The following is a 62,945-nucleotide window of genomic DNA, read 5'->3' as shown; positions in this document are numbered from 1 at the left end:
TGACCGGACGCAGCCAGAGTCCGATCAAACCTTAGATTTTCTTCTTCGCTTGACCGAACGTAGGAACGCCATCTGATCGGACGCAGGGAAAGAACTATTTCAGCGTTCGGTCACTCCTTCGTACCATGGTTCACCTCCTATGAACTGACCAGCCGCTGGACTCCAGAGTCCGGTGCAGCGTCCGATCACTCTTTTTCAGCAAATCTTCAAAGTTCCTTCGCGCTGCCTGTTCCCAATCAAGTCCCAACTTCAATAAGACCCAAATAAACACCAATTGGGACAGATGTGAGTGACCTCTCTCAAACCCTTAAAATTTTTAAAGTATTTCGCCTTAGGCTATAATTCTTTTTAAGAAAATAGGCAATAAAAGGGTTGAAGAGAAACGACAAAACACCATTCATGCATATGCAATGCAATATTTGAAAGTAATTCTAGTTGCTTGTCAAGTTTGATCCAAGGTTAAGCTTCTTCACACGCTTTTTGGTGGTTATATTAACCATGTTAGACAAGCCCCAAATGCATTACCAAACATTAAGCATGTTGTATATTACAATACAATGCAAGGGACAACACAAGCTCATTTTCTAGTGAAGTTACTAAAATCAAGCACATTGAGCTCATTCCTCAACTGACAAAAAGTTGCCTCATCTATCGGTTTAGTGAAGATATCCGCCAATTGATCCTCGATCCTTACACCTTCTAGTGAAATATTATTCTTAGCAACATGATCTCTAAAAAAGTGATGGCAGATATCTATGTGCTTAGTGCGAGAGTGTTGAACCAGATTATTTGCAAGCTTTACTATACTCTCATTGTCACACAAAAGAGGTACTTTTTTCTAGAACAACACCATAGTCTAGCAAAGTTTGCTTTATATAAAGTATTTGTGCACAACAAGCATCCGCGACAATGTATTTTGCTTTGATGGTGGACAAAGCCACACTATTTTGCTTCTTGAAGAACTAAGACATAAGTGTCTACCAAGCAAATGGCACCCTTTGGATGTGTTTTTTTTATCAACTTTGCAATCGGCATAATCCGAATCGGAATAGCCAACTAATTCAAATCTAGCTCATTTGGGATACCAAAGACCAATGCTTGGTGTGTGCTTAAGATATCTAAGGATTCTTTTCACGACAATCAAATAAGCTTCCTTAGGATTAGCTTGAAATCTAGCACACATACACACACTAAACATGATGTCAGGCCTACATACGGTTAAATATAACAAGCTACCGATCATAGAGCGGTAGAGAGTTTGATCAACCATTTTACCTCCCTCATCTAGGTCGAGATGTCCATTAGATGGCGTTTGTGTCTTGATTGGCTTACATTCATCCATATTGAATCTCTTGAGAAGATCCTTGGTATGCTTTTCTTGAGAGATGAAAATTTCTTCTCTCATTTGCTTTACTTGAAAACCAAGAAAGAATGTAAGCTCTCCAATCATAGACACCTCGAACTCCTTCGACATTAATTCACCAAACTCTTTGCAAGAATCTTCATTTGATATCCAAAGATGATATCATCAACATATACTTAACAAATGAAGATCTCTCCATCAAACTTTTTGGTGAATAGTGTGATGTCGACCTTCCCAATGGTGAAACCCTTCTCAATAATGAATCTCAAAGGCATTCATACCAAGCTCTTGGGGCTTGCTTAAGCCCATATAGCGCCTTGGACAACCTATAAACATGATTAGGATATCTAGGGTCTTCAAACCCGGGAGGTTGATCAACATAGACTAGTTTATTAATAAAGCCATTTAAAAATACACTTTTAACATCCATTTGATATAATTTCATTTCATAATGCGATGCATATACAAGGAGGATACGAATGGCTTCAAGTCTTGCAACCGGTGCAAAGGTCTCTCCAAAATCCAACCCTTCAACTTGAGAGAATCCCTTTGCAACTAGTCTTGACTTGTTCCTTAAAATAATGCCTTGATCATCTTGTTTGTTGTGGAACACCCACTTTGTTCCAATGACTCTTGCACCTTATGGTCGCTCTTTAAGAGTCCAAACTTTATTGCGGACGAAGTTGTTCAACTCTTTATGCATGGCATTTATCCAATCAGAATCTTTAAGAGCTTCTTCTACATTCTTAGGTTCAATACAAGAGACAAAAGAGTGATGTTCAATAAAAGAAGCAAGCTTTTGAGATCAAGTCATTACAGCCTTTGATGGACTCCCTATGATGAGATCTTATGAATGAGTTTGTAGTAGAGGTGAGTTTCTTCTATCAACCACTTGAGGGGGAGGTTGTGGAGCATCAACATCTTGTGCTTGTGCCACCATTTGATCATGGGAGATATGAGTGTCTTCATTTTCTACTCTTCTATCTTTATCACCATCTTGTGGCACATTTGATGAAGAAGGTGGATTAATCACTTGTACATCATCTTCATCATCTTGTGGCTTGATGTCTCCAACCAGAATATTCTTCATAGCCTCCCTCAATGGTTTATCACGTACATCATCAAGATTCTCATGTGCTCCTTGGAAGCCATTAGATTCATCAAATTTCACATCATATGATTCTTCAACCAAGCCTGTGGCATGATTAAATACTCTATATGCTTTGGACTTTGATGTGTAACTAACAAGAAAACCAATATCACAACATTTTTGAAACTTCTCTAGGTGTTGCTGCTTCTTGTAGATGTAGCATTTGCAACCAAACACCCTAAAGAAGGAGACGTCTTGCTTCTTCCCATTGAACAACTTATAAGGTATCTTGCCAAGAAACTTTTGAAGAATAGGTGGTTGGATGCATAACATGCGGTGTTGATAGCTTCTGCCCATAGAGCTTTGGGTGTGTTGTACTCATCAAGCATTGTTCTTGCAAGTGTAATGAGTGTCTGGTTCTTTCTCTCAACTACACCATTTTGTTGAGGAGTGTATGTTGCGGAGACCTCATGCTTGATTCCAACTTCATCACAATAAGCTTCAATGTTTATGTTGTCAAATTCCTTTCCGTTGTCACTTCTAATCTTCTTGAGCTTCACCTCAAACTCATTTTGTGCTCTCTTGGCAAATTTCTTGAAGCATGATGCAACTTCGGATTTGTCATGAAAGAAGAACACCCATGTATATCTTGAGTAGTCATCAACAATCACAAGACAAAAAAGATTTCCTCCTAAACTCTTGTATGTTGTTGGTCCAAATAAGTCCATGTGAAGGAGCTCTAGCACTCTTATAGTTGACATAAAAGCTTTTGTAGGATGAGTGTTTGCAACTTATTTGCTGGCTTGACATGCATTACAAAGCTTGTCCTTCTCAAATTTCACATCCTTCAATCCTCTGACCAATTTATTCTTCATAAGCTTCTTGAGTGAGCTCATCCCAATATGGGCAAGTCTTCTATGCCATAGCCGCCCAAGAGATGTTTTGGTGAATAGGCATGTCTTCAAGTTAGCATCTTCAGAGGTGAAATCCACTAGATATAGGTTGTTATATCTAAATCCCTTGAATATCACTTGATCATCATCCTTCTTAGATACAACAACTTCCTTCTTAGTAAACAAGAATTAGAAGCCAAGATCACATAATTGTCTAACGGATAGCAAGTTAAAGCTCAAAGAAGCAACATATAGCACATTTGAGATAGAATGATTCTTTGATATTGCCACTTTGCCCAATCCCTTGACTTTGCCCTTTGAATTATCGCCAAATATAATTCTTTCTTGGCCATCTACTTCTTCATCTAGTGAGGTGAACATACGAGGATCACCGGTCATATGTTGTGTGCAACCACTATCAATTACCCAATAACTTTCATTGGTCTTGTAGTTCACCTACACACAAGAGATCAACCTTTAGGGACCCAAACTTGTTGAGGGCCCTTGACTTTCTCAACAAGTGACTTTGCAACCTAAATTTTCTTAGACCTATTCTTGTTGGGAGGTCCTAAGAACATAACTTTTATTTTTCTATTAGAGTCCTTTCTAAGCATATAATGAGCATTGAAAGCAAAGGGTCTAGCATGCTTGGGTAAGGGTTGTGGTGGTGGAGTTTGACACTTATGGACAAAGTGGTCTTCTTGTCCACACTCAAAACACCTCTTTGGCTTTGGCTTTGACTTGTGTTGTTGTTGTTGAGCTTGAGCCTTCTTCTCTTGATTTGCCAAATATCCAATTCCACTTCTATCCATCTTCATGACGGTGTTCATGAGTAACTCACTTTGAAGATGCTTGCCTCTTGTGAACTTGCTCAAGCAGTCTTGAGATGTTCTTTCTCCAACTTAAGCTTCTTGTTCTCTTCTTTTAGCTCATCATGATTTTTCTCCATCTTTAGCTTCTTGTTCTCTTATTTGAGTTTCTCGTTCTCTTCCGTGAGCTCTACATCATAGTCATGATCAATGTTCTCTATCATAATAGTGTTGGTGGTTGATAGCTCTTCAAGATCTTTCTTAAGTTTCTCATTCTCATTCTTGATCTTGACAAATTCTTCATAATTATTGGACTCAACCACTTGCTTGCCTTTGCTACTAGAACCTTGCTCAATGCTCTCAATAATCAAATCATCACATGATATAGCTATATCAATCTTAATAACATCGTTAGTAGCATCATGTGGCTCATTGGATAAAAACTCATGAGAGATAACAAGATTATCATGATTGATCTTGAGATTTGTATATTCTTATTTTAGCATATTGTAGCTAGTGATGAGCTCTTTATGCATCCCCTCAAGTTTATCATGTTTATCTTTAAGCTCTTTCTTAGAAGATTGGAGCTCCTTGAGTTTGGATGGCATAGCATCATTTGCTTCTCTAAGCTCAACACTAGCCTTTTCCGCTGTCACATTTAGCTAAAAGAGAGTTATTCTTAATTTCTAGCTTTTCATTCTTAGCTTTTGACTTTCTAATGATCTTAGTGTATTCATTTAGCAATTTTTAACAAGATCATCATATGAAGGCGATTCAAATTCATCATCATCACTATCACTATCACTATCATCATTGTTAGCATGATCATCACGACTACTATCATCATCGTTTGATACCTTTCGTTCACCCTTGGCCATAAGGCATAGGTGTGTAGAGGATGATGGTGGTGGTGTCAGTGAAGATGATGAAGAGTCAATCACAATAGCGGCCACCTTCTCATTCTCACTATCATCATCGGATAAGCAACTTGATAAGTCAATATCCATGAGCCAATCACCGACGATGTATGCCTTTCTATTTTTCTTCTTCTTGTGGAAGTCCTTCTTCTTGCCATCTTTCTTCTTGTATGGCTTAATTTTCTTCTTCTCATCTTCATCTTTATTACTTGAGTCATTTTTCTTGCCCTTGTACTTCTTCTTGTACCTGTCTTTCTTGGGCTTGGTGCATTGATGTGCTAGATGACCAAGTTCTCTACAATTATAGCAATCCATCTCCGAGATTGGCTTCCTTCTAGTGCTAGTGAAGAACTTCCTTTTCTTTCCATCAAACTTCACGCCATTCTTGTTGAGTTTCTTTAGCATCTTGGCGGTTCTTCTCACCATGAGAGCAAGACTTGCATCATCAATTTCATCATCACTTGAGCTCTCATACTCAATTCTTGCTTTGCCCTTCTCTTAGCTAGCCTTGAATGCTAAGTCTTTGTCTTTCTTCTTGGTAGAGGATGAGCCAGCTTGTGGTGTGATGTGCATGTACATCTCATGAGCATTGATCTTTCCCAAGATTTGAGTTGGTGTAGCGGTGGAAAGATCACCTTGATGAAGCTCGGTCACAATATACCCATATTTGTCAATGGGGAGGACACTCAAGATTTTTCTTACAACATCGGATGGTTGCATTTGAGTAAGTCCAAGCCCATTGACTTCCTCTATAAGAACATTCAAACGTGAGTACATTTCATTAGTGCTTTCTTTTGGATGCATCTCAAAAGAATTAAGCTTTTTCATCATAAGATGATAGCGTTTCTCACGCTCGCTCTTAGTTCCCTTATGGAGCGCATAAATGTCCAACCATAGTGCATGGGTGTCTTTGTGGTTCCTCACCCGGTTAAACACATCTTTGCAATGGCCTCGAAAGATGGTGTTTCTAGCCTTTGCATTCCACTTTTCGTAGTTCACTTCATCTCCTTGAAGGTGTGTGGGATCCTAAGGTTTTGGGAATCCTTGTGAGGCGGCTCTAAGTATTCCAACATCTAGAGCTTCTAAATACGCCTCCATGTGGATTTTCCAATAAGGAAAATCATCTCCCTCAAAGATAGGAGGAGGACCATCCCCGTGAGACATCTTTGTCTAGGCGGTTAAGCCTAAATACGCGAGCACGAGACTTTGATACCAATTAAAAGGATCAAGATGCCCAAGAGGAGGAGTGAATTGGGCTAATTCTAAAATTCTTTGCAATAATTAAATCCTACACTTAACCCACTTCACCCCTTGTGCCTAGAAAGTGTTTCTAATGTTCTACCGTACAAAAGTTTTGCACCCTAAGTTCCAATCCTACTCTAGCATGGCAATTCTATGAATGTAAAGATAAGAATTAAATTGCTCAAAGTAAAGAGAGAAGGAGGAATACCACGATGTTTTATCGAGGTATCGGAGAGTCGCCACTCTCCACTAGTCCTCGTTGGAGCACACGTGTAAGGCTGTAGCTCCCCCTTGATCCACGCAAGGATCAAGTGCTCTCTACGGGTTGATTCTTCGACACTCCGTCGCGGTGAATCACCCACAACCTCTCACAACTTGAGTTGGGTCATCCACAAGCTCCACCGGATGATCACCAAACTCCCAATCACCACCAAGCCATCTAGGTGATGGCGATCATCAAGAGTAATAAGCAAGAACTCTCACTTGACCACAACAAGCATAATGAGAAGGGTGAATGCACACTTGCTACTCTCTTTTCACTAATGAGGTATCTCTCTTGGATTTTCAAATCTCAATCACCTCATTAGGACCTTACTCTCCTTGGCACTCTCAAGGGTGTTTCTTAGCTATTGAAATGAGCAAAAGTGATCCCTTGAGTGAATATAGGAAGTATTTATAATCCCTCATTTAAAACAAACCGTTATGTGCCACTACGGGGTGACCGGACACTTCGGTCAGTTCTCCCCGCCACCGAGCAGTTAAGTTATGATCGGACACTGACCAGCGTCCGGTCAGCACTGACCGGATGCGTCCGGTCACGAAAACTACCCTCTAGAACCTTACTGATGTTGACCGGACTCTAGAACCCAGCGTCTGGTCACTTTGCTGCTCAGCGTCCGGTCAGTAGCCGGAACCTGACCAGCGTTCGGTCAGCACTGATCGGACACGTCCGATTAGGATTCTCCCTCTCTAGAACCTTACTGGAGTTGACCGGACTCTGGCACCCAGCGTCCGGTCACATTTCACTCAGCGTCCAGTCGCATCTAGATGACTTCACCTTGATCAAATGAACTGACCGTACTCTGCGCCAGCGTTCGATCACACCGGAACCAGCGTACGATCAATATTTGACCCTCCATTCACTTCAAACTCATAATCATATGTGAATGAAGTTTGCTCCAATTAATCTAAGGGCTACTTAGGAGCTACCTAGTGCTAGATTTGACAAGTGTGTACCACACCTAACCCACTAGACTCACCTAGGTCAAGCTACCTGTCCATACCCCCTTTAATAGTATGGCCAAAGGAAAAACAAAGTTCTAAACTACTCTAAGTGTCTCTTCAACACCAAATGACACTTAGAACTAGTCTATCCTTAACCTTGTCGTCCATCCTTTGAAAACCAAAACGATTTCCATCGTAGGGGCATGACAACCATGATTGCCCAATCAATTGTCATTACCATGACCTAACTTAATTGCATCTGCAAAACACATGTTAGTCATAGTAATCTCGTATTGTCATTAATCACCGAAACCTAACTAGGAGCCTAGATGCTTTCACTCTCCCACATAGCTCTCACCTCTACCACCAAACGCGCTTTCGCCTCATAGTCAAACTTCCTACAACTACTTTCCAAAGCCGATTGCACTACCTCCCATGTATAGATGAGCATGCAACTCACAGCCCATAGACACGGCATGAAACCTGCTATTTTAGCCCAGCACGAGCATGACATGACCTGATGTTTTACAGACCTGAGGTGGTCCGGACCAATGCATAAGACCGTACCTAGGTTGCTGCTCAGGTGTGCCACGCTCAGGTACGGCGGGTGGCACAACATTTAACACCAGGCCTGGTACTAGCCAGCCTGCTAGTGCGGGCTGCTAAAAGCTCCCTGCGCCCCCTCCCAATCTCTAATCGGCTAACCCTAAAATCTTCACCCCTCAACACCGCACCCGCACTCGCTAGCTCGATGTGGCCTCCAACCCTCATTCCCCGCCTCCCCTGTCCCACTCGCGCACTTCAAGTGGGCCACCCCATGCGTGCCCCTCGGGCCTCCGTGTGGACCGTGCCTCCGCACGCGTGCCTCCCCTGTCCCTAGCCGGCCAACCCCTTTCGCGCGGACCTCGCCTCCACGCCCAACCCCTCCGCAGCTGCCTGAGCCGTTGGCCCCAATAGGAGGCCGCCTGAAAGGTCGAGCAGCCCGCGGCACCAGTGGAGAAGCTGGCCCAGCGGGAGAGGCGCTCCCGGCCTTCCACTCGTCGCGTGCGTGAAAGGTCCTAATGGCTAGAGGGGGGTAAATAGCCTATTAAAAACTTCTACAACAACACTTAACAAACCGGTTAGATAGTTATGAGACGAAGCAAGTGTTGCGCTAGTCTACTAAAATAGCAAGCCACCTACCACAATTCTAGTTTGTATAGTTTCTATCCACACAAAAACTATGACACTACACTAAGTTAATGTGCTCTCAAAGGCTAACTAAAAAGCCACACTAACCAAACTAACAAGCTCTCACAACTAGCTACACTAAAGAGCTTGACAACTAGTTTGCGGTAAAGTAAAGAGAGTGAGCAATTTATTTATACCGCCGTGTCGAGGAAGGAGCCAATCAATTACAAAAATGAATACCAATGAAGACCAATCACCTCGGAATCAAATGATGAACACAATGATTTTTTACTAAGGTTCACTTGCTTGCTGGCAAGCTACTCCTCGTTGTGGCGATTCACTCACTTGGAGGTTCACGCGCTAATTGGCATCACACGCCAAACCCTCGATAGGGTGCCGCACAACCAACACAAGATGAGGATCACACAAGCCATGAGCAATCCACTAGAGTACCTTTTGGCTCTCCGCCGGGGACAGGTCAAGAACCCCTCACAATCACCACGATCGGAGCCAGAGACAATCACCACCCTCCGCTCGATGATCCTCGCTGCTCCAAGTCATCTAGGTGGCGGCAACCACCAAGAGTAACAAGCGAATCCCGCAGCGAAACACGAACACCAAGTGCCTCTAGATGCAAATACTCAAGCAATGCACTTGGATCCTCTCTCAATCTCATAAAGATGTTGAATCTATGATGGAGATGAGTGGGAGGGCTTTGGCTAAGCTCACAAGGTTGCTATGTCAATGTAAATGGGCAAGAAAGTGAGTTTGAGCCGACCATGGGGCTTAAATAGAAGCCCCCATGAAATAGAGCCGTTGTACCCCTTCACTAGGCACAACACGGGGTGACCGGACGCTCCGGTCATATTGACCGAACGCTGGACCTCAGCGTCCGGTCACGCGATGCGTGCCACATGTCCCCTCTCTTCAAATGTTGATCGTCGATCTCAACGGTCAAGTGACGACCGGACGCAACAGCTCAAAGTGACCGGACGCTGAACCCAGCGTCCGGTCGTTTCCAGTAAGCATCCAGAGACGATTTTTCACGACCGGACTCACCCAGCGTCCGGTCACTTGGCGTTTCCCCAGTGCATGACCATGTTGGTGTGACCGGACGTAGCCAGCCAGCGTCCGGTCGTTTCAGCGCCAACGTCCGGTCGACGATCGACGCTGCGCTTCTTCTGCTGCTACTGACCGGACGCGTCGGTCCTTCAGAGACCAGCGTCCGGTCACTTACAGTGACCACGTTCACCTGAGTTAGGGTGCCGGTGAAGTTTCTAACCCTTGCTCAAATATGTCAACCACCAAATGTATCACCTTGTGCACATGTGTTAGCATATTTTCACAAATATTTTTAAGGGTGTTAGCACTCCACTAGATTCTAAATGCATATGCAATGAGTTAGAGCATCTAGTGGCACTTTGATAACCACATTTCGATACGAGTTTCACCCCTCTTAATAGTACGGCTATCGAACCTAAATGTGATCACACTCTCTAAGTGTCTTGATCACCAAAACAAAATGACTCATATTATTTATACCTTTGCCTTGAGCCTTTTGTTTATCTCTTTCTTCTTTTCAAGTCCAAGCACTTGACCATCATCATGGCATTACCATCATCATGCCATGATCTTCATTTGCTTCGCCACTTGAAATGTGCTACCTATGTCATGATCACTTGATAAACTAGGTTAGCACTTAGGGATCATCAATTCACCAAAACCAAACTAGAGCTCTCAGCACGCCCGATCGCAGCTCGATGCTTCACTCTGCCATGGCGGGCGGCGGCGCTCCCCCACGAGGCCTCAACGACTACTACTCCCTCCGACCCTCCCGCTCGCGGCGGCGCCATGGAATTGGAGGCGCTCCCTCACATGGCCTCGACAGCTCCTCTGCGACGTGGCGGCGGCGCTCCCCCATGGGGCCTGCCCCGGCCTGGCCTGCTAGATTGGTCGTGCTTTTTGGGCCATTGGCCAGGCACAAAGCCCAGCTTGGCACAGCACGGTGTGTCCTGCCTGGCTGGCCTGAATGCTCATCTATACTCCCACGCCCTCTGCTGAGCCTCCATCGCCGCCGTCGTTCCCTCTCACGGTCTCGGGTTGCAAAACCTAGATTTGGATTCCGTTATTGATGTCGTCGTCAGTGCCGTTATCCTTATTCCGACAGCACAACCATTAGAAACACGCCAGCTGTCAGCGGTGCTCCCGTGGCTGGAGGCCTCTCCCACGAGTGGTCGTCAACCTTCCACAGCCACAAACCGGCGCAGCGGCCACGTCCTCCCCAGCTCTCCTCCTCCCGTCCTCCGCACCGCACCCCTGCCCCTGGACGTCGCCGCCAGAAACACCACCAGTCCACCAGCACCAGCGTAGCCAGACCGACCTTGCTTTGCTAGTTTGCTTGGAGGAGAGAAGAGAAACACCGCAACCACATTGCCATGAGAGGGAAGGGGCCTTGCTGCTCGTGTGTCGTCTGAATTAGCTCGCTCACGGCCGGCCCCCCGGCCCAGGTATGCATGCCAGATTCCGGCCATCATCTGAATTGAAGATGGCGGCAGCAGCATCCATGGCGGCCCGTGGCGGCGCGCTCGTTGCGGGCAGCAGGCCGAGCAGGAGGATGGGTGGCTGCAGGGCGGAACCACCGCGTTTCTTGGTCGTCAGCTGCGATGTCAGGACAGCGGACGTCTACTCCTCCCTGGTATGTTTTTCTTTACTCTTCCCTAGTGAGTGCATTCTGATTGATTAAAATGGAGTAACTAGCAACTAAAATCATGTCGATTTGATATCTGCAGGCTGCAAAGATTTTGGGACCTCCCATGACCTTCAATGCGGCAAAGCTCAAGGTGAAGTTCGCCGGAGAGGACAAGCAGCCTCCTCCTTTCCCCAGAGCCTACACTCTGACCCACTGCGACTTCACGGCGAACCTGACGCTGGCCGTGAGCGGTCCCATGACCAGCGAGCAGCTACGCAGCTGGCAGTCGACGCTGCAGAGGGACGACGTGGTGGCAGAATGGAAGGAGGTGACCACCGCCGCCAACGCCGGGGAGAGGGAGATGACGCTGCAGGTGCATTGCTTCGTCAGCGGCGCCAACCTCCTGCAGGAGCTGGCCGCAGGTTTCAGATACTACGTCTTCTCCAAAGAGCTACCGCTGGTACGTACTAGTAGTACACGTTGCTTGCATTCCGATCAACTAGACCCTTAATAACCTTATTATCTGTTAATAAGCTGATGATGGATGGATCTTAAGGTCCTCAAGGCGGTGGTTCACGGCGACGCGGCTCTGTTCGCGGCGCGGCCGGAGCTGATGGAGGCCAAGGTGTGGGTGCATTTCCACTCCACCTCTCGCAAGTACAACCGGATAGAGTGCTGGGGCCCGCTCAGGGAGGCCACCAGGAGGAACCACAACCACCTGCTGGATCTGGATGGCCGCCGGCTGGACCAACAACTGCAGAGCGCCATCACCAAGAGCAAGCGGCGAAGGAAGTGGGCGACCCCCGAGATAGTCTTCAACGCCCTGCTCGCCCTTCTCCTCTGATTTGATTAAGCTGCCTGCTGTGCCCGTATACACGGACTATAGAGTGATCGAGCAAAGCATTTGTGACCTGATTCATATATCCTCCTACAGACAACCAAACCAATGTCAAAAAATTTGGAAAGATTGTTCATACTTTGCTCTGCTGATGTGCACTCACTCATTTTATTTATATATATGTGTAAATTTATCAGCATCAGCGGATAGATTAACTGGCATGCATTCTTTCTAGCTACTCCTATAATGTATGTACCATTTCAAAGGGAATATATGAATTGGCAGTTGCTACATATCAATAACATCGATCCAGCAACCAACTCTCTCTGCTTGTGGTGTATCTCTTTGTCTTTCCGATGAGTATCGACAGTTAGGGGCAATAGCACAGAATGTCTCTTCTGATGAGATATATATATAATCCCAAACAAGTCAATCATCACCGATTATAGACAGGCAGTCAAACTCTGATCACAACTAAGTGAAAGAGGTGTCACTAGAAGAAAAGCAAAAGCACTGAATCCAATGGTGGGTGGGTGTGGGGGTGGGGGGTGGGGGGAAGCGGCGGACCCAGAAAATATTTCAGGGGGCTGAACAACACTGCTGTTCGATTTTAAGTCTTAGCCCCCCTACAACTTTGCCTAAAAATTTATGGGAGCTCCACAGGGGTTCCACTGCTGTGATATAGGTAGGGGAGCTTAAGCCCCCCGCCCCACCGCTCTGTCCGCCCCTGGCGGGGGGGTGAGAGCACATGCCCTTAAAGGCACATTTAACTTTACTTGCATCCATGCTCATGGACCATGAATGGAAATGAGAAGCAGTCATCAGAGGAAGACGAAGCAATCCATGGAGATGATGGGATTGGCGAGGTCGTCTTCCGCCGTCACCCGCACGAGCGCAGTAGCAGCAGTAGAATTTGCATAGAGCGACTGACGAGGGCTGATACAGTGATGCATAATTGCATAGACATAATGGGAACTCCATACCGTTTGCGATCGCGAGCGAACACAAGTGGCAGAATTAGGGTCTTGTACGCCGGATCGGAGGGGCCTGAAAGAAGGTTCTTCTTCACTTCTGGGATTCAAAGTTCCAACATCCATCCACGTCCAATCAAAATCAACCGGGCTTAGTCGCCTAGTCGGTCGCGGTAAGCGTCGGAGCCTCGGAGGTAGGAGTAGTAGGAACTAGGAAACATCAACGTCCAGTAAAGTCGTTACGAGAAAAATCACCTGAATTTAGCGAATTGTTTCCTAGTGTGATTGCAAATCAGTTGTCTGAGCCTACGCACAATGCCGGGACGAGACCGTGGACCGGTGAGTCCAAGTCTAGCGCATGTGCGGCTCGTTTAGTCCATCACTGTTCAGCCTTTACTGTTTCATCGGGAGCATCCAAAGAATTGCTGGTCTAGCTCCAGCCCGGAAAGGAAGGGCAAGGCAAGCCATTTGGATACTGATGTGTTTGTTCATCACGCCCTGATCTCAGCAAGCGCATCCCTGAGCTGAGCTAATTAGTGGCTACAGTACTCCACGAAGAATGCTAGACCTGAACAGCTGAGTCGGGCCCCTTGACCGTGTCCTGATCGGGGACACACAACCGACCACCGGCTGGCGGGCCTCTGTCACACAGCGCTATAAGAAGGAGGTGGAAGCCGGGGCGCTAGACACGAGGTTCGACGCCGCCAGTAACCCACCAAAGAAACCCTAGAAGGCCCCATCCAATCGCGGGCGTGCTACAGTGACGGGAAGCATCGCTGGACGCGTCACCGTCCTCTAGACTCCGCCGCGCCTACGCTACTACGACACCGGCGGCCACGTCGCTGCGACGCCATGGCCGCAACTGCCCTAGGGCAAGGTACATCAACAGTTCCCAATCTAAGAGTAGTTTATCCCCAGATCTACGATTTCAGAGGTACTACAACCTTTCAATTGTATCGGAGCCAAGGTCTTCTAGGGTGTAGATCTAGGTTGGGGTAGAAAACTGAAAAGAAATAGGAGAGAAAGAGGAACAGAGGGTTCAATCCGTTTCAGATTAAAACCCTAACCCTAATCGGGAAACAAACCAAGATGTAGAGAGTTCAACCGAACCCTAACCCGTCGGGAAAGAAGAACAGTGACTCAACCCGTACCCTAACCCGTCGGGGAAGATGAACAGTAACCCTAACCCTAACCCCAAGTTGGTTCAACTCCGAGAAGAAAAGAAACAAGATCCAAAAGAGAAAGGAAAAGGGGAAGAGCTAGCAAGGCGGCTTACCTAACGAAACCCTAACCCTAACTCACGACGAGAAAGGGGGAGAGAGTGAACGGACAAGGGTCAAGAGCTCCTACCTGGGGTCCGCCCACTCCGTCTCCACCGCCGGCCGTCGCGTGGACACCGCGCGGGAAGTCAACCACAGCCGCCGGGACGGGAGAAGCACCGCCGCACGATCTCTGCCTCGGGCTTGGGCCAAAGGGCACCACCGTGGTGTCGCTCGACGGTGTCGCACGCGTGCGTCGGCGAGGGGTGCCACGGCGGAGCCACCATCCCCGCGTCGTGTCCGCTTTGAGCTCTCGGCTGCGCTATGTCGCTCATGGGACTGAGAGAGAGAAAGGGCGAAGAGAAGTGAGCTAGGGTTTTGGGAGTCGGCGCCGCGTTGCCGTTTTGATCCGCCAAGACACGCGCGTGGCCGTCCGATCTGCATCAACGGCGCAGATCAACCGGGCCAGATTGAGCCTAGGCGGAAGCGCACAGCGGGCCACTTTGCCGGCCTAGGCCCAGGTTGCGGCCTGGGAGGCGCCGCGGGCGCGCACGGAGGTAGTTGGGCCAGGCCGTTTTGCCAGCTGGGCTGAAGAACGGTGTTCAGTTTGAATCAATTTTTGTTTTTCTTTTTCCAGTAAATATTTATCTCCTGGAAAATAATTAATGGCTCAAGAAAACTAGCAAAAGAATTTTTTCTGTGGGTAAAATTCACAAATTATGTTTAAGTTTCTGCTGCAAAGTTTAATGCTGATTATCTTCTAATTAAATTTGAACCAACGGAAGAATTTAATTTGAAGAGCAGATACTTTTAGAAAATTATGATTATGTTGATCATCTAATTAAATTAGAACCAACGGAAAAAATTAATTAGAGGAGTAGTCCATTTTTGTTTGTGTTAAATTATGGTATTGTCATTTTCTGACCAATGTTGATGATGATAATATTGTAACGAATTTAGGTTTGAAGTTTAAATCTCTAAAAAAATTTACACCAACGTGGTGAATTTTTCAGAGAGTTGATAAGGACCAAGAAATGTTCCTGAACAAATAGAATGAATTTTATTAACATGTTTCCGCTGCAATAAAGTTAATTATTTTCTAATTAAATTCAAACCAACGGGAGAATTTAATTTTGAAGAGTAGTTGTATGTCTTTCAAGTTAATTTATGAGTTTTTATGCATTAATTCTATTTTGTGATGTAGAATTGATGTAGAAGCATATTATATGTTTTATATTAACCGAGATCACTTGGCTGCATGCCAACGGGCTGCAATGCTGGGGTATGTGAAAGGAAAGGCTTGAGTCAAGCCAGTTGAGAACAATTTTTGTTGGTTTATTAATTTTCTGATTAAATTGGAACCAACGGGAAGATTTAATTGAAAAATAAAGTATAAGTGAAGTTTTAGTCGTTATGACTAAGTTTTCGTATAGATGTATCCCGCATGAGGAGAAGTTTTGGCATAGTAATTATGCTAGTCCATCCAGCATGGCGGGAGAAGTTTTGTGAAGATTCACATGTTTTGTATCACGCATAGAGAGAGAAGTTTTGGGTAGCTCTTATGTTGTCCTAGTATTGACCTTGGTACAATAGAAATGCATAGTCATAGTCAATACTAACCAAAAGATAAGAAAAGATGCAAGTGTGACTTGCAAAAGTATCGTTAATGAAATACCTCGTTGAGTTCTTAAAGTGAGTTAAGAAAAATGTACTCTTAAATAGATCAAGAAATAACTTTGTTTACATGACACAATCATGTGAAAGAAGTATGTTATAAGTGTCTCCTCGTTTACAGGCTTTCTGAATAGTTATCGAAATTATGACAGTAAAGTTCATGCCATATTTTGAGGGGGAGAAAAATATAAAGAGCAATTAAGAAAGATACTCTTTATTAAGAGTGAGATAAAGATTAATTAAGATAAATGTGACCGTCGGAGGAGTGCAGCGGTTATAACAATGATACTCCTAAGCAGAGAAATAGCTAAATTCCTAGATTTTTTAAAGTTCCGACAGAAAAATAGTGTAGTCAGTCTCAAAGATGTTAATGTGGTGCTTAAAGCGCCATATGAGATTTTAACAGATCAAACCCAGAATAAGATATTTGAAGATACACTATCTTTAGAAAAGATGGGAAGATCTAGGGGAGCATGGTATATAGAGGTATGTAGAGACCTAAGACTTGATGAGAAGAGGGATTGTGTGCCCACTCCAGTGACTCAGGAGCAACAAGTTTCTCAATACCTATTGATGTTGCACACCAATACAACGCCTTTTGTTAGCTCTTCGAAGAAGATGAATAATGTAAATAAGGATCTTGTTATACAGGAGCCTGTAGAATCAATTGTCTCTTAACAATGAAGAACAACAATAGTCCCATATGAAAGTGTTAGTAGCAGAGGCTCCAGAAGGTCTCAAAGAATTAGTAAACCAGTTTTCTGATGACTGTGAAGTTTATGTTAGTAAAGAAATTCAAATGGAGGGTGATCCCACCTTATTTGAAGAAGCCATGAGAAGCGTTTACTTGTTTAAGTGGCAAAAAGCTATGGGAGCTGAAATGAATTCGATGAATACCGACGATGTTTGGGACTTAGAAGTAATTCCTAATGGAGCCAAAATAGTAGGCTGCTAATGGGTCTACAAGACAAATTATGACTCCAAAGGGAATGTAGAAAGATATAAAGCACGACTTGTAGCAATATGCTTTATGCAAAGAGAATAAAAAGATTATAATGAGAGTTTTCTCTACAGTCTTATATAAGGAATCTTTTAGAATCATAATAGTGTTAATGTCACATTATGATTTAGAGTTACATCAGATGGATGTAAAGACGGTATTTCTCAACGGGGATTTATATGAAAACGATTATATGGCACAACCCAAAAGGTTTTATCGTGGAAGAAAAGAACATATGAGATGCCGCCTGTAGAAATCCATTTATGGGTCAAAAGTAAGTCTCCAGACAGTAGTATTTGAAGTTGGTGAAACAATGATAAGAAAGTTTGGGTTTAAACAAAATGAGAAGGACAATAGCGTTTATACGAAGTTCAAGAATGAAAAATTCATTTTTCACATCCTGTGAATAAATGACATTCTACTCACTAGTAGTGATGTTAATCTATCATTGGAGAAGAAGAAGTTTTGTCCTCAAGTTTCAATGTGAATGATCTTGGTGAAGCCTCATTGGTTCTAGGAATCAAAATTCACCGAGATAGAAGAAAATGGGGTATTAGGACTATCGCAAAGGCATACTTAGAAAAGATTATAAAAAATAAAGTATGCATGCGAGTAAACCTACGCCTGCTCCTATAGTCAAGGGTAATAGTTATGGGAACTTCAATTGTTCCAGGAACCAATATGAGATCGATCAAAATGAACATGGTTCCATATGCTTCAGCTGTTGGAAGCTTGATGAGTGTACAAGTACAAGTAACAATTTACCCTGACGTAGTTTATGTATCTGGGATATTTTGGCAAAAGTCCAGTCTAGATATAGATAACTGGAATGGAGTTGAAAATATCTTGCAATTTTATAAAATATCATAGGCCTCATGCTGAATAAGAAAGGGCAAGTACTCTCAAATAGTTGTGAGTACAAAAGTTAAGTCTTGACGAGATGTGTAGTGAAATCCACAGCAGTTGCTTACACTCGCAGTTGGAGTATTATTGTGGAAAAGCTCTAAAGAAACAGTTGTGGCAAAAGGAGGTTAAGAAAATTTATACCCGGATTTAACAATGGTAGACAATAGTAATAACCATTTAAAGTAAGTTAACTCCTAAGACAACAAGTCAAGTGTGCTGTCAAACACATTGACACTAAGGTATATGTTGTAAAGGAGAAAATCCACAATTATTTTGAAAGCATTGAGCACATAAGTACCGAATAAGTACTTACGGATCCGCTTACCAAAGGCTAACCACCCAGTGCATTCAGAGAACACACAGTCGACCTAGGTTTATAGAAAAGCCTATGATTTCTAGATACTAAGGGCCTAGTTGAGTATCTGTTTCAAAACAAAGAGGTGCGTTGTAGTTATTTAATCTAATGGCAACATACTATGACGATGAGACACGCTCTATGTACTGATCTGTGATGGAATGAAAATAAGATAAAATAAGTTAAGTTTAAGTCATAAGGTGAGATCAACGGAGAGAATGTTAGGATTGATCTCATCCGACTCAGTCCAACGATTGAGCCGGACCCTTTGACCGTGTCCTGATCGAGGACACACAACCGACCACTGGTCAGCGGGCCCTTGTCACACAACGCTATAAGAAGGAGGTGGGGGCCGGGGCACTAGACACGAGGTTCGACGCCGCCAGTAACCCACCAAAGAAACCCTAGAAGGCCCCATCCGATCACAGGCGCGCTGCAATGACGAGAAGCATTGCCGAACACGTCACCGTCCTTTGGACTTCGCCACGCCTACGCTACTACGACACCGGCGGCAACGTCGCTGCGACGTCATGGCCGCAATTGTCCTAGGACAAGGTACATCAACAGTTCCCAATCTAAGAGCAATTTATCCCCTGATCTAAGATTTCGAGGTACTACAACCTATCAACAAGTTGAAGAACGTAAGGATCGTAATCCTTCTGGCACATCTGATCGCATGACAAGCCAATCATCCAGATACTTTATTATTTTAACACGGGCGTAAAGTACCAGGAATCAGTGGAAATACTCCCATCAGGCCATCACTCACAGAAAGCATGTGATACGAAAGTAAAGAGGGCCCAAGTCAACCATAACAATGGCTCAAGTTGAAGTTGAGATTAATTTTAGAAGATATCCAATCGATTCGCTACCCACTACAGACGAGTGTACGCGCTAAATAAAAGAAGGTATATGCTACAACTTACACGATTGCGACAGCCCCTGGACAGTCGATCGATTCTCTGTAGTCTGTACAAGATGGTGCAAAAATTGGTGATCCTAGGGTGTAACTAATAAAGGAATAAACATACAACACCCCGGTGGCAATGGCATGACGTGACAGTCACAAAGCCACCCATTTCACCTACAATAACCAAGAAACAACTCGCCCAGCATTGGGGGATTGAAACAGAAGTACCCAAAAAAAACACAATGAATGGCTCATATCAGTTCTTTTTTAAGGAAATCACAGATGCAATTTAGTTCTCCACATGCACCCAACAACCTTTTTAGGAGACGGGTCTTTTGGTCCTTTGTCTCGTTGCCCAGAAGTGAAATACAGCCATCCATCCCAGTATCCTACCAATGTGGTCTTGATTCGGAAAGGTAACCGCCCAATCAAACTCCATTCCTGCAGATGGAGGTTCAATAGCATCATGATGGCATACCAAGGACCGCAGTGATTTACAAATGCGACTTCGATACACTCTTATCATGCTTCTTGTTACCCACCAAATTATGTACTATTTCGGCATCATGGCAATTTAAATTTTCAGCAATTGAAAGTTTAACGAGATTTTAGTTGCTTTTGTGTTAAATACATAGCAGAATACTATTACAGTACCATCTGATACTATTAACAAAAGCACCATGACAAGAAACAAGAATTAGCACCAGCATGCTCTGTTTCCTCCAATGTCCTGTCCTTTTCAAAACTATCTTTACAATAACAGAAAACACAGAAACAGGGGAACGAACGTACCAGCGTATCCAGATTGAACCGAAATATTTCACCAACTAACACCATTTTTTTAGTTATTGGGTGCTTATCTGTGGTTCCTCCGGCAATAACGAGAGAATTGTTGACATTCACCCAAGCAAATTCTATATGTGAATCTGGTTTTGGCATAGGAGGAAGTTCTTTCCAAGTATGTCCATCATCAAGCATATAAACATTGCTATACACAACCTGCACAAGCACAATGTTGTTTTTAAAAGGAGGGGCAATAACAGAGATAAACAAATAGTGAAAATAGGAAGGTTACTAAGAAAATAGTGAAACTAGAATGTCAGATTTAACTAGTACTTTTGGATTGATTCTGGTCTCAACCCAAAACCATCAATTATGGTAATGCTTGAATATATGCGATATATGATAGCTTCATATTTAAATCAAACTAAGTGTCTTTATAGTTTGCTTTTTTTCTTAAAAAAATGCACTGCACATGATGCCAATACACTTTCTGGTGAAATTAGGTCCGCCATTATTTATTGAACAAAGCACCTGCAGCATGTTTGGTGCTTAGATGCTTATTTACTAGACTTTAATCATGCACGGCATATGGTTTATGTTGTCTTTAACGCAGGGAATTAATCTCAGTTGATCTTAAAACATAGGGACCACATAATGTGCATCAATTAGTTATACGAATGAGTTGCATATCAACATACCTCACTTCTTCTAACACATTTAAATATAGGAGACCCAGGCTTTGCCATGAAATCACCTTCTTGACCACCAATAATGAAGAGTTTATCATTTGCAACAACACAAGCCCTGGTGGTAAAACAAAATATCTTTATACTTCAGCAACTTCTTATAAAGTTTTTTGTACCATCCAACCAAATTTGTAGAAAAACATTTCCTATATATAAGCATAAACTTTGCCAGGAGCTTAAGAAAAGTGGAAGTGTAAAGCGCCAAAGTGCCAAGACAACCTAGGGCATAGGCATCTAGCAGCATGATTTCCAATGAAAATGACAACTGCTGATAACATAGGAAGGGAAACTTCAAGACCTATGAGGACCTCCACGCGGTATTGGTATCTCACTCCTCCACTCTTTCTCCAATGCCTTCCCATCTTTTATGGCAAGACTCCAGTGCTCAAGCCCAGGTTCATGCCTATCCTCCTTGCTGCCACCCATCACATGAAGTCTGCCTCTCCAAAGTTGTGTTGCTGGAGCATATCTACACAGAAGAATTTTAATTGGAAAGGGATTTGGTTGAAGTTCTTTACAGCGTACAACTTGACTGAATATTCAGACATTAGTATTTGCAATAGCAGGACCAGGGGCAGAGCTATGGTGAAAATTCTGGTGGTGCAAACTTCTATGCATCTAATACAAATACAATTATATGGTGGAAAATGAAAAAATCTAGTAAATTTGTTCCATGGTGGTACCTGTGCACCACTCTGCCCTACATGGGAACAAAAACTATCAAGTGCAAGTAATGCGTGGATGCACAGTGCATGGATGCTCAATTTGATTTAAAAAAAAAATAAAAGAAGATAGTACCTAGGAACTGGCAATGGTGGCAAATCACGCCATTCTTTTGTTTCTGTGTCCAATACAAAATTTCGAGCTGTTGGTCCCCTACATTGTGGACCATACTGACCAGTTACTACATAGATGAATCTTCCATCAGTAACCATCCCCAAATGTGAATGTGCCATGTCCTTGGGCATGTCAAATCTTCCACCCCATGTATTATCCGAGAAATTGTATATATCAACATGAGAATGCACCTAAAATAAAAAGAAAAAGGGAATTCCTTAAGGAAGGCAACTTGCTTAACATATTGAGATAACTCAAATCTAACTGTAGTTTTTTTCAATCAAGAAAAAAACACATGGAATAGAACACCAGGGTGACATTTGCATTCTGCTACTACTAAATATAATTGAAATTCCAGCAATGTTAGTATTATTTATGGCATGAAACTGACATTTCTATTAATAAAGAAGAAATTTATACGTAAGTCACCTACATGGAAAAGGAAAAGAAAAGACTTTACAAAGGGGTGCCAAGCTAGGCTCCTACCACCAAAGAAGCTAAGAAAGACGCACCAGCAAGGCACCAAGTTCAACCCTCTTCCCTAATTTTACTCTGATCCCATCTACATAACAAATAATAGAATTGCATAGAAAGGGAGCCTTCGCAATGTTATTACTTGTTATGTAGATGGGATCAGAGCAAAAACTAATATATAGCACAAGTAATTCAAGTGTATTTCATTATGTAAGTGCATACATGAGTGCATAACTGAATGGTCAGGCTAACTAGAGCTTGGCAATCTCAACAACACAGGTAACTTACTTAAACTGAATGAATAGGGTACAATACTAGTACAATCAGTCTATTTCACAACTTGGCAACATGGTAATATGTCCTTTAATGAATGCAAGAGTATATAAGTAGCTATTTGAGCTATCATTCAAATCTACAGTGACAAATACTTTTTCTATTATACCTTCCAAAATATAAAGTGAAATCATCATGTGGAAGAGGGTATAACTGCTCCATATCATAAAGTGTAGAAAAGTAGATATCTTGAAACACAAAGCATGATCGTATAGGATAATGGAAGATATCAGGCAGGTTTCTCACATGATTAATGGTGCCATATCCAGCAAATACATATAAGAGATTCTTAATCTGTATAGCAGCGCCATCCAAACGGGCCACAGGTGCTTCAGCCATCTCCTCCCATTTTAGTTCTGGAGCTGGCAAGTCCGCAAAAGTTGCATTTATGTCAGTCGAACCTAAAGATTTCTTGTCCTCCTTAATCTGTACAAGATTATAAAAAATGACTAATCTTGAGCGAGGCCATTGTAGCAACTAGCAACATGACAAGAATAAAAAACAAAGTAAAGTCGCAAATAGAATCCAATGTAACAGACTTTTAGACCAAGTGATAATTGACAATTCCTCACTGTATATGTCATTACATACAAAAATAATGCAAAACATCCAAGCACGTAACAGAACTTTACACATTGTTTACTACTGTATGATACCAAATGATTCGAGCAAAAACTGTGTGATGCCAAATTCATGTCAACTAGACATATGCAAGGTATTATCTACAGTTGTTATAACGCCAAATTAATGGCAAAAGTATGATAACAAATGTGAATGGACAATATATTTCTGACCATGGAAAACTGAAAAGATAACACTCTTAGTTTTCTGGTCAATGTACTCTACTTTCACACATAGGACCTAAATTTCAAATTAGATTGCAGGGAAGTGTTGAATATGCTTATAAAAGCAAAACGACTTGTTGTTATGACAACCTATAGAAATTATAGATACTACATCACTCAAGAAGATCTGCAGCAGAGTGTAGGAGTTATGCTAATTGAAAACTAATGCACATAATCCACAAGCAGAAGCTGTAGCATTGTAGGAAAAAGGCCTACTATAGCCAAGGATCACAACCAGAGTACCTCCATTCCTATGAGGCGTGAAATTCAAATGAACCCACAAATCTATCGCTCAATTCCACGCCTAACACGTAATGGCTGCAAATATATGGACTGCATTAGGTCGAGCAAATTCCTCAATCAAGCAAGTATGTTCAGCTCAGCTGATCAACACGCATACGTTTCCCAATTCCTCCCTGATTCCCACCAGATCTCTCCAATCCCGTACGCGCGCCTGTAATACGCTCCCCCAGCCCAATCACGGAGGACTAACGCTTGAGCCACTGCGGCAAGCCGGCAGCAATCTCGCATCCCTAAGCATTGGGCGTGAGAAAAGGATGCTTCACCTTCTTCGCGACGGGCGGCGTCGAACCGGCGGGGCTGGTGTGGAGGTTAAGCCTGGAGGACCAGACGGCCGAGGACGACGCGGAGGACGAAGCCCAGAGGTAGTCGGCGACGAGGACGAGGCCGAGGATGGCGACGACGGCGAGCGCCACCAAGTGCTTCGGCGCCCGCGCCTTCGCCGCCGGCCGCGCCATCGGCGGGCGGCTACGCCGGATGGACTAGAGAAGGTGGACGCAGCGGGGATATTTAACTTTCTACCGTGACGGCGCTTGAACAGCAGCTTTAGTTTTGCGCTACACTTTTAACAGCGACGAAAAAACCGACACACATTTATCATTGTTTTTGTGTGGCACACTGGCACGTCAGTTCCGCTGTCTAGTTCCGCTGTCTAGCTCAGATCCAATTAAACAAACTCAGATAAAAAGACCTCACTTACCTCTAACGTTTTTATCCTCCCGCTTGGCCCACTCCACTCTCCCTTCCTCCCTCATCTTTCTATGCTCCATGCAACGTGCACCCGTCGCCGCCGCCGCCGTGTACGGTCGCCCTCGAGCACTTTTGCGATGGAGTAAAAGTAAGTGTCTGTTTCGAGCCCCATCCACAGTATGCATTGCACTGTGTTTTTTTTAATTAAAGTTATGGTTCGCGAGACGCAGCGGGGACGTGGAGTGGAGCGCGTCGGTGGCATTGACAGCGGATCGGCGTTCGGCGCGGCGACTAATAGCGAATTGAAGTGACGGTGCGAAACTGCGAAAGGAAAGACCGGTGGATGGATACTGGATACGCGTGCGTAGAGAGAGGACGAGGAAAATACGGTAGCACGATAAAAAAAATCAGATAAATGTATGAGATACATGTGCGTGAGATGATAGATATTTCCTCTTATTATAAAAAAAATTGCCGTGGACGTTTGTCAAATTTTTTTTTGCCGTGGACGTCTATAAAAATTTCATGTATAATCACGACATAAAAATTTCAGCCAAGCCCAGGTGGCGCGACTGCAGTGGCAGCAGCGCGGCACGGCTGACCTCATGGGATGACGATGGGGTAGGTGAGCGATGGGCGTGGCGACACCGCACGACAAGGCCTGACGGCCAACGGTTGTCGGCCAGGACGGGGCAGTCACTGCCGACCACGTGCGGCAGTGCATGAGCACGCATCCGAGCCCAGCGACCCGAGGCACCGCGCGATGGTGACCGCGCACACTCGGCCAGGCAACCGAAGCAAGTGGCATGCATGAATTTTAAAGCATTGACCATGACTAAATCGTTGATCCAATACCCAAACCACTTTTGCTATACCAAAGAGGGTATATTAGACTACAAAAACAAACTATAATACTACCCTACTGCTTAACCCAATCTCATCGAATAAATTGCCAAACATAGCAGTGTCTAACTATCGATAGACTTGAAAATTTCTAAGTGTTAGAGCTGAATTTGATTTCCAATTGCGATTTCTAAGCTAGTCGAAATATTAGCTAGCAATATCATTTTTTGACCGCGAGTATTTCATTGTCATCTACAAAGTTTGCACTTCGAACCTTATTTAAGTATCACGTACATGTTCTATAGTATTTTTGCTTAATAAAAATTGATTTTAAACCCTAAGTGATATAACATGACTATGGAATTAACTTTTATTTCGCATTTCCGTTGACCGTTTTGAGTTATGAAAATTGATCTACACTCTTTATTGCATACATTAACACATAAACATGATGCTCATGACATATTTTAGTAAATGATTTATAGTGTAACACCGAGGGTGTTATAAATCTACCCCCATAAACAAAATCTCGTCCCGAGATTTCATGTGCCTAGTGTGGGAAAAGAGATAAAAAATAAATTCTGATTTAAACAATTATCTCGGTGAACCAGAAAGAATGTGGGGATAATGCTTCAAGATATAGCTTTCTTGCTCCCAGGTCACCTTGTCCTCCGAATGATTTTGCCACTGAACATTATAGAACTTTACCACACTGTTTCTAGTCACTCTTTCTTTCTCATGTATGATCTTGATAGGATGCTCAATATAAGACAAGTCAGGTTGGAGGGGAAGTCCTTCCACTTCCACCGCTTCATCGTGGACCCGCAAATATTTCTTTAACTGAGAAACATAGAAGACATTATGCACTGCTGACAAAATATTTAGGAGTTGGAGATGATAAGCAACAGGACCACATCGCTCTAAAACCTTATAAGGCCCAACATAGCGAGGAGCTAATTTCCCACGGACACCAAATCGATGCACACCTCTCATGGGAGACACTTTGAGATACACATGATCACCCATTTCAAATTGCAAGAGCCTTCTTCTCTTATCCGTATAAGTTTTTTGATGACTTTAAGCTGCCTTCAAATGGCTCTGAATAATACTGACTTGCACTCGAGCTTCCTTAATAAAATCAGGTCCAAAATATCTACGGTCACCTACTTCAACCCAGTTAAGTGGTGTCCTACATTTCTTACCATACAAAGCTTCAAAAGGTGCTATATGAAAGCTTTCTTGATAGCTATTGTTGTAAGAAAACTCAGCTAAGTTCAAGCATTCATCCCACTTCTCAGGAAAAGAAATGACACAAGCTCTCAACATATCCTCAAATACCTGATTTACCCTTTCTGTTTGGCCGTCAGTTTGTGGATGATAAGCTGAACTTCTAAGGAGACTAGTACCAAGACATTGCTGAAGTTGCTCCCAGAAATAAGAGACAAAGACTGACCCTCTATCAGAGACGATAGTAAGAGGAACTCCATGCATGGTCACAATTCGGTCAAAATACAACTTGGCGTACTTTTTGGTTGAATATCTAGCATCTACCGGGAGAAAATGAGCAGACTTAGTGAGACGGTCCACAATGACCCAAATAGAGTCATACCCCTTGGACGTGTGGGACAAACCCACAATAAAGTCCATGGAAATATCCTCCTATTTCTAAACAAGGATAGGCAAGGGCTGCAAGAATCTCGGGGTACGCATATGGTCTGCCTTAACTCTCCCATAAGTGTCACACTCCATGACGTACTTGGTGATATCCTGCTTCATATTAGACCACTAATACAAGTGGTATAAATCATGGTACATCTTGTTGCTTCCTAGGTGGATGGACAACTTGGAATGATGAGCTTCATCCAAAATCTTTCTTCTAAGCTCCTCACTTGATGGAACAACCAATCTATTCTTGAATATCACTACACCTTGATCAGCAATACTAAAATGAGGACCACGCCCTTTGGCAATTAACTTCTTGATGCTTAGAATTTTCGAAACATCTTGCCTTTGCTCTATAATCAGTTGCTCAAGTAAATCCGAGAATAGAGCAATATGGGCTAGCACCTCAGCATGGTTGAGAGACAAAGACGCTTCTTCAACTTGATACGACTTCCAGCTCAAAGCATCGGCTACCACATTAGCTTTTCCAGGATGGTAATGAACCTCCAAATTATAATCCTTGATTAGCTTCAACCATCTTTGTTGCCTCATGTTCAGCTCGGACTGAGTGAAAATATATTTGAGACTCTTGTGATCCAAATAAATATGTACTTTATTTCCCAACAAATAGTGCCTCCAAAATTTTAAAGCGTGTACCACAGCAGCCAGCTCTAAATCATGGGTAGGATAATTCACCTCGTGCTTTTTCAGCTGACGTGAAGCATAAGCTATTTGTAAGGTCGAGATGGCAGACTAGAGGAAGGTGAATAGTCTTTTCTAAAATTAATCGCGTCGGCTAACCGAAACAAGTGCGGAATTAAAACTATCGGTCTAGCCAAGACTACACCCCCTCTATCTATGTTCTCTAGCACCTTCCAAAGATACTAATTAAGTAACAAAGGTGCTGAGCTAGCTAGAGCTCACCTAACCAATTCTAGAAGCAAGGTCACACAAACATATGCCATTAGTACTTCAAGCAATAAGGGAGCTTCTATACATGCTAGTAAGCAAAAGCATAAAGCCACCTAATGCTCACTAACAATGCTCAATAACAAGGCAACAAATGCCAAATTAGAGAGTGCAAATACTTAGCTACACAAACTAAGCAATGTGACTAACAATGTTACACAAACCAAATTAGCCACGCAAGGGAGCTACTTCTATGCTACACAAGTAAGAAGGTAACTAGTGAGCTACACAAGCTAACTAATTATAAGAGCAACTATACAAGCACAATGTATATAAAAGTAATCACAAGCTTGTGTAAAGTGATTGCAAACCAACAGAAAGAACAAGGTTGACACGGTGATTTTCTCCTGAGGTTCATGTGCCTGCCAACACGCTACGTCCCTGTTGTGTCGACCGCTCACTTGGTGGGTCGGCGGCTAATTGACATCATCCGCCAAGCCCACACATCGGGCACCGCAAGAACCTACCCCAAAAATAAGGGTAGCTCAATGACACGCTCAATTAGAGTTGCTCTTCCCGTCTCCCGTGGGGCAAGCACAATGCCCCTCACAAAGCTCTTCTCCGGAGCACCGCACAAGCTTCTTGCGGGCTTCGACAAAGACCACCATCAAACCATCTAGGAGGTGGCTCGAAGGATCAAGATGCCTAAGAGGGGGGGGGGGTAAATTGGACTAATTCTAAATTTCTTTGCAATAATTAAATCCAATGGTTAGCCCAATTAACCCATTGTGGCTAGAAAGTGTTTCTAATGTTCTACCGCACAAAAAGTCTTACAACCTAAGTTCCAATCCTACTCTAGCATGGCAATTCTATAAATGTAAAGACAAGTATTGAATTGCTCAAAGTAAATGCTCAAAGTAAATGGAGAAGAAGGAACGCGACGATGTTTTGCCAAGGTATCGGAGAGTCACCACTCCCAACTAGTCCTCATTGAAGCACCCGCGCAAGGGTGTAGCTCCCCCTTGATCCGCGCAAGGATCAAGTGTTCTCTACGGGTTGATTCTTTGACACTCCGTCATAGTGAATCACCCACAACCGCTCACAATTTGAGTTGGGTTATCCACAAGCTCCACCGAATGATCACCAAGCTCCCAATCACCACCAAGTTGTCTAGGTGATGGCGATCACCAAGAGTAACAAGCACGGACTCTCACTTGACCATAACAAGCCTAATGAGAAGGGTGGATGCACACTTTGCTACTCTTGATCTCACTAACGAGGGCTCTCTTTGGGATTCTCAAATCTCAATCACCTCACTAGGACCTTGCTCTTCTTGGCACTCTCAAAGGTTTTTCTTAGCTATTGAAATGGGCAAAAGTAACCCCCACACATGAATGGAGGAAGTATTTATAACATGGGCTAAAAAACAAACCGTTATGTGCCTCTACGGGGTGACCAGATGCGCCGGTCAGTTCACCCCGAATTCCAGTGATCAAATAGTGACCGGACGCTGGACAGCTTTCGGTCAGCACTAACTGGACGCATCCGGTCATGATTTTCCCTCTCTGGAACCTTACTGGAGTCAATCGGACGTTGGCCCTCACCGTCCGGTCACTTCACCTCTCAGCGTCTGGTCACTTCCAGACAACTTCACCTTGATCAAATGAACTAACCGGACTCTGCGTCAGCGTCCGGTCACACCGAAGCCAACGTCCAGTCAGTATTTGACCCTCCAATCACTTCTAATTTTCAATCGTACGTGAATGAAGTTTGTTCCAATGGATCTAAGGGCTTTTTAGGAGCTACCTAGTGCTAGGTTCATCAAGTGTGCACCACACCTAACCCACTAGACTCGCTTAGGTCAAGCTACCCGTCCATACCCCCTTAATAGTACGGCCAAAGGAAAAACAAAGTCCCAAACTACTCTAAGTGTCTCTTCAATACCAAATGACACTTAGAACTAGTCCATCCTTAACCTTGTCGTCCATCCTTTGAAAACCGAAATAGTTTCCATCGTAGGGGCATGACCACCATGATAGCCAATCGATCTCCATTACCATGACCTAACTTAATTGCCTCTGTAAAACACATGTTAGTCATAGTAATCATGTATTATCATTAATCACTAAAACACAACTAGGGGCCTAGATGCTTTCAATCTCTCCCTTTTTGGTGATTGATGACAATATTATCTTGAGTATATGAAAGAGTTGAGGTTTTTAACATGCTTGGTTCATATAAGCTTTTGACAATAAGAACAAAAGAGTTAGGTAAGCTTATATGACCCAAGTCAACATGATGTCTCAAAAGATATGAAAATAAGCATGAGTACAAGTAATAAAGCTCATTTGCATCGGAGTAAAACACGGAAGCAAAGCAAATGAGCATAGCACAAGTGATATGACATATAAATAATTCAAAGTAAAGAGCACATATGTCATATATCACGATCACGTAGATAACACTATCACATAGATATAGTTTGATGCATAAAAGTAAACACACGAATGCATAATAGTGTATCACACATAAAACTCCAAATATAATAGATAATCTAATAGATAAACTAAGCTCCCCCTAGATATGTCGCTCCCCCTAAGACTCACATACTCGATCCCTCTCCCCCTTTGGCGTCAAACACCAAAACCTAAGGGTCAGTCAGCGGGGCTGCAGCGGATGAGTCGGGCACTGAGGTATGAGGAGCAAGCTGGAACTGGGTGCCATCATCATCTAAACTAGAGCTCTAAGCAGTCTGACCCTCTGTAGCTGGAACCGACGCTGAAGCAGTCTGAGTCGAATCAATAACTAGAACCGCTATAGACTATGCAGGTATGACTAGAGCAGCTGGCTCTGATGATGCCACTAAGGAAGGGAGCATCTCTGTAGTCCCAGTAATAGGTGCAACAATAGAAGGACCTAGGACATGCAAATATAGCGGAGTAGGCTACCCTGTCAACTCACTAAAAGTCGCTCCAAGACTCCTAGAGACTGAGGTATCTAGCACTACTAGCGAGGAAGTCTAAGCTGATGTGAAGCCCGTCTGGAGAGGTGTGAACTACGAGGCTAACATGGGCGAAGCAAACCACTGGGACACCTGCTCTGTAGGTGAAGCAAACTATGCTGGTGGTTGTCCCTGACTCTAAAGCCCACTAGGCTGTAAAACTGGAGTCATAGAAGTGGTGGTAGGCTGACCAAGCTGGGGTGAAGGCTATGGCGGTGGAACCCCAATAGTTGTCACTACATGCTGCATAAATCCAAGGAGCTACTGCTGCAGGAGGAGCTGTTGCTGATGCATGGCCTGCTGCTGCCGCTGAAACTCATTGTGCCAAGTCTAAAACTGTGTAAAAGTGGTGGCAGCCTCATGAGCCTAGCGAGCCTGATGCTGCCTCATCCGCTCAAGTATGGCAAGTAGAGCAGGGTCTGTCTACGGTGCAGGTGGAGCTAAACTAGAGATACCGGCCTCATGGTCATGTCGATGTGGAGGCATCTGAGGAATGTCTCGATAGTCCTCATCTGAGCTATCACTAGGGTCGCTCTCGACCATCCTCTCCTACTAAGCATCAAGCTGCTCCTCCTCTATAGCTGCTATGCCCCTGATAGTCTCATTCTACTGAGTTATAGTCTCTGGCAGCTCTAGGCATCGGCTCGGCTGGCTGGGTGTCCTCACTACACTATGGTGGATCATCATGTTGTATGCAGGGAACTCTGTAGTAGCACCACTATACTCTGCCAGCATCTCTGGTGGCCTCACAGTAACTACCCTATGGATTAGGAATGTAATCTAGTGAGCATACGATAGCTGCCTGTGACCCCTGAATCCCTCTACAATAGTATCCTCTATCTCTGATAGAAGGAGATCCCAAATATCAAACATTGTTTGCTGCATCAGAGAGTTCAGTAACCACAACTATATACGGGTCAAGCCCTCATGATACCCCATCCTCAAAAGCAGTGTCTTCCTCATAATGGCATCAAGCACTCTAGCAGTGGGAGTGAGATCACTGGGTGTCCTGCTAGACCCCTCGCCGAATGGCTTTGTGAAGCAGTGGCAAACTAGATCTATAGGGGGCACCATACCGCCATGAGGGCGTCTGGGGGGCGCTGTCTGTCCATAGCAAACCTCATGTAGCTGGACAGGCTGCTCCTAAAGCCTGAGTATCTCTTTGATCCTAGTGGTCATCAGCCTGTATTCTCTGCCATTGAATGCAAAGTGTATAAATTTGTGCTGTGGGTCAATCCAGAGAGAAGCATAGAACTGATGGACCCAAGATGAAACATATAAGCATGTCTATCCAAGTAAATCTATCAGCCCTGGCAGGTAAGATAAGTAGAGGAGAATGTGCTCTCCAGCTGCTGCAACAATGGTCTCAATGTTACACACCCTCTGAGATCTAAATACAGCCCCACTATTAAGATATGCATTATAGAAATCTTCCTGTAGAGGTGTGTAGAAACCCTCTAAAGCACGCTCATCCCGCCTCGGTGGAAATCACTGCTTAAAATCCACAAATTTGAGCTGCTGAACCTGCTTGGCCGTGGCGGCCCTCAAATCCAAGTAGGTCACTAGGGGCGGACCCTGTGGTCTAGGCGGTGGACGTGAACCTCTCTGCTGGGTCTATGACCTTGGAGTGACTGGCACACGGGAATGACCAGAGCGGCGAAGTTGTGGCTGAGGTGCCTGCTCTGTCTCCATGGCCTACTCTCCCTCCTAAGTCTAGTCTGCTGGTTGTGGCTCCTACTGTGACCCCCCTAAGGCTGACTCTCATCCAAGACAACTCGTCGTTCCGCAACCATGACAATCCTAGCTAGACCACCATGATGGCGCTCAACCTGCTCAAGTGCAGCTCTCGTAGATGGAGAGAGCTGATCTATGATCTAGACTCCACTCCTAGCACCTCCTACCTCTGCACGCTCTGCTGCTACTACAACTATGGCTGCTCTAGCTGTATCTGTATCTAGATACTTGCTTCTTTGTTGCAAGCTTCTTCATCGCCTTGCCTTTTGGATCTATAGGCAGCGAGGCGGGTGTCTCAGATCCTTATCACCGGGACCTCCTCCAACATTCTTAACACGAACCATCTGATGGATCTGAAAAGAACAACTACCACTGACGAAGATCAACTGCCAACTATCACTTCTGAGGCTTGGCCTCAATCCGTACTCACGAGCTTGGCCCCGAGTTAACTGACAACTACAAATAGGACCACAACAGCACTGACTCGCTGCACGATAGAATAGAGGGTATACAAATAATTTTAATTATTCATCTAGAGATACAAAACCCTAGAAAAGCAAGCAATTAGATGTGAAATTAGAACCAAGGGCTTGCTACCTGACGAACTAGCGAAACGATGAGAAGAGGAATAGATCGGGGGACCACCGGGTCAACAATAGGTGATTAGGGTTTGTAGTGGCGTGGATCAGTGATAGAGGATGCAGGGCACTACAATGTGGCTCGGGCACATGAAGTAGAGGCACGAGCACGGGCTAGGGTAAGAGCTCGATGGCGCTGGAACAAGGCCTCGGCGGCGCTGGTGCTCGGTCAGGGCACGGCGGCGAGGCGGCTGAGTGGGAGTGGTGGCGCGGGCATGGCTGAGCGGGAGCGGCGGCGCAGGCGCGATAGAGCATGGGCAACAATGGTAGTGGCGCATGGTGTGGAGCTACAAGCGGTGGTGCAAGCACGGCATAGGGAGTGGTAGCACTGGCACGGCTGAGTAGGAGCGGTGGCGTGGGCGCGGCGTAGCACAGGCAGCGCCCAAGTGTGGGCAACGGCGGCGGTGGCGCACTGCACAAAGCTAGCGGTGGCATAGAGACGAGCACAATGATTTGGCTAGGGAACGACGATGACAACACGGGATTGGGGCCTTAGGTCACAGCAGCAGTTATATGGGGTCCCAAATGAGACAGAAAAGGAAACGGAGAAAAGAAACCTAAACCTGCATGTTCCCTATTGACCGGACGCTCTGGTGGCAGCGACTGGACGCTGGCACCCAACGTCCGGTCGATTCTAGAGAGGTCCAAATCTCCTGGAATCATGACCGGATGTGTCCAGTGAACACCGACCGGACGTAGCTAGAGTCCGGTGCAAGCTGCCTTCATCGTCTTTGATCGACCAAACACTGGATCACCATCTGATCGGACGCTAGGAGAACACTGTTTTATCGTTCGGTCACTCCTGCTCAGCAGCAGTTCACCTCCTGTGAACTGACCGAACGCTGGACATCAGAGTCCGGTGCAGCATCTGGTCACCCTTTTTCTAGCAAATCTTCGAAGTCCTTCGCGCTGCATGTTCCCAATCAAGTCCCAACTCCAATAAAATCCAAATAAACACCAATTGGGACTGATATGAGTGACCTCTCTCAAACCCTCAAGTTTTTCAAAAATATTTTGCCTTAGGCTATAATTCTTTTTAAGAAAATAGGCAATAAGAGGGCACTTGAAGATAAACGACAAAGCAACATTCATGCATATGCAATGCAATACTTGAAAATAAATCTAGTTGCTTGTCAAGTTTGATCCAAGGTTAAGCTTCTTCACACGCTTTATGGCAGTTATCTTAACCATGTTAGACAAGCCCTATATGCATTACCAAAAAATTAAACATGTTGTATATTACAATGCAATGCAAGGGACAACACAAGCTCATTTTTTAGTGAAGTTACTAAAATCAAGAACATTGAGCTCATTCCGCAATCGACAAAAAGTCGCCTCATCTAGCGGTTTAGTGAAGATATCTACCAATTGATCCTCGGTCCTTACACCTTCTAATGATATATCATTTTTAGCAACATGATCTCTAAGAAAGTGATGACGGATATCTATGTGCTTGGTGCGAGAGTGTTGAACCGGATTATTTGCAAGTTTTACCGCACTTTCATTGTCACACAAAAGAGGTACTTTTCTATAACTACACCATAGTCTAGCAAAGTTTGTTTCATATAAAGTATTTGTGCACAACAAGCACCCTCGATAATGTATTCCGCTTCGGTGGTGGACAAAGCAACACTATTTTATTTCTTGGAGGACCAAGACACAAGTGATCTACCAAGGAAGTGGCACCCTCTGGATGTGCTTCTTCTATCCACTTTGCAACCACCGTAATCCGAATCGGAATAGCCAACTAATTCAAATATAGCTCCTTTGGGATACCAAAGGCCAATGCTTGGTGTGTGCTTAAGGTACCTAAGGATTCTTTTAACGATAATCAAATGAGTTTCCTTAGGATTAGCTTGAAATCTAGCACACATACACACACTAAACATGATGTCAGGCCTAGATGCGGTTAAATATAATAAGCTACCGATCATAAAGTGTCGACGAAATATGGTCGGCAGTCCACTGAGGGGGGTGCCCGTGGTGGTAGATTATCGATAGACGATGCGTGTAATCAGGAACCAGATGGTTACAAAGGCACAAGACACAAGATTTATATAGGTTCAGCTGCCGTGTTGGCGTAATACCTACGTCCGGTGTCTCATTATTCTGTATTGATTGAGGTGTTGATTGATTGTCCTCCTTGAGGGGGACCCCTACCTCTCCTTATATAGTCTGGAGAAGGAGGGTTACAAGTAAAGTATCCTATTTGGTACTATTACAATATCTAGTACAACTTGTAATCTTGTTGTGCACGCCTTGATCTTATGGGCCGAGCCACCTCGGATGGTGCGGCCCATGTACCATCTTGTGGTACCTGGGGGTATATCCCCCACAGCTAGTCCCCGAGCGCCATGTATTCTGATGCGACACGCCATTTCAACCTTCTCCGAACAGTGAGGCTTGAGTTCTTGACATCTCCGACCACCGTTGTCGCCAGAGAAGTAGGTTGTCCGAAGAATGTATGGTGCTCTTAAGAAGAAAGAAAAAGATTTCCGTCCTGGGAAGTGTGCCCACTAGTATTTCTGAAAAGAAATGTAAGTGCGTCTTGAAGCGTAGCGTCCTTGATCACCAGAGGCGTAGGGGTCAAAAAACAAACACATTCACCGCAAGGTGAAGTATGCCCACTTAGTCCCCGAGCCTAGTAGTAGGTGACGTAGGCACATGGTGCCAGGGTCTAAAAAGAATTCCCAGTTAAGTTGAGAATCCAATCGTCGTACAGGCAATACAAGATGCACTGGCAGGTGCATCGTACCGATGTAGTCCCCGAGCTTGCTGGAAGGCGAGGTATGAGCCTTGTAGCAAGGTCTAAGTGAGAAAAAAAATATCCCAACTGTATGCGAGTTGCCAGTCACATGTAGTCGAGACACAAAGTCCTCGAGTCATGGTCGGAGAGTGGTCGAGGCAGTCTCCGAGCATAGGTCGAGGAGCGAGCGACGAAGTCCCCGAGCCATGGTCGGAGAGTGATCGAGGTAGTCCTGAAGCGTAGCTCGAAATTCCTGCAATATAAATATGTAGAATAGTAGTACATGATGTACAAAATAATAAATTATGGAGAAAAAATCAGCGGTGAAGAAATAATGCTCAGCAGTCATGAGCATGATGTGATAAAGCAGTTGGTGCTTTGTAAACATTAGTGTTAATGTGAAGTTTGTGTTTATACTTAATATAAATTGCCCGACCAGTTAGTATGTAGCTGAGTCTCCAGCCCTAGCTAGCCCGTTAACCATAACGCGGGGTGTGGAGCCCATGCACGTGTAGGATGAACAAAGCATCACTAAGGAGCCGCTGTCGACCACCCATAACGCAGAGGGTAGACGGTTGTGCATGTGTAGGGAGGAGCCGGAGACAGGGCCTTTTTCTGGAGACATCGAGCGTCAACATCACTGGTTGAGGATTTGCATTAAGTATAGTTGTATGTTATATTTAAGATTGTATACATGGACAAACATTATTTGAAGAATAATCATGATGAGAATGTTGTGGAGAAACATCGTAATGAAAATTATATTAAATATAAATAATAGAAGTGTACTTATCTTTGGATAGAAATCTGGTTGATGGCGATAAAGTTGTCCGGTCCTCGTGCTTTTCGGCCTGTTGTGATGGTGGTCGCGGTTGTCATAGCACCGTTCTTCGTGGCGATCATCATTGTGACGTGGTCTGGTGGTCGAGGTGGTCGGAGCTTGGCATAGCTGCTCAGGACATGGCCGACGTGGTCCATGGTCGATGTGGTCGGAGCTCGGCGGAGTCGCTCGAGACATGGTCGACGTGGTCCGTGGTCGACGTGGTCGGAGCTCGGTGGAGCCACTTAGGATGTGGTCGACGTGGTCCATGGTCAATGTGGTCAGAGCTCGGTGGAGCCACTCGAGACGTGGTCTATGGTCGACGTGGTCGGCGACTCGAGCGGCTCGCTTTGTTCCTTGGATGGCTCAACAAGCCATGCTTGGAGTGTATTCCTGTATATGTATGCACCATAGATACATACACGCACATGCACGTGCAAGTATCCTAGCTGTTCGTAGTTGGCTTGCGTGTCTTCGATTAATCTGTACGTGCATGTCCCAAAATTGGCTAAAGCCTTGCATGCATTGTCTTCATGATTGGTGCTGTAGTGGATAACTTCCTTGGTTGATAGCACTATTAATCCTTGGCTCCCAGATCAGGAACAGCGGCGCAGCATCGGGTGGACAAAGTCTTCACGCCTCTGATCCTTGCTGACAGTACGAACAGCTTTACGTTGATGAGAAATTGCGTCATCGAGGAGCAGCTGAGGGCATCAAATTAGATCTGGCGGCGGTGACACGGAAACTGACTCCATCTTCGACTCGATAGCAACAAATTGATGAGATCGGCGGAAAATAGCATACCCTGTCGACGACAATAGCAGTGCGAAGAACAGAGATTCAATCTCTTGCCTAATGCTGAGTTGTCGATGGATGATGTTGATCTTGAGGTATGACATCTGGCTCTCCATGGATCAGCGCGCACATCCCCTACCTGGCACGCCACTATCGACGAAATATGATCAGTAGTCCACCGAGGGGGGTGCCCGTGGTGGTAGATTGTTGGTAGACGATGCGTGTAATCAGGAACCAGATGGTTATAGAGGCACAAGACACAAGATTTATATAGGTTCGGCCACCGTGTTGGCGTAATACCTACATCCTGTGTCTCATTATTCTATATTGATTGAGGTGTTGATCGATTGTCCTCCCTGAGGGGGACCCCTGCCTCTCCTTATATAGTCTAGAGGAGGAGGGTTACAAGTAAAGTATCCTATTTGGTACTATTACAATATCTAGTACAACTTGTAATCTTGCTGTGCATGCCTTGATCTTATGGGCCGGGCCACCTCGGATGGTGCAGCCCATGTACCATCTTATGGTACCTGGGGGTATATCCCCCACATAGAGTGGTAGATAGTTTGATCAACCATGTTACCTCCCTCATCTAGGTCGAGATGTCCATTAGTTGGCATTGGTGTCTTGATTAGCTTACATTCATCCATCTTGAATCTCTTAAGAAGATCATTTGTATATTTCTCTTGGGAGATGAAAATCTCTTCTCTCATTTGCTTGACTTGAAAACCAAGAAAGAATGTAAGCTCTCCAATCATTGACATCTCGAACTCCTTTGACATCAATTCACCAAACTCTTTGCAAGAATCTTCATTTGATGATCCAAAGATGATATCATCAACATACACTTGACAAATGAAGATGTGCCCATCAAGCTTCTTGGTGAATAGTGTGGTGTCGACCTTCCTGATGGTGAAGCCCTTCTCAATGAGGAAGTCCCGAATGTGCTCATACCAAGCTCTTGGGGCTTGCTTAAGCCCATATAATGCCTTGGACAACCTATAAACATGATTATGATATCTAGGGTCTTCAAACCCGAGAGGTTGATCAACATAGACTAGTTCATTAATAAAGCCATTTAAAAATGCACTTTTCACATCCATTTGATATAATTTCATTTCATGATGTGATGCATATGCAAGGAGGATATGAATGGCTTCTAGTCTTGCAACTGGTGCAAAGGTCTCTCCAAAATCCAATCCTTCAACTTGAGAGAACCCCTTTACAACTAGTCTTGCCTTGTTCCTCACAACTACGTCATGATCATCTTGCTTGTTGCGGAACACCCACTTTGTTCCAATGACTCTTGCACCTTTTGGCCGCTCTTTAAGAGTCCAAACTTTATTGTGGGTGAAGTTGTTCAACTCTTCATGCATGGCATTTATCCAATCCGGATCTTGAAGAGCTTCTTCTACCTTGGTAGGCTCATAGCAAGAGACAAAAGAGTGATGAGCAATAAATAAAGCAAGTTTTTGTGAGCGATTCATTACACCCTTTGATGGACTCCCTATGATAAGATCTTGTGGATGATCTTGTAGTAAACGTGTATTTCTTCTATTGACCACTTGAGGAGGAGGTTGTGGAGCATCAACATCTTGTGCTTATACCACCATTTGATCATGGGAGACATGAGTATCTTCATTTTCTACTCTCCCATCTTTATCACAATCTTGTGGCACACTTGATGAAGAAGGTGGATCAATCACTTGTACATCATCGTCATCATCTTTAGGCTTGATGTCTCCAACCAGAATGTTCTTCATAGCCTCCCTCAATGGTTCATCACCTACATCATCAAGATTCTCATGTGCTCCTTGGGAGCCGTTAGATTCATCACCTACACTAAAATCTAAGGGTCGGTCGGCGGAGCTACAGCGGATGAGTCGAGCACTGAGGTACAAGGAGCGAGCTAGAACTATGTGCCATCATCATTTGACCTTGAGCTCTGAGCTATCTAACCCTATGTAGCTAGAAGCGATGCTAAAGCGGTCTAGGTTGGATCAGGGACTAGAGCGGCCGTAGACTGTGCATGTATCACTGAAGCAGGCGGCTCTGATGATGCAACAAAAGAAGGGAGCATCTCTGTAGTCCCAGTAATAGGTGCAACTATAGAAGGACCTGGGACATGTAAATATGGCAGAGTAGGCTGCCCTGTTAACTCACTGAAAGTCGCTCCAAGGCTCCTAGAGACTGAGGTATCTAGCACTAGCAGCGAGGAAGTCTGAGCCAGTGTGAAGCCCGTCTAAAGAGGTGTGAACTACAGGGCTAGTACTAGCAAGGCAAACCACTGGGACACCTACTCTGTAGGTGAAGCAAACTATGCTAGTGGTTGTCTCTGACTCTAAAGCCCACTAGGCTATAAAGCTAGAGTCATAGACGTGGTGGCAGGTTGACTAGGCTATGGCGGTGGAGCCCCAATAGCTGTCACAATATGCTACATTAACCCAAGTAGCTGCTGCTGCATGAGAAGCTGCTGCTGATACATGGCTTGCTGCTGCTGTTGTATAGTCTGCTGCTACTACTGGATTGCCTGCTGCTGTCGCTGGAACTCATCCTACCTAGTCTGAAACTGAGCAAAAGTGGCAGCTATCTTCTAAGCCTAGCGAGCCTAATCCTACCTCATCCGCTCAAGTATGGCAAGTAGAGCGGGGTCTGTCTACGGTGCAGGTGGAGCTGAACTGGAACTACCGGCCTCATGGTCATGTCGACATGGAGGCATCTGAGGAATAGGTTGGTAGTCATCATCTGAGCTGTCACTAGGGTTGGTCGCAACCATCCCCTCCTGCTGAGCATCAAGCTGCTCCTCCTCTATAGCTGTTATGCTCTTGATGGTCTCATCCTACTGAGCTATATTCTCTGGCACCTCTGAACATTGGCTCGGTTGGCTAGGTGTCCTCACTGCACTATGACAGATCATCTAAGTCATGTTGTATGTAGGGAACTCTATAGTAGCACCACTATACTCTGCCAGCATCTCTGGTGGCCTCATAGTAACTGCCCTGTGGATTAGGAATGTAACCCAATGAGCATATGGCAGCTGCCTATGACACCTGAACCCCTCTACAATAGTATCCTCCATCTCTGATAGAAGAAGATCCCAAATGTCAAACACAGTCTACTACATTAGAGAGTTTAGTAATCATAACTGTATGTGAGTCAAGCCCTCATGATACCCCATCCTCGGAAGCAGTGTCCTCCTCATAATAGCATCCAACACTCTAGCTGTAGGAGTGAGATCACTGGGTGTCCAGCTCGACCCCTCACCGAATGGCTCTATAAAACGGCAAACTAGATCTATAGGAGGCACAAGACCATCGTGAGGGCGTCTAGGAGGCGCTGTCTGTCCATAGCAAACCTCATATAGCTGGATGGGCTACTCCTGAAGTCTGAGTATCTCTCTGACCCTAGTGCTCATCAGCCTATAATCTCTGCCTCTAAAAGCAAAGTGAATGAATCTGTGTTGCAGGTCAATCCAAAGTGTAGCATAGAACTGACGGACCTAAGATGGAACATATAAGCCTATCCATCCAAGTAAATCTATTAGCCTAGTAGATAAGATAGGTAAGGGTGAATATGCTTTCCAGCTGCTGCTACAATGGTCTCAATGTTGCACACCCTCTAAGATCTAAATACTACCCCACTGTTAAGATATGCATTATAAAAATCTTCTTGCAGAGGTGTGTAGAAACCCTCTGAAGCATGCTCATCCCGCCTTAGCGGGAACCACTACTCAAAGTCCACAAATTTGAGCTGCTGAACCTATTTGGCCGTGGTGGCCCTCAAATCCAAGTGAGTCACTGGAGGCGGACCCTGTGGTCTAGGTAGTGGGCGAGAACCCCTCCACTGTGTCTCTGACCTCGGGGTGACTAGAGCATGGGTATGACCAAAGTGGCGAAGCTATGGCTGAGGTGCCTGCTCTGTCTCCTCGGCTTGCTCTCCCTCCTGAGTGTGCTCTACTGGTTGTGGTTGCTGTTGAGGCTCCGCCTGAGACTGACTCTCATCAATAGCGACACACCATCCTCCAACCATGAGAGTCCCAGCTGGACCACCATGACGGCGCTCAACCTGCTCAAGTGCAGCCCTCATAGATGGAGAAAGCTGATCTGCAATAACAACACCACTCCGAGCACCTCCTCTCTCTACGCGCTCTGCGGCCTCTGCAACTATGGCTGCTCTCGCTGTATTTGCATTAGGATACTTGCGCTTCCTTATTGCTAGCTTCTTTGTCACCTTGCCTTTTGCATCTGTAGGTTGGTGAGGTGGGGGCCTCGGATCCTCATCACCGGGACCACCTCCAACATTCTTGACACGAGCCATCTGATGGATCTGAAAAGAATAACTATCGCTGATGAAGATCAACAACCAACTATCACTTCTAAGGCTTGGCCTTGACCCGTACTCGCAAGCTTGGCCCCAAGTTAATTGACAACTGCCAATGGGACCACAACGGCACCGACTCGCTGACGAACCGATGAATCAACGAGAAAAGGAACGAATCGAGGAACCACCGGGTTAGCATTGCAAAGGTAGGCTTTCAATGAGGCAATGTGTCATGAGTCGACAGTGCAATGTGGTGAAGATGCTCGGTGAGCAGTGACTAGGGCACCGGCGAGGTTCTTGAGGCGGCGCTGGTGTTAGGGCACAGGAGGCGGCAGCACTGATGCACTGGGGCGGTGCTAGTGAGGCAGCGCTGCTGGCGGCATGGGCTCAACGCGAGCAGGTTGCGGCGGCATAGACAGGGCATGGCGGCACGGGGAGCAGCACGGTCTCGCAGTGGGAAAAGCAGTGTGGCGCGCGGGCATGGGCGAGAACGAGGCACATCGGTGTGGCTGTGGGTAGGCAGTGGTGCAGCATGATGGCTCAGGAGGTGGCATAGCGGTGGCGGCGCTGGAGTGGATTCGGCGGCTAGGGTTTGGGCGATGGAGGCGTGGCAGCGATGACGGCATATGCGGCTTTAGATCACAGCGTGGCGTGATTTATGGTGGCCCCCGAGGGATTAGATAAGGAAATAGAGAAGAAACCGGATCCTGTACGATTTCTACTAACCGAACGCTCTGGTGGCAGCGACCGGACGCTGTCACCCAGCGTCTAGTTGATTCTAGAGAGGTCCAAAACCCCTAGAATCATGACCGGACATGTTCGGTGAACCCCGACCGGACGCAGCCAAAGTCCGATGCAAGCTGTCTCCTTCGCCTTTGATCGACCGAACGCTAGATCATCATCTAACCGGACACTGGGAAAGCACAGTTTTAGCGTCCGATCACTCCTTCTCAGCAGCAGTTAACCTCCTGTGAACTGACCGGACGCTGGACTTTAGAGTCTGATGTAGCATCCGGTCACTCTTTTTCCAGCAAATCTTTAAAGTCCTTCATGCTGCCTGTTCCCAATCAAGTCCCAACTTCAATAAAATCCAAATAAACACCAATTAGGACTGGTGTGAGTGACCTCTCTCAAACCCTCAATTTTTTAAAAATATTTTGCCTTAGGCTATAATTCTTTTTAAGAAAATAGGCAATATGAGGGCAATTGAAGATAAACGACAAAGCAACATTCATGCATATGCAATGCAATACTTGAAAGTAAATCTAGTTGCTTGTCAAGTTTGATCCAAGGTTAAGCTTCTTCACATGCTTTTCAGTAGTTATCTTAACCATGTTAGACAAGCCCTATATGCATTACCATAAAAAGTAAACATGTTGTATATTACAATGCAATGCAAGGGACAACACAAGCTCATTTTTAGTGAAGTTACTAAAATCAAGAACATTTAGCTCATTCCACAATCGACAAAAAGTCACCTCATCTAGCAGTTTAGTGAAGATATCCGCTAATTGATCCTCGGTCCTTACACCTTATAATAAAATATCATTCTTTGCAACATGATCTCTAAGAAAGTGATGGCGGATATCTATGTGCTTGGTGCGAGAGTGTTGAACTGGATTATTTGCAAGTTTTACCACACTTTCATTGTCGCACAAAAGAGGTACTTTTTCTAGAACTACATAGTCTAGCAAAGTTTGTTTCATATAAAGAATTTGTGCACAACAAGCACCCGCGGCAATGTATTCCACTTCGGCGGTGGACAAAGCCACACTATTTTATTTCTTGGAGGAACAAGACACAAGTGATCTACCAAGCAAATGGCACCCTCCAGATGTGCTTTTTCTATCCACTTTGCAACCAGCATAATCCAAATTGGAATAGCTAACTAATTCAAATATAGCTCCTTTAGGATACCAAAGGCCATTGCTTGGTGTGTGCTTAAGATACCTAAGGATTCTTTTAATGGCAATCAAATGAGTTTCCTTAGGATTAGCTTGAAATCTAGCACACATACACACACTAAACATGATGTCGGGCCAAGATGCAGTTAAATATAATAAGCTACCAATCATAGAGCGGTAGAGAGTTTGATCAACCATGTTACCTCCCTCATCTAGGTCGAGATGTCCATTAGTTGACATTGGTGTCTTGATTGGCTTACATTCATCCATCTTGAATCTCTTGAGAAGATCATTTGTATATTTCTCTTGGGAGATGAAAATCCCTTCTCTCATTTGCTTGACTTGAAAACCAAGAAAGAATGTAAGCTCTTCAATCATTGACATCTCGAACTCTTTTGACATCAATTCACCAAACTCTTTGCAAGAATCTTCATTTGATGATCCAAAGATGATATCATCAACATACACTTGACAAATAAAGATATGTCCATTAAGCTTCTTGGTGAATAGTGTGGGGTCGACCTTCCCAATAGTGAAGCCCTTCTCAATGAGGAAGTCCCAAAGGCGCTCATACCAAGCTCTTGGGGCTTGCTTAAGCCCATATAACGCCTTAGACAACCTATAAACATGATTAGGATACCTAGGGTCTTCAAACCTAGGAGGTTGATCAAAATAGACTAGTTCATTAATAAAGTCATTTAAAAATGCACTTTTCACATCCATTTGATATAGTTTCATGTCATGATGTGATGCATATGCAAGGAGGATATGAATGGCTTCTAGTCTTGCAACCGGTGTAAAGGTCTCTCCAAAATCCAAACCTTCAACTTGAGAGAACCCATTTACAACTAGTCTTGCCTTGTTCCTCACAACTACGCTTTGATCATCTTGCTTGTTGCGGAACATCCACTTTGTTCCAATGACTCTTGCACCTTTTGGTCACTCTTCAAGAGTCTAAACTTCATTGCGGGTGAAGTTGTTCAACTCTTCATGCACAACTTCATTGCGGGTGAAGTTGTTCAACTCTTCATGCATGACATTTATCCAATCTAGATCTTGAAGAGCTTCTTCTACCTTAGTAGGCTCAAAGCAAGAGACAAAAGAGTGATGTGCAATAAATGAAGCAAGTTTTTATGAGCGAGTTATTACACCCTTTGATGAACTCCCTATGATGAGATCTTATGGCTGGTCTTGTAGTAAAGGTGTGTTTCTTCTATTGACCACTTGAGGAGGAGGTTGTGGAGCATCAATATCTTATGCTTGTACCACCATTTGATCATGGGAAACATGAGTGCCTTTATTTTCTACTCTCCCATCTTTATCACCATCTTGTGGCACATTTGATGAAGAAGGTGGATCAATCACTTGTACATCATCTTCATCATCTTTAGGCTTGATGTCTCCAACCAGAATGTTCTTCATAGCCTCCCTCAATGGTTCATGACCTACATCATCAAGATTCTCATGTGCTCCTTGGGAGCCGTTAGATTCATCAAATTCCACATCATATGTTTCTTCAACCAAGCCGGTGGCATGATTAAATACTCTATAAGCTTTGGACTTTGATGAGTAACCAACAAGAAAACCAATATTACAACGTTTTTAAAACTTCCCTAGGTATTGCCGCTTCTTGTAGATGTAGCATTTGCAACCAAACACCCTAAAGAAGGAGACGTCCGGCTTCTTCCCATTGAGCAACTCATAAGGTGTCTTGCCAAGGAACTTTTGAAGGAATAGGCAGTTGGATGCATAGCATGCGGTGTTGATAGCTTCCACCCATAGAGCTTCGGGGGTGTTGTACTCATCTAGCATTATTCTTGCAAGAGTGATCAATGTCTAGTTCTTTCTCTCAACTACACCATTTTGTTGAGGAGTATATGTTGCAGAGACCTCATGCTTGATCCCAACTTCATCACAATAGGCTTCAATGTTTGTGTTGGCAAATTCCTTCCCATTGTCCCTTCTAATCTTCTTGAGTTTCACTTCAAACTCATTTTGTGCTCTCTTGTCAAACTTCTTGAAGCAAAATGCAACTTCGGATTTGTCATGAAGGAAGAATACCCATGTGTATCTTGAATAGTCATCAACAATCACAAGACAATAGAGATTTTCTCCCAAACTCTTATATGTTGTTGGTCCAAATAAGTCCATGTGAAGAAGTTCTAGCACTCTTGTGGTTGACATAAAAGCTTTGGTTGGATGAGTATTTGCAACTTGCTTGCCGGCTTGACATGCACTACAAAGCTTGTCCTTCTCAAACTTCACATCCTTCAACCCTCTCACCAAATCATTCTTCATTTGCTTCTTGAGTGAGCTCATCCCAATATGAGCAAGTCTTCTATGCCATAGCCATCCAAATGTTGTTTTGGTGAATAGGCAAGTCTTCAAATTTGCATCTTCGGAGGTGAAATCCATTAGATATAGGTTGTTGTATCTAAATCCTTTGAATATCACTTGATCATCATCCTTCTTAGATACAACAACTTCCTTCTCGGTGAACAAGCATTGGAAGCCAAGATCACACAATTGTCCAACGGATAGCAAGTTGAAGCTCAATGAAGCAATATATAGCACATTTGATGTAGAATGATCATTTGATATTGCCACTTTGCCCAATCCTTTAACCTTGCCCTTTGAATTATCTCCAAATATGATTCTTTCTTGTCCATCTACTTCTTCATCTAGTGATGTTGTGTGCAACCACTATCAATAACCCAATGACTTCCACCGGTCTTGTAGTTCACCTACACACAAGAGATCAAGCTTTAGGAACCCAAACTTATTGAGGACCCTTCACCTTCTCAACAAGTGGCTTTGCAACCTAAATTTTCTTAGGCCTATTCTTGTTGGGAGATCCTAAGAACATGACTTTCATTTTCCCACTAGAATCCTTTCTAAGCATGTAGTGAGCATTGAAGGCAAAATGTCTAGCATGCTTGGACAAGGGTTGTGGTGGTGGAGTTTGGCACTCATGGGCAAAGTGACCTTCTTGTCTACACTCAAAACATCTCTTTAGCTTTGGCTTTGACTTGTGTTGTTGTTGAGCTTGAGCCTTCTTCTCTTGGTTTGCTAAATACCCAATGCCACTTCTATCCATCTTCATGACGTTGTTCATAAGTAGCTCACTTTGTAGATACTTGCCTCTTGTAAACTTGCTCAATCCAATCTTGAGATGCCCTTTCTCCAATTTGAGCTTCTTGTTTTCTTCCTTGAGAGCATCATTGTTTTTCTCTTCCTTGAGCTTCTTGTTCTCTTCTTTGAGCTTCTCATTCTCAAGGATCAAGTCACCATCATGATCAAGAGTTTCTTGCACAATAGTGTTGTGGCTTTTGATCTCTTCAAGATCTTTCTTGAGCTTTTCATTGTCATTCTTAAGCTTGACAAACTCATCATAATCATCGGCCTCAACCACTTGCTTGCCCGTGCTACTAGAACTTTGCTCAATGCTCTCAATGATCAAATCATCACATGATGTAGCTATATCAATCTTAACAACATCGTTAGTAACATCATGTGGCTCATTGGATAAGAATTCTTGAGCAATAACAAGATTATCATGATTGATCTTTAGAGTTGTATATTCTACTTTTAGCTTGTTATGGCTAGTGATGAGCTCATTGTGTATCCTCTCAAGTTTATCATGTTTATCTCTAAGCTCTTTCTTAGAAGATTTGAGCTCCTTGAGTTTGGATGATATAGCATTATTTGCTTCTCTAAGCTCAATACTAGCCTTTTCCGCCATATCACATTTTGCTAAAAGTGAATCATTCTTAGCTTCTAGCTTTTCATTCTTAGCTCTAGTCTTTATAATGATCTTAGTGTATTGTTTTAGCAATCTAGCAAGATCATCATAAGAAGGTGATTCATATTCATCATCATCACTATCGCGATCATCATTACTAGCATGTTCATCACCACTACTATCATCATCATTTGATACCTTGCGTTCACCCTTGGCCATAAGGCATAGGTGTGTAGAGGATGATGGCGGTGGTGGCGGTGAAGATGATGAAGAGTCAATAACAATTCCGGCCACCTTCTCGTTGTCACTATCATCATCGGATGAGCCACTAGATGAATCAATGTCCGTGAGCCAATCACCGACGATGTATGCATTTCCACTCTTCTTCTTCTTGTGGAAGTCTTTCTTCTTGCCATCTCTCTTCTTGTATGGCTTGTTTTTCTTCTTCTCATCTTCTTCATTACTTGAGTCATCTTTCTTGCCCTTGTACTTGTTCTTGAACTTGTCTTTCTTGGTCTTGGTGCATTGGTGTGCTAGATGACCAAGTTCTCCACAATTGTAGCAATGCACCTCGGAGATTGGCTTCCTTCTAGAACTAGTGAAGAACTTCTTCTTCTTGCCATCGAACTTGATGTCACTCTTGTTGAGCTTCTTTAGCATCCTGGTGGTTTTTCTCACCATGAGAGCAAGACTTGCATCATCAACTTCATCATCACTTGAGCTCTTATACTCAAGTCTTGCTTTGCCCTTCTCTTGGCTAGCTTTGAATGCTAAGTCATTTTCTTTCTTCTTTGTAGAGGATGAGCCATCTTGAGGTGTGATGTGCATGTACATCTCACGAGCATTGATCTTTCCCAAGATTTGTGTCGGTGTAGCGGTGGAAAGATCACCTTGATGAAGCACGGTCACAATATGCCCATATTTGTCAATGGGGAGGATACTCAAGATCTTTCTTACAACATCGGATGGTTGCATTTGACTTCCTCTACAAGAACATTAAAGCGTGAATACATTTCATTAGCACATTCTTTAGAAAGCATCTCAAAGGAGTTAAGCTTTTTCATGACAAGATGATAGCATTCCTCACGCTCACTCTTCGTTCCCTCATGGAGCGCACAAACGCCCGACTATAGTGCATGGGCGTCTTTGTGGTTCGTCACCCGATTAAACATATCTTTGCAAAGGCCTCTAAAGATGGTGTTTCGAGCCTTTGCATTCTATTTCTCGTAATTCACCTCATTGCCTTGTAGGTTAGTAGAATCCCGAGGTTTTGGGAAGCCTTGTGAGGTGGCTCTATGTATTCCAACATATAGAGCTTCTAAGTACGCCTCTATGCGAATTTTCCAATATGGAAAATCATCCCCCTCAAAGATAGGAGGAGGTGCATCCCCGTGAGACATCTTTCTCTAGGTGGTTAAGCTTAAATACGTGAGCATGAGGCTCCGATACCAATTGAAAGGATCAAGATGCCCATGAGGGGGTAAATTGGGCTAATTCTAAATTTCTTTGCAATAATTAAATCCAATGGTTAGCCCAATTAACCCCTTATGCCTAGAAAGTGTTTCTAATGTTCTACCGCACAAAAAGTCTTGCAACCTAAGTTCCAATCCTACTCTAACATGACAATTCTATGAATATAAAGACAAGTATTGAATTGCTCAAAGTAAATGCTCAAAGTAAATGGAGAAGGAGGAACACGGTGATGTTTTGCTGAGGTATCGGAGAGTCGCCACTCCCCACTAGTCCTTGTTGGAGCACCCGTGCAAGGGTGTAGCTCCCCCTTGATCTGCACAAGGATCAAGTGCTCTCTATGGGTTGATTCTTTGACACTCTGTCATGGTGAATCACCCACAACTGCTCACAACTTGAGTTGGGTCATCCACAAGCTCCGCCGGATGATCACCAAGCTCCCAATCACCACCAAGTCGTCTAGGTGATGGCGATCACCAAGAGTAACAAGCACGAACTCTCACTTGACCACAACAAGCCTAATGAGAAGGGTGGATGCACACTTTGCTACTCTTGATCTCACTAATGAGGGCTCTCTTTGGGATTCTTAAATCTCAATTACCTCACTAGGACCTTGCTCTTCTTGGCACTTTCAAAGGTGTTTCTTAGCTGTTGAAATGAGCAAAAGTACCCCCACACACGAATGGAGGAAGTATTTATAACATGGGCTAAAAAATAAACCATTATGTGCCTCTACGGGGTGACCGGACGCTCTGGTCATGTTGACCGGACGCGCTGGTCAGTCCACCCCAAATTCTAGTGATCAAATAGTGATCGGACTCTAGACAGCGTCTGGTTAGCAATGACCAGACACGTCCAGTCATGATTTTCCCTCTCTGGAACCTTATTGGAGTTGACCAAACACTGGCCCTCAGTGTCTGGTCACTTCACCTCTCAGTGTCCGGTCACTTCCAGACGACTTCACCTTGATCAAATGAATTGACCGGACTCTGTGCCATCGTCCGGTCACACCGAAGCCAGCGTCCGGTCAGTATTTAACCCTCCAATCACTTCCAATTTTCGATCATACGTGAATGAAGTTTGCTCCAATGGATCTAAGGGCTTTTTAGGAGCTACCTAGTGCTAGGTTCATCAAGTGTGCACCACACATAACCCACTAGACTCACCTTGGTCAAGCTACCCGTCCATACCCCCCTTAATAGTATGGCCAAAGGAAAAACAAAGTCCCAAACTACTCTAAGTGTCTCTTCAACACCAAACGACACATATAACTAGTCCATCCTTAACCTTGTTGTCCATCCTTTGAAAACTAAAACAATTTCCATCGTAGGGGCATGACCACTATGATAGCCCAATCGATCTCCATTACCATGACCTAACTTAATTGCCTTTGCAAAACACACGTTAGTCATAGTAATCACATATTGCCATTAATCACCAAAACCCAACTAGGGGCCTAGATTCTTTTAGTGGCAACCTCGAAGAGTAACAAGCACCACTGGCTTGCAACTCGATCACCTAGTGCCATTTGATGCAACCTCATGATGCAATCACACTAGAATCACTCTCTCACACAATCGAATGATCACTATCAAGCATATGTGAGATGGAGGGCTCCCAAGCACTCTCAAGCATGGACACAAATTCCCCCGAGGTGCTCCACTCTAGCCATGGTTGAGACCACCTTCTATTTATAGCCCCATGGGCTAAACTAGCCGTTACCCCTTCACTGGGCAAATTTTGGGATGACTGAACACTCTGGTCAGATCGACCAGACGCACCCTACCAACGTCCGGTCGCTCTACGCCGTCCACGTGTCGCTCTGCGTTCAACCAGAGTTGCGTGATCTCAATGGTTAAGTTGCGATCGGACGCTGCATAGTGAATGACCGGATGCTGTTGCGCCTAAGTCCGGTTGTTTCCATAGAGCTCCCTGAGCCTCTGTTTTGTGACCGGACACATCTGGTCCACCATGACTGGACGCAGACCAGCGTCCGATCAGTTCTATGCCCACGCGCCTAACACCAGTGCCACCTACGTCACCATATGTCAGCACTGACCGAACACAGACCTTGAGCGTCCGGTCACTCTTCGCGCTAGGTCTGGTCACGAGAACAAGACCATGCGCTCACTGCTTCCACTGACCGAACACGCTAGTCCTGCCAAGGCCAGCGTCCGATCAGTTCTATGAAACCCTATCTTTTTTGTAGGGCGCCAGTGGAGTTTCAAACCTTTCTTGACTCCATTCCATCACCGAGTTGATCCACATCAACTCCAACTTCATCTCCTTTATAAATGTGCCAACACCACCATGTGTAAGTGTGTTAGCATTTTCACAATCATTTCCCAAAGGATTAGCCACTCAACTTGCCACGCCACTCAATCCTAGCGATGATGTAAAGTTAGATCACTCGAGTGGCACTAGATGACCGATATGCAAACAATCTTGCCCCTCTTGATAGTATGGCCATATATCCTAAACCTGGTCATCAACTTCTCTACACACCTATGACCGGTGAAATGAAATGCCCTAGGTTATACATTTGCCTTGCGCATTCCATTCCATCTCCTCCAATGTCGATGCAACACATGCACCAACATGATCAACAATGATATGATCCACTTCATATCATCACGTGATTATATTGGTTCATCGATCTTGACTTCACTTGCTTTTCACCGTTGCCTTTGTCCATCGGCGCCAAGTCTTGCTTAAGCTTCACCGCCATGTGGTCCATTGCTCCAAAGCCTCCAACTTGCCCTTCATGCTTGCAACTGGTCCATCAAGCCAAGTCATGTCTTGATCTTCTCCACCTTGATCACATGACTCAATGTCATGTCTCATTTGCAATGAGCTCCTTCATCATTATATGTGTGAGCTTTGCAACATCTCCAAGCTATTTTCACCATCATGGCATATGTTGCTCACACACATGTACCTATGGACTAATCACTTGTGTATCTCACATAAACACAATTAGTCCACCTAGGTTGTCACTCAATTACCAAAACCATATAAGGACCTTTCACTATCACACGTCCATCCTGCATAAGCACACATCCCAGTCCAATCCTTGAGGTATCACAATACACATCAAAAGGCCTATCAATATCTGGTTGGGTAAGAACAAGAGTAGAGGTAACAAATTTCTTCAGGGCTTAGAAAGCTTCTTCACAAGCCAGACTCCATACAAACTTGACATCTTTCTGGAGCAGCTTGGTCATCGGCTGAGCTATTTTGGAGAAGTCAGGAATGAAGCACCGATAATAACCAGCAAGGCCAAGGAACTGATGAATCTGATGCACTGACTTGGGAGATTTCTAATTTAACACATCCTGCACCTTGCTTGGGTCTATAGATATACCTTCAGGTGTCAGAACATGTCTCAAAAACTGCACTCGGTCTAACTAAAACTCACACTTACTGAATTTGGCATGCAACTTGTGTTCCCTTAATCGAGCTAGTAGTATCCGAAGATGTTGTGCATGCTCTTCATTGTTCTTGGAGTATATCAAAATATCAACAATGAACACCACTACAAACTTATCCAACTCTAGCATAAAGACTGAATTCATGAGATACATGAAGAATGCAAGAGCATTGGTGAGACCAAAAGACATGACTAGGTACTCATACAGCCTATACCTAGTAGAGAAAGTTGTCTTTGGTATATCTTATGGTTGAATCTTAATTTGATGATACCCAAAACGAAGATCAATCTTTGAAAACACTTTAGCACCTGCCAACTGATCGAACAAAGTATCAATACGAGGTAAATGATACTTGTTCTTAATGGTTACCGTATTGAGAGGGCGGTAATCCACACACATCCGAAGAGTGTCGTCCTTCTTCTTCACAAAAATAGATGGACAACCCCATGGTGATGAACTAGGACGTATAAATCCCTTCTCCAATAACTTCTCTAACTACTTCTTCATTTATGCTAGTTCTTTTGGAGCCATGTGGTAAGGACGATGGGGTAGGTGAGTGACGGGCATGACGGCACCGCACGACAAGGCCAGACGACCAACGGTGGTCGGCCAGGATGGGGCAGTCATCGCCGACCACATGCGGCAGTGCACAAGCGCGTGTCCGAGCCCAGCGACCTAAGGCACCGTGCGATGGTGACCGTGCACACTCAGCCAGGCAACCGAAGCAAGTGTCGTGCATGAATTTCAAAGCATTGACCACGACTAAACCGTTGATCCAATACCCAAACCACTTTTGCTATACCAAAGAGGGTATATTAGACTACAAAAACAAACCATAATACTACCCTACTGCTTAACCCAATCTCACCCAATAAATTGCCAAACATAGCAGTGTCTAACTGTTGGTAGACTTGAAAATTTCTAAGTGTTAGAGCTGAATTTGATTTCCAATTGTGATTTCTAAGCTAGTGGAAATATTAGCTAGCAATATTATTTTTTGACCGCGTGTATTTCATTGTCATCTACAAAGTTTACACTTGAACCTTATTTAAGTATCACATACATGTTCTATAGTATTTTTGCTTAATAAAAATTGGTTTTAAACCCTAAGTGATATAACATGACTATGGAATTAACTTTCATTTCGCATTTCCGTTGATCGTTTTGAGGTACGGAAATTGATCTACACTCTTTATTGCATGCATTAACACATAAAAATGATGCTTATGACATGTTTAGTAAATGATTTATAGTGTAACACTGAGGGTGTTACACGCACCTTCTAATGTTGTCGGGTACCATAAAAAGGGGTCCCCTAAGCAAGAGCCAAAAAGATCGCTTAGACCTTGTAAAAATCGAAACTAAGAAACAACCACCGGCAAACCCCCACCTTATCCGAGGCTCGGCTAGACCACCTAGCCCACCTCGAACAATATTCGGGCTCACCTAAAGCGGGCTTGGCCCAGAGCGAAACCATGAGGCCTCGGACGAGGAACCGACTCTCCGCCTCGCTCGAGGCCCTGAACCATGAGGCCTTGGACGAGGAACCGATTCTTCACCTCACCTGAGGCCCCGCCCATCAGGCCTTGGACGGGGTACCGATTCTCCACCTTGCCTGAGGCCCCGCCCATCAGGCCTCGGATGAGGTACCGATTCTCTAACTCGCCCGAGGCCCCGCCCGTAAGGCCTCGGACGAGGTACCAATTCTCCGACTCACCCGAGGCCCTACCCATAAGGCCTCGGATGAGGTACCGATTCTCTGACTCGCCCATGGCCCCGCCCGTAAGGCCTCGGACGAGGTATCAATTCTCCAACTCGCTCAAGGCCCTGCCCGTAAGGCCTCAGACGAGGTACCGATTCTCCGACTCACCCGAGGCCCTGCCCGTAAGGCCTTGGACGAGGTACCGATTCTCCGCCTCGCCCGAGGCCCCACACCATGAGGCCTCGGACAAGGACGTCACATCCAACCAACATGTCCAACCACTCCTATGACATTAGCCGAACGACGGCTCGATATAGCAGAGTGGCTGACGAGATGGGAGTCACATCGAAGCCATGCCGTTCGGGACAAGACGGGGTGGGGCTTATCGGTCGCTATGCTCGGTGTTGTGCCCACGGCTGACACCCGTGCTACACTGTGCTGCCTAACCCCACTTGCTGCAAGGATAGCATGGCATGGAGAGTCAAGTCTGGGTCTCTATAGCCTCGGAATCAGCGTACAAAACCAACTGCTCCCTCCAAGCCTCGGCTATCCGCTTCTGGGCCCCTGCAGCCTTGGGACTCGCACCCGCTGAGCCCCCCACAATGGTTCAGCCTTTGCACCAACTAGGCCTCGGCTCCCTGCATCAGTCAAACATACAGCGACCAGCATGTCTCCAATAGAAGAAGGCATGCATGTCATCATAGGAGCTCCCACATCGCACAGGATCAGGAGTGACCGGTGCGTCGCTCTAGTGCACTGAGGACAAGGCCACTCCACCGACCATGCTGCCATAGTGACAAGCTACAAGGCTTGGACACGCCGCCTCCGCTCACAAAATGCCACGTAGCAAATCCATGTACCGCCCCCATGCCTCCCTTCGACTATAAAAGGGAGTGACCGGGGCCGCTTCTAGGGGGATCGGACACAAACAGACCACACATAGACAAGCAACGCACAACACTCGATAACACACACTCTTCCTCACTGCATGAGATCAACATCTCAAGCAACCCACACTACTCTATGCAGAGACCTGGGACAAGCTCCCTCTCTTGCCCAGCTTGTAAACCCCTACTACAAGCACCTCGGTGCAAGGAATACAAGATCGCTCTCTCAAATAGGACGTAGGGCACCTATTGCCTGAACCAGTATAAACCTTGTGTCTCTTTGTATCACCATCCAGGATTAGGGGCATGCAGTATACTTTCACTAGTCAGTTGAGGGCCTACCGGTCCAAAACACTGATAGTTGGTGCGCCAGGTAGGGGAGCTACTGCGTGTCAGCTTAGTCATCCCAACAAGTTCCGGATGGCAGACCCTGTGTGACCATTGTGTCTTGGCACAGTGATCTGGTTCTAGAGCCTAGAGTTCATGTCTCTAGGATGTGAGTACGATATGGTACTCCTCACACCCAGAGCTCCACCGATCGACGACGACATCACGCACCAGCAGCCCAGGCGCAGGCAGCGCCCGGGCCGTCGCTCTCGTCGTGCTCGCCAGGCATGACACGGGCGGGACCACCCTGACACCGTGGGAGCTCAGGGCGACACACCGCACTCTGCCAGTATCCCACACTCGGCTATTGGTACAGAATCCCTGGTTGGGGACATTTCCAGCTTAAGCCTAGGAAAGGGAAAGTGGCGTGCAGCGACACCCCGTCATCAAGCTCTGCCCCACCACCTCCTGAGGAATCGACTCTGGTGGAGTGAAGCCCAGTGATGGCACCCTCCCCATACCCCTTTAGGTTGAGCAACGCCACTACCGCCTATGCTTCCGCTCACATGGAGCCCCTAGGACACCACCAACGTTTCGCCCTCGACCTCATCGCCACAACCTCGACCCACACCCACACTGACTCCTTGGAGGAGGACAAGGCATGGGCTAGAGCGAACTTCTCTGGGCTTCATGACCCTAAAGCCATGCGTCGCTTCATGGCCACGAGCGACTACTGCTTTGGCTACTCCGACTCCGATGATGAAGGCACTTACGATCCCACTAGTGAGTGCTTCAACGTTGAGCTCGGGATGCTAAGCATGGGCGATGAGGATGAAGGGGCAGGCAGTCGCTTCCTACCCCACGAGGGGGTAGGCGACGCCACACCTCTACACGTTGAGCCCCCGGCAGCACGGAACGAGAACCCCGCCCCCGAGGAACTTCGGTGCCTAGACCTGGAGCAGCTCCACGAGCTTTAGGCCAAGGTCAAATAAGACCAACTCCTTCTGCAGTAGCTCCGAGACACTCTCGAGCAAGAGCAACAGGGTCATGGTGATGGCGGAGCAGCCCGGCGGAGGGCTCACGACATCAACCACCGCATCAACAACGACGAAGGGGGCGAGCAACCCCCTATCTTCAATCACGCTAGCCAGAACGTCACGGCAGTAGTAATGCTACTCCGAACAATGCTCAAGCCCTCTACCTCGGAGGGACAACGGGCTCACGGCGAGCTCCGAGACCTCCTCAAGACCACCGCGGTATAGCAGGCCGAAAGTTCTGCCTCTCGACGGCGTGGGGGCACCTCGAAACTACCCATGGCGCTGCCTCGGTAGGATAGAGAGGCCTCGGTTTGTCCAGAGCTTGGTCAGGCACCAAAAGCCAACAAGGCCCCCTCGGTGCATGACCGCCTTGGCGACCGACATGAGGCGCAAGGCGACCATGATGTGGTCAGCAGGCGACGGCGCCATGACGATGATGGGCCCGCTTGAGGCTACCACCCGCACTGAGGCAGTCACTACAATAGTGGGGAGGACCGCAGTCCTTCTCCTAGGCCACCTGGCCCTCAAGTCTTCAGCAAGGCCATCCGTGGCGCCCACTTCCTGGCCCGGTTTCGGCAACCGGCCAACCTCTCGAAGTACAGCGGTGAGACCAACCCCGAGCTATGGCTGGCCGATTACCACCTGGCTTGTCAGCTAGGCAGCGCGGATGATGACCTACTCATCATCCACAACCTCCCCTTGTTCCTATCAGACTCGGCGCGAGCCTAGCTCGAACACCTCCCTCCATTGCAGATCCACAACTAGCGTGACTTGGTAAAGGTCTTCATTGGGAATTTCCAGGGCACATACGTGCGCCTTAGGAACTCCTAGGACCTCAAGAGTTGTCGCCAGATGCTGGACAAGTCTCTCTGAGACTTCATCTGATGCTTCTCCAAGCAATGCACCGAGTTGCCCCGCATCAGCGACTTAGAAATTGTCTAGGCATTCCTCTCTGGCACCTCCTGCTGAGACCTGGTCCGAGAGTTAGGCCAGAACATACTGACCACGGTGGCCACGCTCCTCGACATTGCCACCAACTTCGCCTTAGGCAAAGAAGCTATCGGGGCCATCTTCCCCGACAACGACGCTAAGGGGAAGTGGAGGGCCTCGGCCCCTGGGGCCTCGGTCCCCACCTCCCCAAAAGAAAGAAAAAGGGTCGCTAGAGGAAGTGGGAGGTCCTCGATGCTGATCTAGTCATGGCCGTAGATCGCAAGAATCCCCGAGGCCTCGCTAGAGGCCTCGGGCTCTTCGATGACATGCTTAAGAAGCTCTGCCCTTACCACCAGGGCCCGGTGAAGCACACCCTCAAGGAGTGCACCATGCTCCAGCATTACTACACCAAGCTCGAGCTCCCCAATGACGATGCCTAGAAGAAGGATGTCGGTGATAGGGACAACGACAAGGACGATGGGTTCCCCAAGGTGTACAACACCTTCATGATCTTTGGCGGGCCTTCAGCGTGCCTCACAGCGTGTCAGCGAAAGAAGGAGTGCCAGGAGGTCTTCTCGGTTAAGGTGGCCACTCCCCGGTACCTCGACTGGTCTCAGGAGGCGATCACCTTTGATCGGGATGACCACCCCGATTACATCCCAAACCCCGGGCAGTACCCACTCGTCGTCGACCCGATCATCGGCAACACCCGGCTCACTAAGGTGTTGATGGACGGAGGTAGCGGTCTCAACATCCTCTATGCCAACACCTTGGAACTCCTATCGCTCGACCAGTCATGGCTCCGAGGCAATGTCGCGCCCTTCCACGGCATCATGCCAGGGAAACGCATGCGACCCCTCAGGCGCATCGACTTGCCCGTCTGCTTCGGCACTCCCTCCAACTACCACAAGGAGGTCCTCACCTTCAAGGTGGTTGGGTTCAAGGGGACCTATCACGCCATCCTAGGGCGTCCATGCTATGCCAAGTTCATGGCGATCCCTAACTACACCTACCTCAAGCTCAAGATGCCTGGCCCCAACGGCATCATCACTATCGAGTCCATGTATGAGCATGCATACGACTGCGACATCGAATGCATCAAGTATGCCGAGGCTCTCGTAGAGGCCGAGGCCTTCATCGTCAACCTCGACCAACTTGGTAGTGAGGCGCCTGACTCCAAGCGTCGTGCCGGGACTTTTGAGCCCGTAGAGGCCGTCAAGCTCCTCTCGGTTGACCCCACCTGCTCCAATGACCGGGCGCTGAGGATCAGTGCCACCCTCGACAGCAAATAGGAAGATGTGCTCATTGACTTTCTCCACACGAATGCCAATATATTCGCGTGGAGTCCCTCAGACATGCCGAGCATATCGAGGGAGGTCGCCGAGCATGCCTTGGACATCCAGGCTGGCTCCAGACCAGTGAAGCAGCGCCTATGCCAATTCAACGAGGAAAAGCACAGGGCCATCGGTGAGGAGGTGCAGAAGCTTTTGGCGGCCGGATTCATCAAGGAAGTGTCCCATCCAGAGTGGTTAGCTAATCCTGTATTAGTTAAGAAGAAAAATGGGAAGTGGAGGATGTGTGTAGACTACACTAGTTTGAATAAGGCATGTCCAAAAGTCCCATTCCCATTACCTCAAATCGACCAAATCATTGACTCCACTGTAGGATGCGAAACCCTGTCTTTCCTTGATGCGTATTCCGGTTACCATCAAATCAAGATGAAAGAATCCGACCAGCTCGTGACTTCTTTCATCACCCCATTCGGCATATACTGCTATGTGACTATGCCATTCGGCCTCAGAAACGTAGGGGCCACATACCAGCGGTGCATGACCCAGGTCTTTGGCGAGCACATTGGGCGAACCATCGAGGCCTACGTAGACGACATCATGGTCAAGTCTAGAGAGGCCAGTGATCTCATCGATGACTTGGAGATAGCCTTCAAATGCCTCTGAGAGAAGGGCATTAAGCTCAACCCCGAGAAGTGTGTCTTTGGGGTCCCCCAAGGCATGCTCTTGGGATTCATAGCCTCGAAGCGCGGCATCGAGGCCAACCCAGAGAAGGTTTCGGCCGTGACCAACATGGGACCAATCCAAGACCTCAAGGGAGTGCAGAGGGTTATGGGATGCCTTGCGGCACTGAGTCGCTTCATCTCACGCCTTGGTGAAAAAGGCTTGCCTCTGTACCGGCTCTTGAGAAAATCCAAATGCTTTTCATGGACCCCCGAGGCCGAAGAAGCCCTCACCAAGCTCAAAGCACTACTCTCCAATCCTCCCATCCAAGTGTCATCGACCAAGGGTGAGGCCCTCTTGCTCTATGTCGCCACAACGACCCAAGTGGTCAGCACGGCAGTAGTGGTCGAGAGGCAGGAAGAGGGGCATGCTTTACCCGTCCAACGACCTATTTACTTCATCAGTGAGGTGCTCTCCGAGACTAAGACACGCTACCCCCACATCTAGAAGTTGATCTACGCCATAGTCTTGGCTCAACGCAAGCTGCATCACTACTTCGAGTCCCACTCGGTGACCATGATGTCGTCTTTCCCTCTGGGAGAGATAATCCAGAACCGGGAGGCCTCAGGTAGAATAGCCAAGTGGGCCGTGGAACTCATGGGGGAAGCCCTATCTTTTGTGCCTCAGAAAGCAATTAAATCCCAGGTCTTGGACGATTTTGTGGCTGAGTAGACCGACACCCAACTGCCACCTACTCAAATCTAGGCGGAATGCTAGACCATGTACTTTGATGGGTCCCTGATGAAGACCAGGGTAGGCGCGTGTCTACTCTTCATCTCACCCCTTGGAGTGCACATGTGCTACATGATCCGTCTCCACTTTGCCGCCTCCAACAACGTAGCCGAGTACGAAGCCCTCATCAATGGCTTGCAGATCGCCATCGAACTTGGAATACAGCATCTCGACATATGGGGCGATTCGTAGCTCATCGTCGATCAAGTGATGAAGGAGTCGAACTGCCATGACCCCAAAATGGAGGCATACTGCAAGTTGGTATGTCACCTAGAAGACAAGTTCGACGGCCTCGAACTCAACCACATTGCGTGAAAATTCAATGAGGTCGTGGATGAACTGGCCAAGATGGCGTCAGCATGGTCCCCGGTCCCCCCGAACATCTTCGTTGGAGACCTCCACAAGCCTTTCATCGACTATGCCTTGGCAGCGGAAGAGGGCCCACCAGTCAAGCCCACCACAGGGCTCGAGGCCCCCTCCATCACCAAGACCTTTGCGGCCGAGCCCGAGGCCATGGAAATCAATGCGGAGCCTCCCGAGGCCAACCAGGGCATGGACTGGCGAGTCCCGTTCCTTGATTGCCTCATTCAAATAGAGCTTCCTGTAGATAGGACCGAAGCACGACAGCTTGCATGATGAGCCAAAACTTACGTCCTCAGCAACGACGAGTTGTATAGGCAAAGCCCATCTGGCGTCCTCCAACAGTGTATCACCACCGAGGCAGGCCAAGCCCTACTTTGGGACTTGCATGTAGGGGCCTGTGGGCACTATGCAGCACCTCGGACGCTCATCGGAAACACCTTCCGCCAAGGGTTCTACTGGCCAACGGTGGTTGCTGATGCCACCAAGCTCGTACGCTCCTACGAGGGATGTCAGTACTACACGTGGCAGACGCACCTCCTGGCCCAAGCCCTCCAGACCATCCCCATTACATGTCCATTTGCCATGTGGGGGCTAGACATGGTTGGGCCTCTGCAGAAGGCACCCGGGGGCTATACCCATTTGCTGGTAGCGATCAACAAGTTCTCCAAGTGGATCGAGGCTCGTCTGATCACTCGAATCAAATCCGAGCAAGCGGTGTTGTTCTTCACTGATATCATCCACAGGTTTGGGGTTCCAAACACCATCATCGCTGACAATGGGACACAATTCACCGGCCACAAGTTCCTAACGTTCTTCAACGACCACCACATCTGTGTGGCCTGGTCAGCCGTAGGACACCCTAGGACAAACGGCCAAGTAGAACATGCCAATGGCATGATCCTATAGGGCCTCAAGCCAAGAATATACAACTAGTTGAAGAAATTTGGCAAGAAATGGCTTACCAAACTCCTGTCAGTCATCTAGAGCCTGAGGAACACTCCGAGCCAAGCCACGGGGTTCACACCGTTCTTCCTGGACTATGGAGCCAAGGCCATCCTCCCCACTGACTTGGAGTATGGTTCCCCGAGGCTACAGGCCTACAAAGAGCAGAGCAACTGCATTGCCCGCAAGGATGTCCTCAACCAACTGGAGGAAGCCTGAGATGTTACACTGCTACACTCAGCCAAGTACCAGCAAGCCCTACGACGCTATCAAGCCCGGCGCATTCAAAGCCAAGACCTAAAAGTGGGCGACCTGGTGCTGAGACTAAGGCAGAGTAATAAGGGTTGCCACAAGCTGACCCTACCATGGGAAGAGCCGTACATCATCGCTCAAGTGCTAAAGCCTAGGACCTACAAGCTAGCCAACGAGAAGGGCGAAATCCTCACCAACTCTTGGAACATAGAACAGCTACGTCGCTTCTACCCTTAAATTTCCAAGCATTGTATACATTATTTCTCGAAATACATTAAAGAAGTGTTCTTTAGTTGTTCTAATTTTTCGAGAAACCCCCCGAGCCCATCGATGGGGGATTAGCGTTACGATAACGCTATAAGAGCCTCCCTTGGGGAAGAGAAGGGGGACCCCCCCTAAGTCCCAGACACCATTTTTAGTCATTTTTCGAAATTGTTTTCCAAAAAAAAATTCTACGCCAAACTCTCTCGCGTACTCTGGCAAATCGATTGTAAAAAACCTAAGGACCAAAAGTCTGTCTTAGGGCCAAAAGGCCAGCCGGGCCGTGAGATGGCCTACGCCTCTAGGCTACGGCAACTCCCTCACCACCTTTTGCCCGAAGGGCAACTTAGGCTCCGAGGAAGTTTTTTGCAAGAGATATGTTCAAAGACCAGACAGAGGGCAGAGGCTCGGAAATACAATAAAAAATGATTAAAATGCGTATACACATAAGTACTTTAAAAAGGCCTCGATGGCCACAAGCATCATGGTACAATGATGTAAGTCCTAATCTATTTACATGGCCCCCTTGGCCAAGGTCAAAACTTAGGGTCACCAGCATCGGTGGACGGCATGGGAGGAACCACCTCCTCTTCAAACAAACTAGCCAGCGCTGTGCTAGGGGCCTCATCCACCTCCACCAGCTTCATGACCTCCTCCTTAGCATTCTCGTCATCCTCAGCCATGACATAACCATTGTTGACGGCCTCGAGGTTGATGCCAGCGTAGTGTGAGGAGACGATGGCCAGGGCGTGCTTGACGCCTGTGTGCAGCGCCCCCTAGAGCCGCTCGCGGACTCGGTCGCTCAATGCGATCAAGCGGCTCCTGAGGGAGCTACCCGACTCGACCCCTAACCTCCAGGGCCTCGCAGGCGGCATGGGCGGCGCTCTGTAGTGCGTTGTGCTCCCGGATCTTGGCCTTGAGCACCGCCTACACTGTGATGGAGGCCTCAACTGCCTGGGTGACCTCCTTCTCCAACCCTGCACCAAGACAGGCGGGATGGGGTTAGGCACAAAAGAAAAACAAGCCGAACAGGGGAGCGAGCCTATGAGACTCACCCTTGGCTTTCTCCCTCTAGTTTTGGACCTCACCCAAGAGGCCTCAGCCACCCTAGAAGCCTCCCTCTCCAGCTCTACGTCGCATTGGGGAGTCAGGGGTCGAATGCAAGAA

At 45.9% G+C, this 62,945-nt stretch overlaps 3 protein-coding genes across 3 annotated transcripts in view; 1 reads left to right on the top strand and 2 right to left on the bottom strand.

The window, feature by feature from the left end:
• Positions 1–10,993: 10,993 nt before the first annotated feature.
• LOC136493218 (protein STAY-GREEN LIKE, chloroplastic-like) lies at positions 10,994–12,473 on the top strand. The gene is made up of 3 exons (XM_066489279.1): positions 10,994–11,403; positions 11,498–11,857; positions 11,954–12,473. The coding sequence occupies exons 1-3, from the start codon at positions 11,218–11,220 to the stop codon at positions 12,239–12,241; spliced, it is 834 nt and encodes a 277-aa protein (XP_066345376.1). The 5' UTR covers positions 10,994–11,217; the 3' UTR covers positions 12,242–12,473.
• A 6,968-nt stretch (positions 12,474–19,441) lies between these two features.
• Positions 19,442–24,155, bottom strand: LOC136493244 (kelch repeat-containing protein At3g27220-like). The gene is made up of 7 exons (XM_066489306.1): positions 23,895–24,155; positions 22,730–22,909; positions 21,638–21,867; positions 21,138–21,308; positions 20,792–20,897; positions 20,103–20,309; positions 19,442–19,751 (listed from the first exon to the last, which is right to left on the bottom strand). The coding sequence occupies exons 1-7, from the start codon at positions 24,084–24,086 to the stop codon at positions 19,587–19,589; spliced, it is 1,251 nt and encodes a 416-aa protein (XP_066345403.1). The 5' UTR covers positions 24,087–24,155; the 3' UTR covers positions 19,442–19,586.
• Positions 24,156–62,314: 38,159 nt separating this feature from the next.
• Positions 62,315–62,945, bottom strand: part of LOC136492010 (uncharacterized) — a 2,203-nt gene continuing 1,572 nt past the window's right edge. Inside the window, exon 3 of the mRNA XM_066488177.1 lies at positions 62,315–62,554. Within this exon, the coding sequence (XP_066344274.1) occupies positions 62,315–62,554 (240 nt within the window). The remainder of the gene's footprint in view (positions 62,555–62,945) is intronic.

Source organism: Miscanthus floridulus, chromosome 11 (genome assembly GCF_019320115.1).
Source record: "Miscanthus floridulus cultivar M001 chromosome 11, ASM1932011v1, whole genome shotgun sequence".
Taxonomy (NCBI): domain Eukaryota; kingdom Viridiplantae; phylum Streptophyta; class Magnoliopsida; order Poales; family Poaceae; genus Miscanthus; species Miscanthus floridulus.
This window is presented reverse-complemented; position numbering and strand designations above follow the sequence as displayed.

Coding starts and splice junctions, on each gene's coding strand:
- LOC136493218 (XM_066489279.1), top strand. CDS start 11,218: ATGCATGCCAGATTCCGGCCATCATCTGAATTGAAGATGGCGGCAGCA. Junction 11,404..11,497: donor CGGACGTCTACTCCTCCCTG/GTATGTTTTTCT, acceptor TGATATCTGCAG/GCTGCAAAGATTTTGGGACC. Junction 11,858..11,953: donor TCTCCAAAGAGCTACCGCTG/GTACGTACTAGT, acceptor ATGGATCTTAAG/GTCCTCAAGGCGGTGGTTCA.
- LOC136493244 (XM_066489306.1), bottom strand. CDS start 24,086: ATGGCGCGGCCGGCGGCGAAGGCGCGGGCGCCGAAGCACTTGGTGGCG. Junction 21,309..21,637: donor CCACCATTGCCAGTTCCTAG/GTACTATCTTCT, acceptor TCTTCTGTGTAG/ATATGCTCCAGCAACACAAC. Junction 20,898..21,137: donor CCGCGTGGAGGTCCTCATAG/GTCTTGAAGTTT, acceptor TTTTACCACCAG/GGCTTGTGTTGTTGCAAATG.